General features: G+C 39.0%; 1 protein-coding gene across 1 annotated transcript; it reads right to left on the reverse strand.

The window, feature by feature from the left end:
- Positions 1-30,056: 30,056 nt before the first annotated feature.
- Positions 30,057-31,084, reverse strand: LOC145099877 (secreted RxLR effector protein 161-like). The gene is made up of 2 exons (XM_079037380.1): positions 30,564-31,084; positions 30,057-30,222 (listed from the first exon to the last, which is right to left on the reverse strand). The coding sequence occupies exons 1-2, from the start codon at positions 31,082-31,084 to the stop codon at positions 30,057-30,059; spliced, it is 687 nt and encodes a 228-aa protein (XP_078893506.1).
- Positions 31,085-72,089: the final 41,005 nt, after the last annotated feature.

Genomic DNA, 72,089 nt, shown 5'->3' on the forward strand with positions numbered 1-72,089 from the left:
CAGTTCCGAGAGACCTTGAAAGAGCTACGATTGCCGGTCGGTTCCTGAAGTACTAGAGATATAGTTATTAGACTTATCCAAGTGGGAGACTGTTGGATAAGGTGTCTAAGTCCATAACTATTTCGGGCTTGTACTTGACCCGACCCGGCATGGTCCATTTGGGTTGTATGGCACCATGCAATTGGATAGACTAAATGAGAGAAATAACACTTGGAGATTATTAATATATTATAAGTTCTAATATATTAATAATATTATTTAATTAGTTGATCAAAGAATTAATTTGGAATTAATTAAGTGATCAAAGGATAACTAATTAAATATATGGGTTGGTTATGTAAATCATCCATATCTTGTAGAGTGGGCTAAAAGGCTCCATGGATTATCAAGTTGGGTTCTACCCATAGGATGCTCCATGGATGCTCCATGGGAGTTACAAACCCATGGGTCATGGAAATGAAGAGTCATGACACATTAGGGTTTACATGGTGTAACCCTAGATGTGCCAACACTATATAAGAGTCCCATTCTCCACAAAATTGGCTACATAAGTTGAACACTAAGAAACTAGAGGGCTTGGCCGATTTTGAGAAGTGTGTGTTATCTCAAGAGTCTTTCCAAGAGCATTTGGTGTTGTGTGAAGCATTTGAGGCATCACACTTGGGGTGCTAGGCTCACAAGGTTTCAAGGAACACAAGCAACAACAAGGTAAGTTATTCTATCTATGATTCAAGTTAAAATTGTTCCCCATGTATGCTAGATAGGAATATAACCTTGGAATTCAACTTTGCATGATAATTAGACAAACATAGATCCAAGGTTATTAGGGTTGCATGTACACTTAGGAAGTGTTAGAATGCTCAAAACCCATCAGTAAGAATGGTGTACCCTATTCATTAAGTTCCTGAATACTACGGGCGTATTGGTCCTATCTGATGGGTATCACTACGGACTTGTAGTGTCCGCATCAAGTTCGGGAGGTCGCATTCAGGACAACCTTCGCTAACACTCGAAACTGGTGATATTCGGATTTCAGGTCCATTTCTTAAAGGTAATTCGTTCCTCGCGTTTGCTTAGCCCACACATTCATGCGAGGCAGAGATAATGATTTCCAATTGAAATCTTGACGAGGTCTCCGATAGTCGATGTACTTATGATACTATTCGTCCACCTTTCCGAAAAATAAGACCGGAGTTCTACAGGGCGAGGAGCTTGGTCTTCCTATTCTTTTGCCGAGTAGTTCGATAAGTTGTCCAGACTATTCTTGTATCTCTGTGGGGGTTTAGACTGTAGGGCAATCTGGTTGCAGGAGTCGTATTGGGTTCTAAGTTTGTTCCCATGATGATGCGATTACTCGTAGTCTGGGGCAGTCTCCGTCCTGAAGTTCATATTAGAATTCATACATGGTTCATCGATCACAATCTCGTGTATACGAGTCGTATATAATTAAGATTGAAAAGATAGTTGAATAAATGATTCTTCTTTAAGCTCACATCCCAACGAGGAAAAGAAGTTAAAGTGGAATCATCAATTCTAAACCTGTAGAGCCTAGATTATATACCACCCCTGTGTATACATTCTTCAACGATAGGTCAACCGTATGGGTCTTTTGATTGAACTTGACGTACTGTACGAGTGGTACTTCGGGGAGGTTTGTTGAGGTTCCATTGGAAAGGATAAGAAATATGAGGTACTCTAAGAATGAGTACTTCGGAGCTCTGAAATGACGGCTTCGTTGGAAAGGTGATTTCTAAGAAAGGGATGTGCGCACGAAACTGGTATTGTGAGGATCGAATGGACTCTAGTTTGTACGATAATGTCAGACTTACTTGGAAGTAAAGACATCAGATTTGAACATAAGGCGTTACAGACAAAACACAACAGTGCAACCTTTAACAGAGTTACTGTACTTTAGATTTACTACAAGACTATTGCTGCGAACAAGGTATACTACAAACGACAAGTATACAAAGCATGAGCATCCCTTTACTGATGAGATCTCGCAAAAGATAAGACTCTAGTTGCACTATTTTTGGATAGTTTATAAGTCTGTTATACTGGAACGCCTTAATTACATTAACGTGGGGCCGGAGTAGACTCTCCTGCGGTAATGATCCTTAGTATCCTTCCTTCTGCACTGTAGTTCTTCATTATCGGGCAATCCTTCTCGAGATGTCCTATCTCTCCACATTGGTGACATATTTGGCTAGCACCAACATTGGTGGTGGAAGTGATGTGTCGAGTTAGAGTGACGTGGACACGAGTGTTCTCCTTGTTCATCCACTTTGAAACATTCCTTTCATAGGGTTTCGTTTTAACACCACCATCGAAAGTCTGGTTGACTCTGATGTTAGGGGCTTGAGTGATGGGTCGTGCCGGTGCTTCACAGCTCCGAGCATGGTGCCCTATTTTTAGGCAATGGCAACATTGCATTTCATGGCAAGCCCCATGATGATGAAAACTACACTTATCACACTTCGGAAGTTTTCCCTCGTATGGTCTGCTCGGTACTGGAATGGCAGGGGTTTGCACTTGTTGTTGTTGCATGGCAAGTTTTTGGGATCGCTTGCGTTCTATCTGGGCTTGGCGCTTTCGTTTCCTGTTCTCTGTTTTTCGGCTTCATGATCCTGCGACTGTTATCGTTTGATAACTTCCTGGATTGATACTACTATCGGGATTTTCAACCCCTTCGCCAACATTGCTTGCATTGATAGCGCTACAGTTTTCAAGGACAACTGTCATGGCAGCCATCACGGCAGCTGTAACAGCGGCTTGGAAAGTAGCGGTGTCCATAGGAAAAGCAGGGGTTTCGTTGTTCGACTGACTGTTTTCGGATGACGACATGATTCTGTAACACGAAAGATAAGGATTTTGTGAGCGATTTTGGTTGAATCTAGATGTACATCGATTGCTCAAGTAAAAAGTAAGAGTATGTTCTTGAAGGTTTGACCTACATCCCTATGATGCAGTCCTAGTACAGATTGGAAGTATGTTCGCGAAGGTTTGACCTACATCCCTATGATGCAGTCCTAGTAAAGAGTGGAAGTAAGTTCGTAGAATGGTCTTAAGACGCTTGACGTTTAAAACAGGGTACCATCGGTTGGTCAATAACATGATCCAACCCTTGAAAAAGAATTGGGAATGATCCCCGAGCTAAATTACCCTAGTTCAATAACTCGACTAGGGTGGGTTTCAAATAGACTCCCATGATAACATGATGAAAGTATTTGAATAAAGAATGACACAGAAGTTAGCCGACTGTCAATATCTTTTATATTCATGACGCAAAAGTTCGGGAAAAATTAACCTTGAAGAAGGTCTTACATCATATCTAGACTAGAAAGTCCTTGACAGCATAAAGATCTAACTAAAAGTACTTACAGTACGAGATAGTTTCATAGAAATATGCCACATAGGACATCGATAGGAAAAAAACGATTCCTTTCAATAGGGAAAGAAAGTAAGGCATCTACTAATGGTGACGGTCATCCTTCTGGTGAACCCTTAGTTCAGCCAGTTGACGTTCCACATCAAGTAGGTGTCTTTCATACACCTTCTGGCATACTCGGAGTTCTATGACTTCAGCTCATGATTCAGCCAGTGCTTGAAGTAGGGTTTCATGGTTTCTCCCGGATCTCTCACGAGCATCTTCCAGACGAATGGTGCGGAGGGTATGCATTCTTGCATTGGCGATAACTTTTGTGATCTGATGTAGGGCTGTCCTGCCTTAGATCTCATTTCGGGCCACTCTGCGGACCAGGATTGGCAAGACTCTATTTGCTGAGCCCCCATCGCTCAGGTCATAAAAGCTTCGGTCTCCATTAAATGGCATGGGCTAATCCTGCCCTTGGCTCCACATTTCCAAGCTTTCCACCCACGGGGGTGTTGGGCCTTGAAAAGCCGGACGAGGGTTAGGATTTGGAACAAGAGCCATCGGGGGTAGATTCTCTACTTGAGGCTCGGAGTCGGAACCATCTCCTAAGCCTTCAGTCTAGTGACCATCCAGAGGGATTGGGTGGTCATTTCCTGAATCAGCTTCAAACCCGCCTTCATTACCTTGGGTAGGGAAGTACAAGTTGCCGTAGGGATGGAATACAGCCATATTATCTACACGAGAAAAGGGATATAAGAATCTAGCACATAAGTAGCTTATAGTAACACAAAATACTCCTATAGTATTGTAGGTTTATGTTCTATTGTTCTCATTTTGGTATTGTTGGTAAGATTTTAGACTTGTTGCAACCTCACAACTACACTTAGGTACATGCTAGTCAACCCTCGGATAATATATTTGATCAGGCTATATCTTCCTAGTTTTGACTATATGTCTGTAAGTCTACTTGTGCTGCCCAACAATCGTAATTCTTTTGTACTGTCCTAGTAACACTGATTTTAGTATGAATGCAGGAACGTATACTTAATTAAATATTTTATTATTTAACGTATAAAGTCTTGGTCAGAGTATTTTAATCCCATTGTATTTATAGTCTGTATATCTTTTACGGGTTGATATACTCAATTCACTATAAACAATGCTCTGATACCAATATGTCACACCCCAAAACCAGGAACAACAGAAACGTTCTGGGGCGGAGGACGTCATGTACAGTATCACAACAATGAATAGTAGTAAACAAGCAACAACATCATCCATTGCATTAATAATATAATTTTCATACAAGTGTTCTGATATGTCTAAAAGACACTAAAGTATAAATCAAAATGAAAGATGAGCCTTGAATGAGCTCCATCTTCTCTAAACCTTGTATCGATACCTGTCTACTGTTGACCTGAGGATACAAGTTATTTTGAAAGAGACTATCAGGTTTAAAGATGGTGAGATCATAAGTATTTTAGTGTCTGAATTTGTAAGAAAGTATTTGTACGTATGTGAAGTGTAAGTATGTAAAAGTTTTGAACCTCCTAGAAAACCCTATGTTTCCTACTAAAAGTAGCCTTCTACCAAGGCATCTAGTATTTGTGTGTGTCTCTTGTAAGAGTGTGTATTTTCCCAAATCTGACTATCATTAACCAGAAATGTAGTTTCCACATTACCGTGCATCGTGTGAATGTTCACGAAGTGAATGTAATGGGAAAATGAAATAGTACTATAGTGTAGTATCAAATAACTACAACCGTACTAACTACCTTAAATCTATTGAATTTTAAAGTACCATGTGATCGGCCTGTATCCTGCTACCGAATCTAGTAAAACGACGATGTAAGACGCCGTAAGAAATGACATTTGGCACCCGTAGACTGGCAAGTCCCACTGTAGCGAGCATCAAGGTGTAGGATAGTCAATCCAATATAGATCTATACACAAACTCATACACTCCCCAAATAAGGAGATTCTGGATACAAAAACGGCCATGGCAGGTAGTGCCATGCCCCGTTTAGTGGCTCACATAACTGCATGAATGTATATGTAATGAATGTGCTAGCTGTATTGTATGTTCTCCCTCTATCTAGCCAATATGTATTGAAATGTTCTACGTGTACTAGTTGTAATGTGTGTTCTCTCTCTATCTAGCAAGTATTGACTCATGAATGAACTGACTCATTGTATGATTCTTCGTTCTAGTAATAATATTAGTAACTTCCTAAACTACGCCTATCATAGTTTACTAGTAGTATGACCTGTACGTATGGACATGAACGTATACCCTTGCTACCCAAGGGTATTGAATTGACTGATGGAACTTTTATGTCTATATACGACCTTCGGACGGATAACCGATGCCCTAAAGCCACATCCCAACGAGGAAAATGAGGTAAAGCGAGCTAGCCTTCCTAAGTCCTTTAAACATTACTTATATAACTATACATATATAGGCATGCAAATGACAATATAAAAGTATAAAAGAAGTTTTGTAAAACCTTTGAAAAGTTTTATAACTAGGAAAAGATGACTTGATGTCAGTTAGTAAAACAATTTAAAAACAGTTTGTTTGATAAGAACAGTTTAAAGTATAAGGAAACCTTTGTGTTGAAACACAATTATAACAGGGTTTGAAAAGAAACATCCAGTATGTAAGACAGTTTGATAAAGAGTTTTAAACAAGTAAAACGTTTTGGAAAGCCATTTGAAGTATTCTGTCTGGGAAAACAGCTAAAAGAGTAGTAAATCCATTTGTATGCTACTTATTAATCACATTTTATTGATATAATAACTAGCATGATTCAACTTGTACCCCCCCATAAAAGCAATTAAAAACATTTAAACCATTGATTAAGGGGTATGAACTCACCTACAGTGAGCGGATCGGAAAGAAGTGTCGGATAAGTGCTTGGTGTCAAGTGAAGACTTGTACACTCTCAATGACCCTAATAACATATGAAGACATATGTATTTATATAATTAGTGATTATAACACTAATTATACATGTATAAACATCCTAATATGAGGAAAACAGTTTGGTAAAAGTGTTAGGAGGCTATCGGGTTGCAACAAAGGAGTGCAAGGCATTATATGGGAGTGTATGGTCAGTGGACCATCTTTGTTGGAGTTTACGACCCATGGGAGTTTACTCCTGGCCATAAACTCTCAATTGGTCACCAATAGAGACTTAAAACTACAAAGGCTTAAGTGGTTAGGTGCTCCAAAGCTTAAACAAGTGTTTGGGTGAGTTTAAGGTCCAAAAATGGCCCTAACTTGAGTTTACGGTCTAGGGACCACTTTCCCATGAGTTTATGGCCGTAAACTCATGGTAAGAAGTACCATTTCACGAATTGGGTCCTTAGATCAATGGTGTAAGTTTCTAGGCTACTAACCAAGGCTTAATAAGGTGTTTAGGGCATTAAAACACACTTTGGGGGAGTTTACGGTTTTAGGAGATTCCGAAACCGTAAATTCATAAAAAGGGGGTTTTTGGTGTTTTTCATGTGCTAAAATCATCAAGGAAGGGATCCATGCTAGGTTCTAAGCATAAGGAAGGAGTTAGGAACACTTTGGCACCCAAATTAGGGTTTACGGCCTAAGAAGATCTTGGGCCGTAAACACCTTCTTCTTGTGATTCTTGAGTGATTTCTTGATATATGGAAGTGTAACAAGACATATGATACTCTATGATAGAAGTACTTACAAGATAGAGGCTTGAAAAGGTTCCAAAAGGCCAAGAACTCTAGTGTGTGTTCTTGGTGAAACTTGAAGATCTACACTTTTGGAATGATTTCACGGATAGAAGTGTGTTAGATCACTAGATTAAGTAATATATCAACTTAATAGGTCTAGAAACACTTACAACTTGAAGATCTAGGAGGAAAAGTCGGATGCTACTTGAGAGAGAATTGAGTTTGGATCTTGAAAAGTGAAAAAGTGTGAAAAATGGATAAGTGCCATATTTATACCACTAGGGTTTACGGTCCAAATACCATTTGGGCCGTAAACTCCAAACTCTTGGAGTTTTTGGAACTTTAGTGATGCACAATAATTTATAGGGCATCCTCTCTCCTGATTTCTCCTAAAGTGCTAATCCTAAAATGCTCAAACATTTTCCAAAAAAACTTGAAGATTAGCAGAAACTACTTTGACTTCTAATGAAGTGAATGGTTGAACAGAATAGAAAATTTTGGTTTGTCACAACTGACCATAATAAAAAACAGAGCACTTATTCTTAACAGAAGGCTCAAATAATCCTTCGAGTAGAAGATCCATCCCTGCAACGGTTAGACTCATACGAGAGCTGCGCAATAGGATCAAATCGACTACTACGAGATTATTTAATCCCACTGTGAGTGACTTGTCACTTGCCAATCAACTATCTATTTCGTCCGTACTTGCAACCTAAAGCACAAATACTAATACTGCCCAAAAACAGCATGCTGCCCCATGGTTGCTTTCCAAAATCCACCGAGACCTTCCTGGTCTCAATTCATTCGTCAGTCTTCTGAAATACCGGGTTCTAGCCTGACCGCTGAGCTATAAGGGCTCCCATACGGTCGTCCCTACACGAATTTCGAGCGGAATCCTCTTTTTTCAATAATTACTCCTAGTTATCTTGCCACTATGGCTCTCACGACCTTCTGATCCAACCGATCGGGTCCATGCGTTGATTCCTGACGTCACCAAATCTAAGGATAAAAGTGATTAGTACCTGGCAAATGGTAGCTTTATATCACAAATGACCTTAAGCAGTCCACTGCTTCCTTGATCTCATAACTGTAGTGGTATTCCTACAGCCTTATCACTGGCTCAACCAGGTCTAATCTCTCTGGTAAAATCCATAAACCAATCTATGGATTTGCCATGCCCTCACTGTTACACCCGAACTGGTGGGTACTATTGTTCCTTCCGCGTCCTAACAATGCGCTCATGCTATCTACCAACCTAGTGAATGTTACGGCTACACCCGCATACTTACAACACTCTAACACTATCTGACAACCTTGTGAATGATACAGCTACACCCGCAGACTTACAACACTTCTCACACTATATGTCAACCTTGTGAATGCTACGGCTACACCCACAGACTTACAACACTTCTCACACTATCTGGCTGCTAGCAAATGCTACGCCTATCCCGCAGTCTAACAACACTTTCCACACTATCTCAATCGCTGATTACCAATCCGAACACATCCTACATTGAGCACACGCACACGATCTAACATCCAAAACTAAACTTGAATCCTAACTGGACCCCTAACCTGGTTCTCGAGACCTGCTATCCGATGCCAAGGAAAAGCGAGAACCAAATGTTGGAACGTTTTCTGAACTTCCAACTCACCCAATCCTCAATCAAGACGACCACTCGACCGCCTTCCTCCCTGATAGGGATGCGAAGCTCATCCTAGTTCCATATCTATTTCTGCTCCATAATACATGATCGATTCTCCCCCACTTAGATTCGACTAATTATTCACGACACGTGACAGTTGAAGGATTCCCAATCCTTCTCGCTTTATAATATCCTACTGATGACAACTGTGCTTACCAATGCTAGCGATCAATCACCAGTCAAATCTTAAGATCGCACATCCTCAAAAATTTTGAAGAGTGCTCTTGAAATCTGGTCCAGTCTGACGCCTCAGTCCGCCTCCCATGCTGACAGCTGGAGGTCTTAATGTTCACCCTCGCTGACGAATCCTTGTTCCCAATTCCAATCTTGTAGCACCACTAAGCTCTACCGAACACAACCCATGTGAAAATACAATTCTCTTGAACATCCAATGTCCAACCACTTATGCATTTAGCACCCGCAACTGACATTACCGTCTTCATGCTACCAGTCCTTTCCTAGTAACAATAGTGCCTTGAAATCCAACGTTCTTCCATAGGTAATTGTCAACCATACCCGAACAAATGATAGAACCATTAAACTCTAACTTCACTGGAGAACTATCGCTCTAACCTTAACCTAATATCCTTTAAATAATACTCCTGCACTAATCCCGACAAAGATCCAGAATGATAACGGTACATGTGGAACCCACTTCGCAAGATACGTCCCTCTGTAGGTTCATCAAGGACTTTTCAGCATGCAGAATGGCATATAACCATCCTTGATAACCCAGACAATAGCAGACAACCAACCCGAGATCTGACTTATCCAAACTTACTCACAATTCCAAAGCGATACAGATTCTCGACATCCACCTAGTAGCAGTAGAAAATGACATACCCGTAACATCTGGAGGAATCCTGATCACCTTCTCCAGAGATGGTGCAAAACTCCCTTCCGATCTCGATGACAGGAACTGACAATAGGATCCTCCTGACTAAAGGATTCTAAGGATCCATAGACCTCGGATTTCAGATGAACCCCTAATTTCCCCATGACAATTCTGGCCCGAAAGGCCCTAAGACGACTACCTAGAGATCCCAAAGTCCCTTTCTTGCCTGAACGAAAGACCGCCGAGGTCCACTCCAAAACTCTGCAAGTAATCTCTGATGAGATGAACTTCTGCGATCACGCATCGATTGGTCTTGGTCCTGCTCCTGAACTGGAACTAGAATCTAAATCCCATTCTTGAGTGCTTATCACCATACCGAACTGACATTCGATAGACCCGAATATACCCAAGAATCCTTATCCCACAGGCTTCCTGGATTCTCCAAGATTCTCCCCGATTCGAGTATGGATCCCGTTCTTTCAGTAGTACGGGCCTAATACTACCTTCCACACCTATCCATACTTTCCTCAAGAATCATCCCGAATCCTCAAATTCACCTTCTCAAACTGATACCCTGAACGCTTGCTAACATCGCAATTAAATCCACTAAATCACTTCCTAGGCTTTCCTAGGTTCCCGAACTCGTTCAATCCTCAACTGCTGAAGGATTCCTACTAATGTCAACTAGCTACCTCATGAATATAGCCACATGCGATAGAGATTAGATAATCCTTCAAGTAATAGACTCAATTCTAGAACGGTTAGTCTCAGAAGAGAGCTGCGCAATAGGCCAAATCCATCACTCTAAGATTATCCAGCCTGTGTCACATGTGACTTAGCATATTCACTTACTAGCTAGCTCACATTACTGAGAGTCCTACAAAGTAGAAATCACAAAGCAAGCAATATTTAGACAATGGAAAATCTAACCAGCATATTCCAATGAAATCAATTTATCCTCTTATCAGGAATCTATACTGGCATGGGATTCTAAGGCTCATACAATTAGGCATAACCTAAACAGGCTATCCTATCACTGACTGATCATTACCAGCATGCAAGTCTACCAGCTCTTACAGTAGGTGTATAAGGCATCTTCCTAGATCCTCAATGCTAATCTAGCATGCAGTTCTCGTAATCATATCATATCATAACATAAAATGTATGAGTATCTTGGGTAAACTTACTTGCGCTTGGCTAATTGCACGCATCACACACCTTGTTCTTCTCAAAGTTCTTTTCTCTTTTCAAATACTTTTCAAAATTCATTTTATAAAATGACTTTTCTTTGAAAATTTTCATTCCAAGCCTTCAGTTTGAGTCCAGACACACCTGAGAGTGTGCCCGAATCCCTCAAACCAAGGCTCTGATACTAACTTGTAACAACCCAAAATTCAAGAAAAAAAATTTCATTTTTAATTAGGTTATTATAAAACCAACAGTATAAGAAAACTTCTATAATAACATCCTATGTCAAAACCAAAGTGTCAATAAACAAAACATGTTATCATAAACAATATCAGAGTGTAATCCAAAAGATCTCATGTGTGGAAAATCATAATGTGATGCACTGCGATCGAGCCGACTCCTTTCCTTTGAAAACGAAGTACCTAAAACCAAAACTAAAAACCGTAAGCACGAAGCTTAGTGAGTTCCCCCATCATACCACACACCATACAATTACATACTTTCTGGCATACCGGGGTGCCCGACCTACCCATGTCAGGCATATTTGGGTGCCTGACCTACCTCGTTGAGCATACCGGGGTGCTCAACCTACCCCTGTTAGGCATACCGGGGTGCCAAACCTACCCCTGTCAGACATACCAGGGTGTTCGACCTACCCTTGTTAAGCATATCTGGGTGCCCGACCTACCCTCCGATTTATCTCAATCGGTTCCGGGGACTATTTCACCCCTACCACTACCACATAATAACATATCATGAACATACTGCTAGGAATGCATGGGTACTATTTACCCCTTCAGTATCTTTCAACCGGTATCCGGGGACTATTTCACGCCTACTACTACTAACACATATATCATTGCATCCTAGCACATAAAGCATATAATGTAGTGGCAAACCAGAAAATTATCACAAAGACAATCATCTCAAACATAATCACCTACTAGTCGGCTGACATTGGTGCCTTAGACCCACCTCTACTGGAAGGTAACTCACCGCACACTGCTGAAGTCCCACAGACAAAACTCTAGTTGTTGGATGACAGGTTCTCGAACTATCAATCATCAAAATAACACCCAATCACTAATTGGGTTCCAACACATATCTATAAGTCCATGTTTGTGGTAAAAGACTACTCTACCCCCAACATAACTTGATTCAAGCCCAAGGCTCGATCCAAAGGCCCAAAAGTCAGCTATGAGTCAAAGCCCAACATATGGCCTAATTTTCTAAATTGGGCCCAAACCTTTACATGGTCTTACCCTAAGGCCCAACCATTAGTCCAGTCCAAACATTTAGCACTCCAATGATCCAACCTCTCATAATCCTCAAGGCCTAGTTATGGCCCATCTATGGCCTAATTTTTCAAATTGGGCCTAAACCCTCAGATGGGCCTTACCTTAAAGTCCATCCATATATTCTTAGTCCATATGATTGTTTGTGGATGGCCCAATCACCAAAGCCCAATAGAAAGGCCCAACTTAAGGCCCAAGAAAGATTAGGGTTTTCACATAAAATGACGTTTAGGTTTAAGTGTTTCCTACTTAACCCATTAAGGACTTAATCCATTAGGTCCATCAATCTATTGAGTCAATCATGTAGTGTGGTCAACGTAATGCATAATCCCAATCCGGTCATCCAAAAATGCGGGTCGCGACACTCCAAAACCAATAAACCCAAAATTAGGGTTTTCTAAACCCTAATTAGGGTTTGCAACCCAATCCCAACCCAATTAGGCCTAAAAGGTAAATCTTTAGATCAATTACGGTTTCATTAGGCCCACTAGGGTTTCATAAGTTGGGCACCACCTACTACCACCTCAGGTAGTGGTGGTCAACGATAGCTCATGGCCACGACCTCCCGGTGGTAGCTCTGGTTCTAGTCCAATTATGTTCAAGCATCACAAAAGCAAACTAATCACGAGCAAAAGCACACTACCACCCAACACGGCGGCTGGTGGCAGCAGCCACCACCTTACGGTGGTGGTTATGAGTTTTCTTGATTATACTAGTCACTATTGACAATTTACAATGCAAAAAATCCCAAATAACACACACACACACACACTAAGATAAACACACACACACACAACCACCCTTGTGGTGGCCGGTGGTGGTACATGGTGGCAGCTACTACCTCACGGTGATGGTAGTGGATTTCTTGGTTTTCCGGTCAAACAACCCCACACACAACACATACTCGTGATAGAAATACACACACACTTGTTTTGTTTGAAAAAAAGGAACCACCCTTCCACCTAGCGGCGTACGGTGGCGGCAGAAACAATACTGACGTCGGCAGCCACCATGGTGATTCTTCACGACTTTCTCTCATCAGAAAAAAACATGCCTATGTTTCCTCCCTGTTATAGCAACACACATGCAACAACTTCATGAATCCACGAGCTTAGCCACCATTTCACGGTGGCAGGCGGCGGACGGAGGTCATCGTTGGGATTTAGCGGCCTTCTGAACGGAAACGGTGATGTACCCCTCGGAAGAGAAATGGAGAAAGGAGAACGTGGTGCGAGACCCACCGAGCACAGCAGCAGCAACAACGGGACAGACAACCGTTGGTGGTCTTCGTTGTCACCGGAAATTGAACAACGACAACACTATGTGGCGGCCCGGTTGTCGGCTGATGACAATAGTTGGATGGAGTTTCGACCGGTCGGAACTGAAGGGGGTCGGGTGGTCGCTTGGTGGACGCTAGCTGGTCGGAAAACGGCTTGGTGAATGGTGGCGACAGCCGGTGGTGGGAGGCATAAGGGTGGTGGCTGAAGGGGTCTCCTAGGGTTAGGGTTATTGGATGGGTTTTATACCCGGCCCTCATGAAAACTTCATCCGATGTTGACACTATCAGTCCCTCATTTCCAGATTTCCTTCAACTTAAATCCAACATTTCCCTTTTAGTCCTCAACATTCCAAATTCATTTCATTTTAGGTCCGAAACTTACATAACAACCCCTCCTCTACAAATTATTTTCAACTGAAGTCCATATATTACCATTCAGCCCCTTAGCCTCCAAAATCTATTCAAATTAAGTCCCGATAATTTACCAAGTAGTCCCTGCCTTCATAAATATTTACAAACCACTCCCGAACATACATTTTTAACCCCCAACTTCTAAAATTGTGACAATTAACTCCTCGAGACCAACACCTTGCTACATTATTATTGATTTTAGGGCTACTGTTCATTCATTAATATGTCTATTTATTTATTTAATAAACAGGGTGTTACATGATGATAAATGTGGAAGCTTTATAATTTCCTAAGCTCTACAAGATGTATGAGATTCAAGATTTGAAGTGGAAACACTCTTCTAACTAGCAAGCACACATTCTTCTTCTTTTTCCCAAAGTGAAAACCAAGGCTTCAAACTACAAAACACCAAGAATACTTCAAGAATCATCAAATGGGGCTAGGGTTTTGGTTAGGAAGGTTGGAGGCTGAGAAGGATGCCTTAATCTTGATGTTAGAGGCTTTAAATATGTAAGAAACCCTAAAAATCGTGGGCTTGGACTGCAATTGCCACCGCATCGTGGAGACCCGCTTGCCACATTGTGGTGCTCTCCAAAAGTGTGTGTTTCATAAAATCCATGCCACATCGTGGTCACCTATGCCCCACGTAATGGCACAAGGTTTTTCTCAAAAATCTCCATCTTGGATCCCATTAAATCTTTAATTAATCCATTCTAGAAAATAGGTGTTGCAACTCTCCCCTACTTAAATTAGGTTTCGTATCAAAATCTGTACTTACCAATTACTCTGAAAACACCCTCTAAACCTAATGTGGGTTTCCAAGCACACTCCCTTTCAACAAAATGATCTCCAGAACCAGGCACATAATCCATATCCGATCAGAACTTTCAATAGTCGATCCGTTGACTAAAGATCACCAAGATTAACACCTTAAACAGACAACCACCTTCCAACACCTATGAGGATTGAATCCTTAGCAAGAAATACACGACCCTGACGAAGAAATGAACACCAACACATCACGACTAACCGACATCGAGAAGAGATGACTTCCTCGCCCATAACTTGAAGACACCAAGATCATGTCTAACTTCCAGGCAAACAAGGCCACCCTTAGCCATCACCAATGCTGACCAAAAATCATAGATCTAGTCCAACCAAAACCTTCCCGATCTAAATTCGTCTTACTAATATATGAAGAATGGAAATTCATAGCACAACAGATTCCAAAATGGGTGTCGCAAGAAGCATTATATATTCAACCTTGAGCCTCCTTATCTCTATTCGATTCAACAAAATTACAAAAACAACAACAAGGATATTGAATGAACTACACTTTGAAATTTGATATCAAGATTGGTATCTAAAAATACAAATCTCAATGAAGTTTACGAATGCAATACATAATATTTCATCTGGGAAATTTATAGAATTCACATCAATTTCGTAATTCTTTTGACATTCAAGCCAAAAAACCTCTTCTTCAAAAGAGGTAATAGAAAATACCCACCTGTCCAAAAACCTCTAAAATATTTTGACATAATAATCAATAACATATAGTTTATAAACAACTTGTTGCGAAGGAGAATCCTTGACAACTACAAGCCAATTGTGTTGACCATTTGATTCAACTAAAGTTTGAGTAGTGATAGTGAAACTTTAATTCGCTGACTGTGCTGCATATTTACTTCTTGATTTCAAAAGGAGATGGTGTTCTTCTGCTTGAGTTTGGATATGGGTTTGTGGAATTTGAAGTTAAATTGGAGGAAAATGGAACTCTGAAATGGGGATAAGAAAATGGCTATTGATGATTTTTGAGACATTGTGCAAAGGGATGAAGAGACAATGGGTGCCATGGATGATGCCATTGTTGGATTAGATGTCTAAGCCCATAACTATTATTGGTATGTACTCGACTCGAGAGTAACATGGTCCATTTAGGTTGCATGGAATCGGAACAATTGGATAGACAAAATGAGAAAAAGGATACTTATGATTTATATTAATATATTATAAGTTCTAATATATTAATTGATGGATTTAAGCCAAAAGAACATCCTATGTGCTCATGCAAACCCTAATGATTGGACCTTGGTTTCTCTAATTGTACATGCATTCATCCAAGACTTTCTAAACCTAGATCTAATGAGAATAATTCGAAATTAAAAGAAACAAATCAGATATAGATCATTACCTCTTGTTGCTTGCTTTTAACTCCTTGTCTTTGAAGCTTAGAGTCACAAGTGTAACTCCTCTAATGGCTTACAAACACCAATAGCAAAAGAATGATCTTGGAGAGAGTTTGGAGGCTTCTTGAAATCGGATCTATCACTCTTAGGGTTAGGGTAGCCGATTTCTGTAGCCTAGGGGTCCTATTTATACTGGAGCAGCTAGGGTTTAAGTCAAAAACTCTAATGGACTGCTTAGACCTTAAGCTATCCTAGGAAGCTTCTGGAATAAGGCCTTGTTGGAATAGTGTCTAAGGCTGCAACTATATTAGGCAAGTATTTGACCCGATTGTGCATGGTCCTTTTGGGTTGCCTTCACCATAGCAAGTTGATAGGATGATTTATTAAGAGAGAATAAATATTATTAATGTATTATGAGAATAATATAAAGAATAATAATATTGTTATTTGATTAATATAAGTCATAAATTAATTGGTATTAATTTGGTGACTTAAAGAGATTAATTAAATAAGAGGGTATAAACTGTCAATTGTTTGATAGTTAAACTTTAGACTGTAAATCCTTATTGGATAGAGAATGGACGAATTCTAGAAGCTAGGGATAGCTTAGAATCGTCCAAGGTTATCTAAGGAAAGGATATGGATTGCTTTAAGAGAAGATTATCCAACTAGGGTTTAAGTTGTAACCCTTAAGGAGTCTACAAGTATAAATAGACCCTATGGCGAAGGGAAATCGACACTTCATTGAGAATAAAGAATCCCTGGATGAATTTCCTCCCCTCTCCTCTCACTCAAATCATCCTCCTTGCTATTTGGTGTTTGTAAGCCATTAGAGGAGTGACAATTGTGACTCTAGAGCTCCAAGAAAACAAGATCAAACAAGAGATTCAAAGGTATGATTCTAGATCTGTTTTTGTATTGTTCTTAAACCTAATTAGTCATTAGAAGTCTTGGATTCAAAGCATGTTTAATTAGAAAGCCTAGATCCAAGCATTAGGGTTTTGCATGCGCACATAGGAAAGTTCTTATGGCTAAAACCCATCAATGGTATCAGAGCCTAACTTGGTTTCTATTAAATTGTTGCTTGTTTGTTTGAAACTTAACTGCAAAATTCAATTTTTGTGTTTCTGAGTCATGGACTCGGCGAGTTGGCCTGACTCGGCGAGTCCCTTGGTGCACTCGGCGAGTCCAAGCGTCAGGAAAGGCCAGATTCGGGATTTCTTCATGATTATCTTATGGAAACTTACCTTAATCATATTAGATCAACCCTAATCCGATTTTTTGATATATATGACTATAATCTTGATCTAATTAAAGATATTTATCAACTAATAAAATATTTAATTTCCTTATATGATAATTAATTAATTATTTTGATTAAATTGGTAATTATCTTGCAAGAAATCTTGAATAAATCAAATATAGATAATTAGGAAATTAATTGTTAATTAAAATTATTGGTTATTTGATCCTCCATGTTTTAAATGTTTAAAACTTGTCCTCAAGTTTCGAAATTTATGTTTTGCGATTAAAAGTTTTAATTTAGACAATTTAAATTTCAAACCCTAGATTTTTAAAAGTTTAAAATACAACCCTATACTAATATAATATTACGAGATTAATATATATATATATATATATATATATATATATATATATATATATATATATATATATATATGTATAACTAAAATGCTAGTCTTACCGTTAGTAGGCCTCATTCACGAAGCCGATCTATAAGGTGGGTATAAGATTGCGGCCTATAAAATGGCGCTTAATGGGTGTACACTCACACCCACCGCTTGCTTGATCGGTGGAGGGTCGTTAGCCGAATGGGTAGGATAAGGCAACCTCATCCTCTCATTAAAAGTATAATATGAAATACAAAGTAACTACACATTTTTTAAAATTTTCCAATCTTAGTTACTTTAGGAAAAGTGAATTGATGCAATCCCATTAAATTACACTTTGCACCCTTTCTAAGAAGTTAGTGGAGCGTGTGTGGTTTACCGGCACACTAATTGGTTTTAAGCAAAGGTGGCAAAGGGTGATTCATTGTTTATCATAGTTCGATGGAGCGTGTGTGGTTTACCGGCACATCGAATAGGTGATCGTTAAAATGAAGGCACCATGTGAATTTGCATGGTAATTCACACCCGCTTTGTGATCCTCGGTATCCCAGTCACAAACAAGAGGGGCATATCGAGATTTAAACATGCCATTGAATAGTTTCAATGAATCTCATCCGAACCTTGGAATTCTCAATACATTTAGGACTTATAGTTAGGTTTTTATGGTGGAGAATTAGTGAATCATCATTCACTTACCTTCATATTATTTGCATGTTGGATTACTGCATCCCTTTTCTAATATGTAAATATTGTTGTTGGATCCTAGCCCTAATTTTTCATATTGGGTGATAACTAGGGATTCATAATCTAATCTATCTTTGTCCTTTCTAGATGTCGAATGCAAACAACGCTGCTGCTAGTTCTTTCACATTGATGAGCCTTTGTCAAAAGGTCACTTTCGATGGGACGAACTTTAGCGAATGGATAAGATACATTCGCACCATTGCTCGCTATGAGGATAAGGAGTATGTCCTCGATGAGAAGCTCGAGAAAATCAACCCTGAAATCGCTACTCCTGCTGAAATGACCGCTTTTGAAACTCATGAGCGCGATGCAACGAAGGTACATTGCATCATGATAGCCACCATGAACTCCGAATTCCAAAAGTCCTATGAGGACATGTACCCGTATGAGATGCATCAAGACTTATTGGAGAGATACCACCAAAATGCAAGACAAGAGCGTTATGAGATATTCACTAACATGATTTCCGCTAAGATGGGTCATGGAGAATCTCTTACCGTGCACCTGCAAAAGATGCAAAGGTATGTCGACCGCCTTCGCAAGTTAAATGTTGACTTCGGGGAAGACTTGGCTATCGACATGGTGCTTCACTCTTTTCCTCAGAGCTACAATCAATTTAGGATGACCTACCACATGAACAAAGAGGAGGTCACCCTAAGCACACTCCAATGTCTCTTGAGGGTTGCTGAGAGCAACTTCAAAGGCAAGTCTGTTGCACCAACTCCCAATCCACCCGCTTCTCCTGTCTTGGCTATTGGTCAAGGGAAGGGAAAGAAGATGAAGGCTTCGTCTAAGAACAATCGCAAGGTTAAAGCCCGAGATGGTGCCTCTTCTGGTGGGACCAAAGTTGATCCTGCTAAGCCCTGCCCTAACCCAAAGGAGGCAGAGTGCCACCACTGCCATAAGATAGGACATTGGAAGAGAAGCTGCCCAGAGTACCTGCAAGCCATCAAGGAAGGAAAGATCAAGCCATCTTTCGCAGGTATATACACAATTAAATCTAACGATTCTAATCATGCTATTTCTTGGGTTCTTGATACCGGTTGTGGTTACCACATTTGTTCTAATGAGCAGGGACTAAGAAGAAGTAGGGATGTGGAGCAAGGAAGGATCAATCTAATCATGGGGAACAGAAGATCGTCGCCTGTGACCCAGATTGGAGTGTATTCTTTAGTGCTTAGGAATAATTTATGTTTAGATTTGAACAATTGTTGCTATTCGCCAGAAATGGCTAGAAACATCATTTCATTTCACAGTTTGTTTAGACAAGGTTTTATATTTTCTTTTAATAATGAGAATGGTTCTATTTTAGCTTATCTAAATGGTGTCTTTTATTTTGAAGCTATACCATGTAATGGAATATATGAAACTGTTATGATTGTTGATAACTTAGGAAATGATGTTTTTAACATAGATTCTTCCAATAGTATGGATAGAGCATCCTTGTGGCATTGTTGTCTTGGACATGTCAACAGGAAACGCATAGCCCAACTCCAAAAGGATGGAGTGTTGGAGTCATTCGACCTTAGGGAAGATGACACGTGCGAGTTTTGTTTACTTGGAAAGATGACTAAGTCACCCTTCACAAGTACTTGCGAAAGGGGTGAAGGTCTATTGGAACTAATACATACCGATGTATGTGGACCGTTTAGATCAACCACGAAGGATGGGAACCGCTTCTATGTGACTTTTACCGATGACTATAGTAGATATGGGTACATCTATTTGATCAAACAAAAGTCAGAAACTTTTGAAAAGTTGAAAGAGTTCAAGAATGAAGTGGAGAATCAATTGGGCAGGAAAATCAAGATGCTTCGAACCGATCGAGGAGGAGAGTACCTAAGTCTTCAATTCCACGATTATCTCAAGGAGTGTGGAATAGTTTCACAATTGACGCCTCCTAGGACACCGCAGTTGAATGGTGTGGCAGAAAGGCGTAATCGAACTTTATTGGATATGGTTCGCTCTATGATGAGTCGTGCTTCACTACCAATCTCTTTTTGGGGGTATGCCTTAGAGATTGCCGCCCATATCCTTAATTGAGTCCCTACTAAGAAGGTTGCCAAAACACCTCACGAGATGTGGACAGGGAAAGCTCCCTCATTGGCACATATCAAGGTTTGGGGTTGCGAGGCTTTCGTAAGACGAGATACTCACGATAAGCTCGAACCTCGTAGTGAGCGATGTATTTTCATCGGCTACCCGCAAAAATCCTTTGGATATCTCTTCTATAGACCGAAGGACAATGTTGTCTTCGTTGCGAGGAGAGGAGTTTTCCGACAGCGAGAACTCATAAGCCAAGGAGACAGTGGGAGGGAAATCGAACTTGAAGAGATTCAAGAGTCGATAGATGAAGGAACCTTTACCGCTGGCACTCAACCCGAAGAGGAAACTCCGGTTGAACCGATTAACGAATCCTTACCTCTTAGACGTTCCGATAGAGTTAGATTTCAACCCCAGTTTTATGGTTTTCATATTACTACCGAAGGGGACACGTATATTAGTGATGGTACACTAATAAACCTTGATGAACCTAATAGCTATAAGGAAGCCATGGCAGGCCCGGAGTCTGCAAAATGGAAAGAGGCAATGGATAGCGAGATCCAATCCATGTATGATAACCAAGTTTGGAATTTGGTTGATAATGTGCCCAGACGTAAGACCGTTGGGTGCAAATGGATCTTCAAGAAGAAGACCGACGTGGATGGAAACGTACACACATATAAAGCGCGATTGGTCGCTAAGGGCTTTACTCAAACTCCCGGAGTTGACTATGATGAGACCTTCTCACCAGTTGCGAAGATAAAATCTATTAGAGTGATGCTAGCGATTGCCGCATTTCATGATTATGAAATTTGGCAGATGGATGTCAAGACCGCTTTCCTTAACGGAAAGTGGGCTGAGGATGTTTACATGGCTCAGTCAGAGGGGTTTGTGGATCCGAAGCATCCGAATAGAGTGTGTAAGCTTGAGAAGTCCATTTATGAACTTAAGCAAGCGTCTCGCAGATGAAATCTTTGCTTCGATGAGAAAGTCAAAGAGTTTGGATTTGTATGAAGCGAAGATGAATCTTGTGTATATGTCAAAACCAGTAGGAGTATAGTAAGCTTCCTCGTTCTATATGTCGATGACATATTACTCGTAGGAAATGACATCTCGACTCTGCAGGAAGTTAAGTCCTAGCTCGGGAAGTGCTTCGCTATAAAGGACCTCGGAGAGGCTTCTTACATTTTGGGAATAAGGATAGTGAGAGAAAGAAGTAAGAGACTAATTGGACTTAGTCAGAACACTTAGAGAAGGTACTAAAACGTTTTAGTATGGAAAACTCGAAGAAGGGAGAATTATCGATACAAAGTAATGCCAAGTTGAGTAAGACTCAAAGTCCGAGTACCGAAGCTGAAATAGCAGAAATGAGCCGAGTACCATACGCTTCCACAGTTGGCTCAATCATGTACGCTATGACTTGTACTCGCCCTGATGTAGCATTTGCTTTGAGCATGGTTAGTAGATATTAAGGGAACCCTGGCAGAGCCCATTGGATTGCGGTGAAGAATATCCTTAAGTACCTTCGGAGGACGAAGGAATGGTTCTTAGTCCTCGGAGGGAATGATGACTTGAAGGTGCGAGGGTATAGTGACGCCAGTTTTCAGACCGACAGGGACAACTACCGTTCACAGTCGGGCTGGGTCTTTACCCTGAATGGAGGAGCAGTGACTTGGAAAAGTTCCAAGCAGGAAGCCGTAGCTGATTCAACGTGCGAATCAGAGTACATTGCAGCGAGCGAAGCGTCGAAGGAGGCGATATGGCTGAAAAACTTCATCGGTGATCTTGGAGTTGTACCTGCCATAAAGGAGCCCATGGAGATTTTATGTGATAATGAAGGAGCAGTTGCCTTGACCAAGGAACCGAGAGATCATGGTAGATCAAGACATATCGATAGAAAATATCACTTTATTAGACATCGTGTAGAAGAAGGACAACTCGTAGTGAAGAGGATATCATCAGAAGATAACCCAACAGATCCGCTTACGAAGGGACTGAGTAGGGTTAAGCACTTGCAGCATGCTAGGAGTATTGGGCTGAAGGATGGTATTAGCATAGATTAGATAGTAGTAGAAACGTGTAATAGATAAATTTAATTAACATTTGATGATTAAATAAAGGAGTTTTATTTATGAGTAATGTTACTATCTTATGTTAATTGTTTAACTATTGTTTCATTTTGCATGTTTTGACTTCCAGAATAATTGAATTTGTTAAGAATAATCGAATTATTCAAATTGTTCACAATCGTTCATATGTTGGAAGTAGATATCAATGAAGATTGTCGTGAATTGGTGCGTAGATTGTCTAAATGGTATTAGACATAGCAAAAGATTGTTGCGATGTTCATGAGTGCTTATGAACTGGTTTTGAGCATTGGAACAAACCCGTGCTTGCTGGAATCACCTTATGGAATATGATATATAAAAACGGTGATCGCAAGACGATAATATCATATAGTCTTAAAACCTAGATATATGGTTTGTTATTTGTTAATTGATTGTACATTGATAATGCGAAAACGCATCAGTAATTCAGTGTCATAAAACGCATTATTGTGTATAGTTGGTTAATGAATAAGTAAATGCATATAAGTCGAAGTTTATCTATAACTTTTATCCTAAGAAGGTAAAAGTGATATCTCGGCTGCTCGATGATTTGATTTAACTTATGTGCCGGGCCCGGTCAGAACTGAATTGATGTGTTCGATTAAGTTCTATGTCAAATAAATCAGAGATCGAGAAACCTAAATGCTTGACTAATCATTCCATAGAATTGTCAGCATGATATCTAACAGAGGACTGTACGATCCCTTATCTAAAGGACAAGATTGATTAGATCATAGTTTGACAGCGTCTTTGAGAGCTACGATTGCAAATTGAATTGTACTTGTGCATATAGTTACTAGACTTATCCAAGTGGGAGACTGTTGGAATAGTGTCTAAGGCTGCAACTATATTAGGCAAGTATTTGACCCGATTGTGCATGGTCCTTTTGGGTTGCCTTCACCATAGCAACTTGATAGGATGATTTATTAAGAGAGAATAAATATTATTAATGTATTATGAGAATAATATAAAGAATAATAATATTGTTATTTGATTAATATAAGTCATAAATTAATTGGTATTAATTTGGTGACTTAAAGAGATTAATTAAATAAGAGGGTATAAACTGTCAATTGTTTGATAGTTAAACTTTAGACTATAAATCCTTATTGGATAGAGAATGGACGAATTCTAGAAGCTAGGGATAGCTTAGAATCGTCCAAGGTTATCTAAGGAAAGGATATGGATTGCTTTAAGAGAAGATTATCCAACTAGGGTTTAAGTTGTAACCCTTAAGGAGTCTACAAGAATAAATAGACCCTATGGCAAAGGGAAATCGGCACTTCATTGAGAATAAAGAATCCCTGGCCGAATGTCCTCCCCTCTCCTATCTCTCAAATCATCCTCCTTGCTATTTGGTGTTTGTAAGCCATTAGAGGAATGACAATTGTGACTCTAGAGCTCCAAGAAAACAAGATCAAACAAGAGATTCAAAGGTATCATTCTAGATCCATTTTTGTATTGTTCTTAAACCTAATTAGTCATTAGAAGTGTTGGATTCAAAGCATGTTTAATTAGAAAGCCTAGATCCAAGCATTAGGGTTTTGCATGCGCACATAGGAAAGTTCTTATGGCTAAAACCCATCAGGCCTTAAGGCCGAAATTAAGGATGGACACATCCTAATTTCATCCATGCCTAGTCCAAGAGGCTCCTCAGCCCAATACTTAACTATCACACATTTGACAGTTTATGTCCCCAATATTAAGTTAATCTCTTTTAGCCACAAAATTAATTTCTTAATTAATTCTTGTATAATATTAATTTAATTATATGATTTCTCCATTAATATATTATTCATATAACATATTAATAAATCATAATAACCTCTTTCTGAATAAATCATCCTATCATGTTGCTGTTGGATTAGTGTCTAAGGCTGTAAGTATATTTGGTAAGTACTTGACCCGGTTGTGGATGGTCCTTTTGCGTTGCCTTCCCCATAGCAACTTGACAAGGTGATTTATATAGAGAGAAGAGATATTATTATTATTAATGTATTATAACAATAATATGTTAAAGGAATAATAATGTTATTTGATTGATTTAAGTCATAAATTAATTAGGAAGAAATTTGGTGACTTAAAGCGATTAATTGAATAAAGGGGCATAAACTGTCAAATGTGTGATAGTTGTGTTTTGGGCTATGAATCCTTATGGATATGGGAAGGGACGATTTTAAGGATATGGACATCTTAGAAATCGTCCAAGGCCTTATTTAGAAGGATATTTGGATTGCTTTGAGGCTAAGTTATCCAATTAGGGTTTAAGGTGAAACCCTAGGAGCTCATAGTATAAATAGACCCTTAGGGTTGGAGAAATCGGATACTCTATGTTTGAGGAAACCCTAGAGCCGGTTTCTCACCTCTCTCCCTCTCTCAAATCATCTTCTTGCTAGTAGGTGTTTGTAAGTGTTGAGAGAAAAACTTGGACACACACTTGAACAAGAGTTAGAACAAGTATATTGCAAAATAGTTAATCTCAAAGGATCTAAAAGCTCAACAATAATATAGTTAGATAGTTAGAGAGTTAGTTGCAGAAAGTAAACAAATAGAAATGACAACAATTGTTATATCAAGAATACACTTAAGCTGATTCGTAACAAGGAATGCAATCATTTCGAGTTAATAAGGAAGATCAAACTTAGTGATTAAGTCTTAAAGACTTGCTCCGGAGAGAGGTTATAATCCGATATGTTTCAGTAACAATTGAGAGTAAGAAGAGTAGAAAGATAGAGAAATGAAGAAGATAACTTGGAGAAATGTATTCAGAATAAGTCGCAAGTTATCAGTGATCGAAAGAGTATTCAATACAATAGAATAAGTCTCTATTTATAAAGACTCTGAACTATACTAGACTACAACTCTGTAAGCAGTCGTGCAAGGCATAATGGATAATAGAGTGTATTGCATAAAAGACAAATAAAGTAATCTAGTTAAGTAGACTGCGGTAGGAAAAGACTGATTGCGGTTGTTGATGAAGAAGTGACTCCTAGTGTTGGATTGGTTGCGGGTGCTGAACCGTTACGGTAGAGAGATGGTTGCGGTAGCTGAGTTCAAGAGGGTCACTTTTATGATTCAACAATTTCCCCTAAGTGACCTCTTTAACTCCGGTTCAGTTATCAAGTTTGAGGAACTTGATCAAAATCTACCAGAACTTCCTGACATTTTCCAACCATGTGATTCTTCCTGAAATTTCAAACTTGACTTCTGCAGTAGTATGCTTTGATTTTTCAACTGCGGTCCGGCAGATGTCAAGTTTTTTCTTGGGCAGGCGGTGCATGGCATTCATCGGAATGAAGTATTTGACGTTGTCAGTCTTCCGTTTGAATATGATTCCAAGTTCAGGAAAGTTTGTTGCGCCTAGTGATCTTTCTTCGAAGCCTTCGGTTGGAATTGGCATAGGTTCAAGTGGTAGGAGATCAAACTTCTTGATGATGGTGGGGTAGATATCCACATCTATCTTGGCAAAGTAACAGACTGTATCCCTCAGAAAAGAGTTGGCATTTTCAAGTGCTATTTGCATTTTAGGGTGCTTTTCTACCTTGTTCTGGAATACCCTGGCAATAAGGAAGATTTCTTCCGGATTCATGCATGGGAAGTCTGCATGGGTGCGGATGTAGTCATGCTCCCTTCTGGTGAGGGTATACTGGATGAAATCAGCCTTCATGAACTTCCGCATCTTGTAGTTCTTGACTGCGGATGGTCTATCGTTAGACCATATATTCTCAATGGAGGAGCCATGCTTAGCATAAAATCGGTTAAGTCTTTCTAACTCCATTGGCTGTCGTTTGCGAGCAGGAAGGCTGTAGTCAAATGGCTCAAATACTGCAAAGTATTTGGCATTGGGAGAAATTGGAATATCCCAATATCCATCAGCAGGGGGTTCAGCATATGTGAGGTGCGGGGTGTAGTCTTCATCCAATAGCCTTCGGTGCGGATTGACCCATGAGTTAATCAAGGACTCATCTATCATAGTGTCGAATCCGCATTCTCTCCAGATAACTTCAACAAGCTTAGCCGCCTTCCAATCATGCATTCTTTGGGCTGTGGCAGGGGAGTTTGTGGAGCTTGTGGATGACATGTTCTCCTCAAGATTTTTGAAGTGAGGAGGAGTCTCAGGCTTTTTGGGAGTGTCTTTTGGAGGTGAAGTGTGGGGAGATGGGGTATGTGGAGATGGTGGTGGTGAGGGCTGCAGTGTGGGGATTTTCTCAGTGATGATGGGGGGACTCTGATGAATTGAAGTATCAGAGTGGTGTACTTCTTCATCTTCACTTCCCCCTCTTGAGAGATGCAACGGAGGTGCTTCCTCAAGCCATTGCTTAAGTTCATCCACCTTGGCACAGACTTCTTGAAACTGAGCTTTGATAGTCTCTGCCAATTGGGAATTGTTTGGAGCAGAGGAGTTGAAGAGCAGCTTGTGTATTTCTTTGGTAAGCTGGAGGATCTCAGGGCCATGGAAGTTGGAGGTAAGGGATTTCTACATTCTGTTGATGGTTGCGTGAAGAACAGAGATAGTGGACTCATAAACAGTATGAGTCTCATCGATCACTTTCTGAGACTGAGCAGCTTGATCCGCGATGGCTACTTGAAGATCCTTTTTGATTGTGGTCACCTCAGTAATGAGGCGTTCCGCTGCAGCCATGAATTCCTTATGGTCAGCCTTGCGGTTGTTGTCAAGGGACTGGATCCCCATCTCTACTTTGAGAGAGATGCGTTGAGTATCCATACGCTCCCTTGTCTCTAGTCGTTCAATTCTTTCAATCAATGACTGCGATCCTGGAGTGTCTTTAGGTTGAGGTTGAGTAGGTTTAACTGCAGCCAAGATTTGATCTACTTTGTCTTGAAGGCTCATGAACTCCTTCCGGGTGACAACATTTTTCTTCGTCTTCTTCTTCTTCTTCTCTTTAGCCTTGGAAGTTGAATGCTGAGAACCATTGGACTCCTCTTTTTCTTCAAACATCATTAGGTCGTCGTCTGAAGGGTTCGGTTTGTTGACCTCTTGGATGTCTTCATCATTAAGACCGAAGGTAGGAGCTGAGCTGAGTTCGATCGCATGCCCTTCGTCTTGTGATGGGTTGACTGTAGGAGTGGGAGATGGAACAGGAGTTGGAGTAGGAGGAACTTTGGAGGTACCTGCGGCTGCACCTGAAGCTTAAGCTTTCAACATAGTTTCTGCCATCTGATCCATCTAGTTTTGAACCTTTTGAATTATGGCTACGGTGTTGGCATTGCTGATGGCATTTGCCCAATACCTAGCCACATATTGGATCTCCTGTTTTTTCTATTACTGCTGCTTGATTTGTTGCTCCTTGCGGGATTGGAAATCCCTCTTGAATGCAACATACTTTTTTTTATCCGACTTGGTTACTGGATTGTACTTTAACCAGGAGTCATTTAAGTTATCTCCATTAAATCCTTCAAATCGCACGGAAGTGTCCTTCGGGTCCACGGATCCTTGCACATTTGTGCTCACTATGCCTAAGCCACCTGTGAAAGATGAAAGCAGAGTAGGATTTCCTGGGCTTTTTTGGTCTCCTTGACCCGTGGTCAAGTCTGGCCCTGGCCCAGTTCTGGCATGGGCGAAAGAAGTGCCCTGCGGGTGGGAAGGTGTTTGTAGTGTTTGGGTAACAGAAAGAAGGATGGAGCGCAACTCCTCTGGAGTAAAGAAATACAGTCGGGAAGCCCTGGAGACCTTAGGGCGTGAACCACTGTCATCCTCTTGGGAGTTCACTGGGGGGGGGGGGGGGACTCTCCACGTAGAGGAGAATCAGACTCACTTTCTGAGTTTGAATCGAAAAAGATAGAGGTATCGAATGGGTGTGCGACCACCCCAAGGACTACCAGAGCCTTTTGAGAGGCTTCAACATCTGTCCGGTCACACATATGGCTAGAGGTTTCAGTTGTTTTCCTTTTCTTGAGGATAGAGATAGGTTGCCTATCCTCAACTGAATCAGTGCTAGATACGGTTGGGGGAGGTTTTGTCTTGCGTTTCTTGGAGGGTGCGGTTTGTTTTGGAGCATCCTTCTTATGTGTGCTTTGTTTCTTCTTGGATGCCAACTTCTTTCTTCTTTGAGAAAGGTTGGATAGTGTAGTGGCAGAGGGGACTGCGGTACCCTCAGGGATAATGGCTGCAGATGGAAGAGGCGGGGTAGAAGGGTATGGGGCAATACCCTCCGTAGCCTTAATGTGGTCTGAGACATCAGTAGTCTCAAGACCAAGAAAAGTAAGAATATGGGTGGGAATCCTGCGGATCGGTCCAAATAAAGTTTGGTCGGAAGAAGGGTTGTACCTTTTTAGATCCTTAGTGACAAAGAAGTTGATGTCATTGCCCATTTTAATGCCTGCTTCCGCATGCAAGTCTGAGATGCATAGAGACCAGAACCGAGCAAATGTGAGCTCTGTTGGGTTCTCCCTTGGGTGCTCTTTAGAGATATATTGGAGGAAATCGTCCCAAAGAAGCTTCCCATAGTTGACATCGTGGCCTGTATAGATGCTCCACACCAGTTCTAGCAGCTTCAATCCCATGTTGTCGATGCCTCCGGTTCTGCCGGATAGACAGCGGATGACGAAGTGGCACACAAACCGCCAAACCGCAGGTAGTTGGTTCTTTTTAAACTCACTAATCCCTCGGATTGGTTTCTGATAACCCATCTGGTAAAGTGCGGTTGTGACGTCAGACATTGATGGTGAGAAAATCTTGATGGAGAGGTGAATCAGAAGATTAATGGCGGATAATAATTTCTCTTTGGTCAAGATGACCAAAGAATCATTGATGAGATTGAGATGCACTTCTTGGGGGTTCTCCAATGGACGATATACAGAAAAAGCACATTAGAAGAGTGTTGAAACTAGAAAGATGTCTGTAAAAGCATCGAATGGGCCAAACAGAATATGGTTCTTGAGAAACTTTATCATAAGCTTGGTTGGGGCATTGTATGAGGGGTGGTCTTCAAAAATTGCTTTGAAATTGCTTGAAGCTATTGTTGGAGAGTCGGAACCAGTTGGATTCATAGAACCTGAAGCCTTGGATTGCTTCTTAGATGCACCTGATTTCACCATTGTGAGAGAAGAAAAAACTGAGTTCTTGAGAGTTATGGGGGTTTTGAAGGTTGAGAGAGAACAGTTGATAATCAGAAAGTGTAAAGTATTATTGGGGAAGAAGATTGGTTTATAAAGGGGGTAAAAAGGTAGAAGAGGGTAAAACGTTGATTGGGGTTTTTGGGGGGGAATCTATGATTTTTTGGATTAAATCTCAGCCACACAAAATTAAAACGGGTTTAAAAAGATTTTGGGAGATTTCCAAAAGTGGGTTTGCATTTAATGTAAGGTCAGACGCATGTCAATACGTCAGGTAATCGTGGGGTGATGAGAGAGAAAGTTGTAACGGATGGGACATGGTAGGGAGAGGAAAGGACAAATTAAGGATGAGTTTATTAGAAAATCGTTCTTTTTGTCATCGTCCCTAAAATAGGTCTGACGCGGGGATTATTCAGAAAGAGAATGTGACAATTTATAAAGGGAATGTTTTATTTTATTTAATGAAGGATCATTAAATAGCACACAAAGATTCGAGAGTTGATGAAACAGTTGGGAAATTATCATGATGGTCGCGGATGGAAACGTCATTGCGGTTGAGAATCTTCATAGCGGATGAGAATGCATTGCGGTTGAGAGTCGTCATCGCGGATGAACAAAGGAAAGACTGCAGTGAGGAACTGAGAGGAAAACAATTGTACAAAAATTAGTAATAACAGACCATTAGGATCCATGAGAGATACGTATGACATATGGTTGCGGTACCTAGACTGTGGTACCAAAACCATCTATCATATGTAATTCTCAGTTAGAACCGCAACGTAGACCAAGAATGGTATGCCGTAGCTAACAATTAAAAAAGAATTGCGGGTCTAGATTCATCATCCCTAGCATTTGCAGGAAAGTGTTGAGTTTTGAGAAGTCGAGCGCTTTTGTGAACACATCAGCAATCTCTTCATGAGAAGGGACAAAGATGAGTTCAATGTTACCTTTCAAGATGTGGTCTTTGATGAAATGATACCGTAGTTCAATATGTTTGGTCTTTGAGTGCTGAATCGGATTGTGAGAGATAGCAATAGCACTTTCAGAGTCACAATATATCGGTATCCACAACATTCTATACCCGTAGTCCATTAGTTGAGTTTTCATCCAAAGGACTTGAGAGCAACAGATGGCTGCGGCCACATACTCGGCTTCTGCAGTTGATAGAGAGACACAACTTTGTTTCGTTGAAGACCAGCTGACGAGACGTTCACCTAGAAATTGACATCCACCTGAAGTGATTTTTCGATCGAGCTTGCATCCGGCATGATCCGCATCCGTGAAGGCTTGTAGGCTGAAGTCATTGCCTGAGGGGTACCATAGACCAAGAGATTTGCTTCCTTTCAGGTACCGTAGAATCTGTTTGACTGCGGTCAGATGAGATGCTTTTGGGTCAGCCTGATACCTTGCACAAACACCAGTTGCAAAAACAATTTCTGGTCTGCTTGAGGTGAGGTACATCAAAGAGCCTATGATGCCTCTATAAGTCTTGTGATCCATAGATTCGCCTGAGGGATCAGCAGAGATCTTATAACCGAAGGCCATGGGGACCTTAGCAGATGAACAGTTGTCCATTGAGTATTTCTTCAATAGTTTAGTGGTGTATTTCTCTTGATGAATGAATATGCCTTGCGGTACTTGTTTTACTTGAAGACCTAGAAAGAAGTTAATCTCTCTATTCATGCTCATTTTGAACTTGTTGGTCATGAGCTTAGCAAATTCATCGACCATGCCTTGATCAGTCGAACCGAAGATGATATCATACACATATATTTGTACCATCATAAGGTGGTCACCATTTGCTTTTCTGAATGGTGTGGGATCAATCACTCCTCTCTTGTACCCGGATGAGACGAGGAATTCAGAGAGTGTCTCATACCAAGCTCTTGGGGCTTGTTTCAAACTGTAGACTGCTTTTTTAAGCTTGTAGCAATGGTCTGGGAACTCAACATTTTCAAATCCTGGAGGTTGCTGAAGATAAACCTCTTCTTTAAGTTCCCCATTGAGAAAGGCACTTTTAACATCCATCTGGTGTACCTTGACGTTTTTGTGGGCTGCGTATGCTAGAAAGATCTGGATGGCTTCCATGCGTGCTACCGGAGCATACGTTTCATCGTAGTCAATGCCTTCCAGTTGGCTATAACCTTTAGCAACTAGCCTTGCCTTATTCCTGATGAATGCACCAGATTCATCTAGCTTGTTCTTGAAAACCCATCTTGTACCAACAATAGTATGACCTTGTGGGATGGGAACAAGTTGCCACACTTTGTTTCTTTCAAATTCTTCTAGTTCTTCTTGCATTGCAGAAATCCAATCTGGTTCCAATAAGGCTTCTTTGATAGATCGAGGCTCGACTGTGTACATAAATGCTGCATAGTGACAATGATCAGATAAATCCTTGGAAGATCGAGTGATGGGTTGCCGATGATTTGACCTAGTGGGTGGTCTTTCGTCCATACATGAAGATGTGGCAACAGATGATCAGCAGCTGCGGTAGAAGGGATATCTTGGATGTCAGAGGAATCTGCAGTTGGAGATGGCAGTTCCCCCTGGATTTGAGAACATCCTGCTGAATCATCTTGATCTATTGGAGCAGAATTTTCTTGAGTAGCCGGGAGAGGTTCCCCCTAGGTTGTGGATGGGAGTTCCTCTGGAACCTGAGAAGGTTCCCCCTGGACTGCAGATGGGAGAGTGACAATCCTTGGATCGGTTCTAGTGTCAATATTCTCTATGAGTTCATCGTCCGAATCCGAAGATGCGTTTGATGGTAATTCTTTTCTGCGGGCATGAATTTGAACAACATCAAGTACTGGAACATCAATGGTTGCGGCTAGATCCGAAGTAGAGCTTCCCCCCCTCAACCGGAGAGGTGGAAGTATTGAGAGATACTACTTCAGATAGAGATGGTCCAGAAACATCAGCATGTTGTTGTTGAGCTATGGGTGACACAATAACTTTAGATAGTTTCGCCGTTTCAACAGGATCGAAAAGATCGTCATAATTGACTTGAACTAGATTTAAGGATCCTGAAGAGACAGGAATGTCACATTCCATGATTGCGGTGGTTTCTGTGGACGGAGGGGCGTCATAGATGTGAGAATCATCAAATTTCACATCAAAGCTTTCAATGATCAGCCTTGTACGTCTGATGAGCACTCGATAAGCAACCTTGTTAGTGGTATAACCAAGGAAGATGCCTTCGTCAGACTTTGGTGCAAACTTGTTGAGTTGGTCTCTATTGTTGATCACGAAGCATCTACATCCAAAAATATGAAAGAAGCGAACATTTGGCTTGCGGTTGTTAAGACCCTCATATGGTGTTTTATTGAGGCGTTTGCACAAGATACTTCGGTTTTGAACAAAGCATGCGGTTGCTACTGATTCAGCCCAAAAGTAGAGAGGAAGTTGGGCTAAGTTAATCATGGATCTGGCTGCTTCTACTTGTGTGCGGTTCCTTCTTTCTACTACAACATTTTGTTGTGGTGTATAGGGTGCTGAGAAGTTGTGAGAGATGCCTTTGGAAACCAAGAAAATGTTGAGAAGATGTTTAGTGAACTCGGTTCCATTATCACTGTGGATGCGTCTAACTGGAAGCTTGATCTGAAGTTTGATTTCTTTGATGAAGTTGATGAAGATCTGCGGTGTCTCTGATTTGAGTCTAAGAAAGAAGACCCATGTGAAGCGTGTATAGTCATCAACAATAACCAGTATATACTTTTTGTGGTGGAGACTGGCTACGGTTGAGGGACCGCAGAGATCAATGTGTAACAGCTCTAGTGGTTCAGAAATAGAGGAGTCCATTATAAGAGGGTGACTTGCTTTTGATTGTTTGCCGCATTCACAAGCTGGACAGAGAGTATCGTTGCTTATTTTGAGAATAAGGAGACCGCATACTAGTTCTCCAGTGACCAGGTTGTTGATGTACCAGAAGTTGAGATGAGCTAGCTTGCGGTGCCATAGCCAGCTGACTTCGGATACAGCTTTGGACAGGAAACACAACTACGGTCTGCCAATGATGAGAGAGACATCCAAAGGATACATGGTACCTTCAGATCGAGATTTGATCAGACATGAGATCCTATCACTTGTCATTACATAACAAAACTAATCATCAAATTCAACACGATGTCCTGCTTTACATAGTTGGCCAACACTGATGAGATTGTGTTTAAGGCTTTCTACATGAGCAACCTTCTGAATGGAAAAGTTCCCCATAGTGAGAACACCGTAACCTCGGATGACACCGTTTTCATTGTTTCCAAACGTGACATTTCCACCATTGCATATAGGCCTGAAATCCCGAAGGTACTCTAACCTTCCGGTCATGTGCAAGGAGCAGGCACTATCAATTAACCATTCTTCTTCTTGTTCCTCCTTGCACAAAGCCTGAGAATTACACAGTTAGTTTAGGCATCCAAACAAGTTTGGAGCCAGGGACAATTGATGTATTTCTGAATGATGCATAGTCCGAGGTTGCATGGACAGGTCTCTTGTCAACTTTTAGACCTAGTCCTGGGTGTTTGTTCAGATTTGGATTGTTGTGAGATTTTGAAAAAATACGATGTTTCTGACTTTGATTCGATTTGACAAGAGATAAAACCTTTTGACAACTACACTGACATTTACAAAAAGAGATTTTGTCATTGAATCTGACACTTTGCTTGGTCAGCGGTTTATAGAATGAATTGGACTTGGTACCGGTCTGAGGTGGGTAACTTCTGACATGCGTGTTGTCTGGTTTCTGAAAAGTTTGTTTTGAACGAGGTTTAGCACGTGTAAATCTTTGAGTCCCTTTAGGTGGATTTGGTAAGATACCTTTCCATTTGTTGAAAGTTTGACGTGATTTTAAAAGTGTTGGAGTGGGTAAAATTCCTTTCCAATTAGGGTCATTTGAGAAATAGACTTGAAAAACGTAGTTTCTAAAAGACTTGACACCTTTTTGGGTTGTGTCAAAAGTAGTAAGAATGACTTTTGAAACTGGACTTTCCTTTTTGCTTGTTTTCATGAAAGAAGAGTTTTTTGAAATGTAGTTTGAGAAAACAAATTTTTCTGGACTCTTAGATTTTGGAATTCGGACATGTCTCTTATTTTTCGAAAAACTTTGTCTGTTTGTGCCTCGAGATCTAATTTCTTCTTTGAAAGCCTTTTTTGCCAAAGATTTTGGTGAACCGCAGTCATTGTTATTCAACTGCGGTTTCCTGGAACTTTTTGAATGATTTTGAAAATGTGGGCTTGAATCATCAGAACTTGAGGTTTCTGGGATTTGAGAGCATTGAACTACTTCAAAATTTTCTATGGGTAACTCATGAAATATTGGCTGAAGAGTTGCGTTTCCTTGAACTGATGACTGTGGTAGAGATGACTTGACTACCGCAGAGTAGGTCTTAGATGGAACTTCGGTGGGACACTTGTGGGACATTTGACTACAGTGTGAGACACTGTGCTTTGAGGATAGAGATGGAAAGTCTTTTGAGAATTCGGGGCCCTCAACAACAATCTCTTCATCAATTACGGATGAATTTTGAGAATTTGGATAAATGGTTCCACAGATAGGAATTTGATCACATGTGTGACCCGAAACCTCAGGCACAATTTCCTCAATGACATAATTATTGCTTAAATTGTGCAATCTACCGAAGTGACTTTTGATATCTTCGGGAAAAGTCTTGTCATTGATAGGGAAATGAAATTCTGTATTAGGAGGGACATACAATATGTCTTTGTTGAGCCGGGGTGAGGAATCCATTGCGGTAGGATATCCATTTGACCAACTCCAATTATATGTATTGTCCACGGTTGCATTGTTTACCAAATTTTCAATAGCCTCACTTTCATTAAACAATTTTTCAATTAAGAGATTTAAGCGTACAATTTCTCTCTGAGCCAAATCTCTCTGGTTCAAAGCTATCTATAATTGGGTTTCACCTAACATTCTAGCATCTTTTTCTAACTCTAGATCCTTCTCTAACATAGCCATCTTAAGTCTTTTGTTATCCAGTCGTCCTCTCACATGGAACATCTCTTGGGACACAATGTTCTTCTCATCTAAGGCTTTGTTATAGTCTGTAAGGACGGCAACACAAGTTTCATTAAGATCATCTATGTAGGGTTGACAGTCATGCATACTATAATTTAAAGTTTGGATCATGAGTTTTACCTATTCGATGATGCTTAGAGTCCCATCCTTTGCCATGTAGCAGTAGTTCTTGTTCAGCATTGTAGACCCATCATCATTCGTAGTGGCCAGCATGCAGATTTCCCCTTTTCCTTTAACACTGCTGATGGTCTCTTCTTCGTCTCCGGATGACCAAACTTGATGGTCTCTTTTGACATGGGCCACATATGCCCTTGCCTTTTCCTTTTCTTCCAGCTCTTGAGCCATTCTAAGGTAGAATGCTCTGTCTTTGACTACATTGGCCTTACAATATCTTGCGAAGTGATTTTCTTTGTTGCATTTGTGACAAATTACAACATCAGTCTTGTCTTCTGATTGAGTATCGGAGTCAGTGGTATAAGGAGACTGCGGTACCTCCTTTGGTTGATTCATCTGAGATTGCGGTGGTGGATGAGAACTTTTGGGATGTCGAGAATGGTTGTTCTGAGAACTGAAGTTACGGTTGAATGGAGATTTGTTGAACTGTTGATTCTTACAGAAGGAAGGAGGTGGTATATAGTTGAACTGTTGGCTAACCAGAGCAATAGACTTCTGAAATTATTCTTCATCATCATACTCAGAATCCGCTTCGTATGATTGCGGTGGAGTGTCATACGATGAAGAGTAGGGTGACTGCGGTGGAGCTTGTGCTATGAGAGCAAGTGGTCCTCCAAAGTCAGCACAATTTTTGAGTACGGTGGATTCTTGTGCTTGAAGCTCTCCATAGAGTTTGTAGAGTGACAAAGAGTGAATCTTCCTATCGCCTCGGACTATCATCTTAGCCATAGTCCAATGTCTTCCTAAACCATTAAGGAACTGGATATTGGTTTCATGGTTACTGCAGATGGTGCTTGCATTGGATAACTTAGTGACTATTAGGTTGAACCTTTTAAAGGAGTCTTCCAAACTCTCACCAGCTTGAGCTTTGAAGTTGTTGAAATCGTTGAGTGCGGTAGTGAGCTTCTTGTCTTGTGCTTGTTCTGAGCCTTCGTACAGGTTCTTGAGAACATCCCAGATCTCTTTTGCTGATTTACAGTTTATGATAATATCGAAGTTGTCTGGAGCAACTCCGTAGGGAATTTCATAGAAAGCAACAACATCATTTTCCATTTTATCGAGATCATCCTTGGTGGGATGGCTCATGGCTGGTTGACCTCCTCCCAGCCTGGTTGCAGCGCCGTCAGTTTGGACTGGTGTAAGGACTGGAACGTCTGGTCCTTCTTCTACGGATCGCCATACATCTCTTCCCAGTCTTGTTAAGTACCTCTCCATTCTTTGTGACCAGTGATGATATTCATTTGCTACCAGTATTGGAGCTCGGTTAGAACCACTAACACTGTTGGAGACATTCAGAGATAACGATTGTGCCAATTGAGATTGTTTTTGTTGTTTTTTTTAAGAAATGAGCTTTTGTGGTATAGAAGGCTTTTTGAAAAATCAGAGTTCCGATATCCAAAAAGCAACCACTTTGAATCTGATACCAATAGTTGAGAGAAAAACTTGGAGACACACTTGAACAAGAGTTAGAACAAGTATATTGCGGAATAGTTAATCTCAAAGGATCTAAAAGCTAAAAAATAATATAGTTAGATAGTTAGAGAGTTAGTTGCGGAAAGCAAAGAAATAGAAATGACAACAATTGTTATATCAAGAATACACTTAAGCTGATTCGTAACAAGGAATGCAATCACTCCGAGTTAATAAGGAAGATCAAACTTAGTGATTAAGTCTTAAAGACTGGCTCTAGAGAGAGGTTATAATCCGATATGTTTCAGTAACAATTGAGAGTAAGAAGAGTAGAAAGATAGAGAAATGAAGAAGATAACTTGGAGAAATGTATTCAAAATAAGTCGCAAGTTCTCAGTGATCGAGAGAGTATTCAATACAACAGAATAAGTCTCTATTTATAGAGACTCTGAACTATACTAGACTACAACTCTATAAGCAGCCGTGCAAGGCATACTGGATAATAGAGTGTATTACATAAAAGACAAATAAAGTAATCTAGTTAAGTAGACTGCGGTAGCAAAAGACTGATTGCGGTTGCTGATGAAGAAGTGACTCCTGGTGCTGAACCATTGCGGCAGAGAGATGGTTGCGGTACCTGTGTTCAAGAGGGTCACTTTTATGATTAAACAGTAAGCCATTAGAGGAGTGACAATTGTGACTCTAAGCTCCAAGGAAAAGAAGTTTTTCAAGCAAGTAACTCAAGGTATTCTTCTAGATCTGATTTCATATGTTATGAATTGTTCGTTTACACTAGATCTATGATTCAAAGTCTTGGATACAAAGCATGTTCAATTATAGAAACCTAGATCCAAGCATTAGGGTTTGCATGTGCACATAGGAGAGGTCTTATGGCTCAAACCCATCAGTGGTATCAGAGCCTTGATTGGATTCAATTGAATGTGATGCTTAACTGTTTTGCTTCCTGAAAATCATTTTTCTTGGCCTCTGCTCGACCCAAATCGGCGAGTCAGTGTCTGGACTCGACGAGTTAGCCCTACTCGGCGAGTCCAAAGCTGACTCGGCGAGTCCGAGCGTCAGGCAGAGGATATTTCGGGATGTTGTTGCTGTTTTGTCTTGGATTTCATACCTAAATTGTTTTGTTATGTTAAAATCTGAATTTTGACTTAATTTTATGATTATCCTTGACATAACAATAGATAATTTCAAATATTTTGAATATTGGTTATTTATATGATAAATATGGACTATTTAAAATTATTTGGTAATTATCTAGTGACTAAAATTGGATTAGGTCAAATATATATAATTATGAAATTAGTTATTTGAATTATTTGTTATTCGATCCCTTTAGTTTTGAAAAGTTCAAAATTTGTCCCGAAGTTTTGAGATTTGAATTTTGTGATTAAAAGTTTAATTTAGAAGAATTTAATTTTCAACCCCTAGAGTTTTAGAAGTTTAAAATTCAACCCTATACTATTATATTATGAAAAGTTTAATGAATATATATAAGTATAATTAAAATGTTAGTCTTACCACTAGTAGGCCTCATTCACGAAACCGATCAATAAGGTGGGTATAAGGTTGCTGCCTATAAAATGGCGCTTAATGGGTGTACACTGACACCCACCGCTTGCTTGACTGGTGGAGGGTCATTAGCCGAACGGGTAGGATAGGGCAACTCTCTCTTCTCATTAAAAGTATAATGTTAAAATATAAAGTAACTACATGTTTTTCCAAATTCCTAATCCTAGTTACTTTAGGCAAAAGTGAATTGATGTAATCCCATGAAATTACACTTTGCACCCTTGCTAAGAAGTTAGTGGAGCGTGTGTGGTTTACCGGCACACTAATTGGTTCTAAGCAAAGGTGGCCAAGGGTGATTCATTGTTTATCATTGTTCGATGGAGCGTGTGTGGTTTACCAGCACATCGAATAGGTGATTGTAACAATGAAGGCACCGTGTAGATTAGCATGGTTATTCACACCCACTTTGTGATCCTCGGTATCCCAGTCACAAACGAGAGGGGCATATCGAGATTTAAACATGCCATTGAAGAGTTCAATGAATCTCCAAGAAAATCTAGGAATTCTCAATGCATTTAAAACTAAAGGTTGTGTTTTCATGGTGAAGAATTAGTGAATCGTCATTCACTTACCTCCAAATTATTTTCGTGTTGGATTACGGCATCCCTTTTCTAATATGTGAATAATGTTGTTGGGTCCTAGCCCTAATTTTTTATTCTGGTTGTTTAATTAGGGGTTCAATTCTAATCAAACTTTGTCCTTTCTATTTGTAGATGTCGAACGCAAACAACGCTGCTGCTAACTCATTCACGTTAATGAGTCTTTGCCAAAAGGTGACTTTCGATGGATCGAACTTTAGCGAGTGGATAAGATACATTTGCACGATCGCACACTACGAGGACAAATAATATGTCCTCGACGAAATGCTCGAGAAGGTCAACCCAGAAATCGCTACTCCCGAAGAGATGGCTGTATTTGAGACCCATGAATTTGATACAACGAAGGTCCATTGCATCATGATAGCCACAATGAACCAAGAAATCCAAAAGTCCTATGAGGACATGTATCCATATGAAATGCATCAAGACTTAATGGAGTGGTACCACCAAAGCGCAGGGCAAGAGTGCTATGAGATCATCACGAATATGATCACTGCGAAAATGGGAAGTGGAGAATCTCTTACGGTGCACTTGCAAAAGATGCAAAGATATGTTAATCGTCTTCGCAAGTTAAATGTAAACTTTGGGGAGGATTTGGCCATCGAAGTTGTTCTTCACTCCTTGCCCTCATGCTATAACCAATTTAGGATGACCTACCACATGAACAAGGAAGAGGTCACCCTAAGCAAACTCCAAGGGCTCCTAAGGACTGTTGAGAGCAACCTAAAGGACAAGTCTGTTGCACCAACTCCCAATCCATCCGCTGCTCCTGTTTTGGCTATTGGGCAGGGAAGGGGCAAGAAGAGGAAGGCTCCGTCAAAGAGCCACCGCAAGGGAAAGTCCCAAGATGGTTCCTCTTCTAGTGGGACCAAGGTTGATCCTGTTAAGCCTAACCCTAACCCAAAGGAGGCAGAGTGCCATCATTGCCACAAAATAGGGCATTGGAAGAAAAGTTGCCCGGAATATCTGCAAGCCATCAAGGATGGAAAGATCAAGCCATCTTTTGCAGGTATATACACAATTAAAACTAATGATTCATCTCATGCTATTTCTTGGGTTCTTGATACAGGATGTGGTTACCACATTTGTTCTGATTTGTAGGGACTAGGAAGAAATAGGGATGTGGAGCTTGGAAGAATAAATCTAATCATGGGAAACAGAAGATCGTCGCCTCTCACCAAGATTGGAGTGTATTCTTTAGTGCTTAGTAATGGATTAGGTTTAGATTTAAATAATTGTTGCTACTCGCCAGATATGGCAAGAAACATCATTTCATTTCATGGTTTATTTAGACACGGATTTAGATATTCATTTGATAATGAGAATGGTTCTATTTATGCTTATCTAAATGGTGTTTTATACTTAAAAGCAATGCCTTGTAATGGAATTTATGAAATTGTTATGGTTGTAGATAACCTAGGAAATGATGTGTTGAGTATGGATTCTTCTAATAGTATGGATAAAGCATCCTTGTGGCATTGTCGTCTTGGACATGTCAATAAGAAGCGCATAGCCCAACTCCAAAAGGATGGAGTGTTGGAGTCATTCGACCTTAGGGAAGATGACACGTGTGAATCTTGTTTACTTGGAAAGATGACCGAGTCACCCTTCACTGGCACTTGTGAGAGGGGTGAGGGTTTATTGGATCTCATACATACCGATGTATGTGGGCCCTTTAGATCCACCACAAAGGATGGGAACCGCTTCTACGTGACTTTCACCGATGATTATAGTAGATATGGGTATATTTACTTATTCAAGCACAAGTCGGAAACGTTTGAAAAGTTCAAAGAGTTCAAAAATGAAGTGGAGAATCAATTGGGCAGGAAAATCAAGATGCTTCGATCCGATCGAGGAGAAGAGTACCTAAGTCTTGAATTCCACGACTATCTCAAGGAATGCGGAATAGTTTCGCAATTGACGCCACCAAGGACACCGCAGTTCAATGGTGTGGCAGAAAGGCGTAATCGAACCTTGTTAAACATGGTCCGTTCTATGATGAGTCGTGCTTCACTACCTATCTCATTCTGGGGGTATGCCTTAGAGACTGTCGCACATATCCTTAACCGAGTCCCTACAAAGAAGGTTGCTAAAACACCTCACGAGATGTGGACAGGGAAATCTCCCTCGTTGGCACATATCAAGGTTTGGGGCTGTGAGGTTTTCGTAAGACGAGAGACTCACGACAAGCTCGAACCTTATAGTGAACGATGTATTTTCATCGGCTACCCGCAGAGATCCTTTGGATATCTCTTCTATAGACCGAGTGACAATGTTGTCTTCATTGCGAGGAGAGGGGTTTTCCGAGAGCGAGAACTCATAAGCCAAGGAGACAGTGGGAGACAGATCGATCTTGAAGAGATTCAAGAGTCGAGTGATGAAGGAACCTCTACCCCTGGCGCTCAACCCGAGGAGGAAACTTCGGTTGAACTAATTGACGAGTCCTTACCTCTTAGACGTTCCGAAAGAGTTAGAGTTCAACCCCAGTTTTATGGTTTTCATATTACTACCGAAGGGGACACGTATATTAGTGATGGTACACTAATAAATCTAGATGAACCTAATACCTATAAGGAGCCATGGCAGGCCCAGCGTCTGCAAAATGGAAAGAGGCGATGGACAGCGAGATTCAGTCCATGTATGACAACCAAGTTTGGAATTTGGTTGACAATGTGCCCGGACGTAAGATGGTTGGGTGCAAATGGATCTTCAAGAAGAAGACCGACGTGGATGGGAATGTGCACACGTATAAGGCACGACTGGTGGCGAAGGGCTTTACTCAAACTCCGGGAGTTGATTATGATGAGACATTCTCACCAGTTGCGAAGATAAAATCCATTAGGGTGATGCTAGCCATTGTTGTATTTCATGATTATGAGATATTGCAAATGGATGTCAAGACCTATTTCCTTAATGGAGAGTTGGCTGAGGATGTTTACATGGCTCAGCCAGAGGGTTTTGTCGATGCCAAGCATCCCAATAGAGTGTACAAGCTTGAAAAGTCCATTTATGGACTTAAGCAAGCATCTCGCAGATGGAATCTTTGCTTTGATGAGAAAGTCAAAGAGTTTGGATTTGTACGAAGCGAAGATGAATCATGTGTATATGTCAAAGCTAGTGGGAGTATAGTTAGCTTCCTCGTTTTGTATGTCGATGACATACTGCTCATGGGAAACGACATCCCGACTTTGCAAGAAGTTAAGTCTTGGCTCGGGAAGTGTTTCGCTATGAAGGACCTCGGAGAGGCTTCCTATATTTTGGGAATAAGAATTGTGAGAGAAAGAAGTAAGAGACTAATAGGATTTAGTCAGAACACTTACGTAGATAAAGTACTAAAACGTTTTAGTATGGAAAACTCGAAGAAGGGAGAACTACCGATACAAAGTAATGCCAAGTTGAGTCAGACTCAAAGTCCGAGTACTGAAGCCGAGGTAGCTGAGATGAGTCGAGTACCTTACGGTTCCGCAGTTGGCTCGATCATGTACACTATGACTTGTACTCGCCCACATGTGGCCTTTGGTTTGAGCATGGTCAGTAGATATCAAGGGAACCCTGGCAGAGCTCATTGGATCGCGGTTAAGAATATCCTTAAGTACCTTCGGAGGACCAAGGAATGGTTTCTAGTCCTCGGAGGGAGTGATGACTTAAAGGTGCGAGGGTATAGTGACGCCAGTTTCTAGACTGACAGGGACAACTACCGTTCGCTGTCGGCCTTGGTCTTTACCCTTAATGGAGGAGCAGTAACATGGAAAAGTTCCAAGCAAGAAACTGTAGCTGATTCAACGTGCGAATCAGAGTATATTGCAGTGAGCGAAGCTTCAAAGGAGGCGATATGGTTGAAGAACTTCATTGGTGACCTTGGAGTTGTGTCTGCCATAAAGGAGCCTATGGAAATTTTCCGTGATAATGAAGGAGCGGTTGCCTTGACCAAGGAACCGATGGATCATGGTAGATCTCGGCATATTGACAAAAAATATCACTTTATTAGACATCGAGTAGAAGAAGGACAACTCGTGGTTAAGAGGTTATCATCAGAAGATAACCCAACAGATCCGCTTACGAAGGGACTAAGCAGGGTTAAGCACTTGCAGCATGCTAGGAGTATTGGGCTGAAGGATGATATTAGTTTAGATTAGATAGTTTGGAAACTTGTAATAGATAAATGTAATTGACATTTGATGATTAAATAAAGGAGTATTATATAAAAGTTTTGTCTTATGTTAATTGTTTAACTATTGTTTCACTTTGCATGTTTTGACTTCCAGAATAATTGAGTTTATTAAGAATAATCGAATTATTCAAACAGTCCACAATCGTTCATGTGTTGGAAGTAGGTATGAATGAAGATTGTCATGAATTGGTGTGTAGATTGTTTAAATGGTATTAGACATAGCAAAGGTTTGCTACAATGTTCATGAGTGCTTATGAACAAGTTTTGATCGTTGGAATAAACCCGCGCTTGCTGGAATCACCTTATGGAATGTACCACAAGTGATTGCAAGACGATAATTTCATATGGTCTTAAAACCTAGATATATGGTTTATTATTTACTAATTGGTTGTGCACTGATAATGCGAAACCGCATCAGTAAATTGATGTTATAAAACGCATTGTTGTGTATAGTTTATTAGTGGATAAGTAAATGCATACAAGTCGAAGTTTATCTGTTACTTTATGCTAAGAGGGTAAAAGCGATATCACGGCCGCTCGATGATTTGATTTGACTTATGTGCCGGGCCCGGTCAGGACTGAATTGATGTGTTCAATTAAGTTCTATGTCAAATAAATCTAAGATCGAGAAAATAATTGCTAGACAATAAGTATGAAAAATGTTTCATGAGATTATCTGCACGATATCAAAACAGAGGACTGTACGATCCCTTATCTAAAGGACAGGATACTGATAAGATTAGAGTTGACAGCGTCTTTGAGAGCTACGATTGCTAATCGGATTGTGTTTGCATTTATATTTACTAGACTTATCCAAGTGGGAGACTGTTGGATTAGTGTCTAAGGCTGTAACTATATTTGGTAAGTACTTGACCCGGTTGTGCATGGTCCTTTTGGGTTGCCTACACCATAGCAGCTTGACAAGGTGATTATTATAGAGAGAAGATATATTATTATTATTAATGTATTATAAGAATAATATGTTAAAGTAATAATAATATTATTTGATTGATATAAGTCATTAATTAATTAGGAATTAATTTGGTGACTGAAAGAGATTAATTGAATAAAGGGGCATAAACTGTCAAATGTGTGATAGTTGTGTTTTGGGCTATGAATCCTTATGGATATGGGAAGGGACGATTTTAAGGATATGGATATCTTAGAAATCATCCAAGGCCTTATCTAGAAGGATCTTTGGATTTCTTTGAGGCTAAGTTATCCAATTAGGGTTTAAGGTGAAACCCTAGGAGCTCATAGTTTAAATCGACCCTTAGGGTTGGAAAAATCGGATACTCTATGTTTGAGGAAACCCTAGAGTCGATTTCTCACCTCTCTCCCTCTCTCAAATCATCTTCTTGCTAGTAGGTGTTTGTAAGCCATTAGAGGAGTGACAATTGTGACTCTAAGCTCCAAGGAAAAGAAGTTTCTCAAGCAAGTAACTCAAGGTATTCTTCTAGATCTGATTTCATATGTTATGAATTGTTTGTTTACACTAGATCTATGATTCAAAGTCTTGGATACAAAGCATGTGCACATAGGAAAGTTATTATGGCTCAAACCCATCAGTTGCTTTGGTGAAGGCAACCCAAAATGACCATGCACAACCGGGTCAAGTACTTACCGAATATAGTTAACGGCTTAGACACTAATCCAACAGTCTCCCACTTGAATAAGTCTAGTAACTACAAATGTAAGCACAATCTGAGTAGAAATCATAGCTCTCAATGACACTGTCAAACTCTGATCTTATCAGTAACCAGTCCTTTAGATAAGGGATCGTATAGTCCTCCATTCTAGATATCGTGCGGGCAATTACATGGAACATAGTCATACTTATTGTCCAGCAGTTTGTTTCTCGATCTCTGATTTGTTTGACATAGAACTTAATTGAACACATCAATTCAGTCCTGACTGGGCCCGACACATAAGTCAAACCAAATCATCGAGGGGCCCTGATATTGCTTTTACCCTCTTAGAATAAAAGGAATAGATAAACTTCGACTTATATGCATTTACTATTTACTAATCAAATCATACACAAAAAAGCGTTTTATAATATCAAGTTACTGATGCGTTTACGCATTATCAATGCATAACCAATTAGCGAACAATAAACCATATATCTAGGTTTTAAGACCATATGATATTATCGTCTTACGATCACTCGAGATAAATTCCATGAAGTGATTCCAGCAAGTATGGTTTTATTCCAATGCTCAAATCAAACTCATAAGAACTTATGAACATTGTAGCAAACTATTGCTATGTCTAATACACTTTAGACAATCTACACACCAATTCATGACAGTCTTCATTCATACCTACTTCCAACATATGAATGATTATGGATCGTTCAAATAATCTTATTATTCGAGAAGTCAAAACATGGAATTGAAACAATAGGTAAACAATTAACATAAGACACTAACATTACTAATAAATAATACTCTTTTATTTAATCATCAAATGTTAATTACATTTTATCTATTACATGTTTCCAAACTATCTAATCTAAACTAATATCGTCCTTCAGCCCGATGCTCCTAGCGTGCTGTAAGTGCTTAACCTTACTCAGTCCCTTCGTAAGCGGATATGCTGGGTTGTCCTCTGAAGATACCCTCTTTACTACGAGGAGTCCTTCTTCCACCCGATGTCGAATAAAGTGATATTTACTATCGATATATCGAGATCTGCCATGATCCCTTAGTTCCTTGGTCAAGGCAACCGCTCCTTCATTATCACAGAAAATTTCCATGGGCTCCTTTATGGGTGGCACAACTCCAAGGTCTCCAATGAAGTTATTCAACCATATTGCCTCCTTTGACGCTTTGCTCGCTGCAATGTACTCTGATTCGCACATTGAATCAACTACGGTCTCTTGCTTGGAACTTTTCCAAGTCACTGCTCCTCCATTAAGGGTAAAGACCATCCTGATTGCGAACGGTAGTTATCCCTGTCGGTCTGAAAACTAGCGTCATTGTACCCTCGCACCTTTAAGTCATCACTCCCACCGAGGACTAGAAACCATTCCTTGGTGCTCCGAAGGTACTTAAGAATATTCTTGATTGCGGTCCAATGTGCTTTGCCAGGGTTCCCTTGATATCTACTGACCATGCTCAAAGCGAAGGCCACATCAGGGTGAGTACAAGTCATAGCATACATAATCGATCCAACTACGGAAGCGTATGGTACTCAGCTCATTTATGCTATCTCGACTTCGGTACTTGGAATTTGAGTCTTACTCAACTTCACATTACTTTGGATCGGTAACTCCCCCTTCTTTGAATTCTCCATACTAAAACGTTTTAGTACCTTGTCCAAGTAAGTATTCTGACTAAGTCCTATTAGTCTCTTACTTTTGTCTCACACTATCCTTATTCCCAAAATATAGGAAGCCTCTCCGAGGTCCTCCATAGCGAAGCACTTCCCGAGCCAGGACTTAACCTCCTGCAGTGTTGGGATGTCGTTTCCTATAAGTAGTATGTCATCGACATACAATATGAGGAAGCTAACTATACTCTCCCTGGCTTTGACATATACACATGATTCATCCTCGCTTCGTAGAAAACCAAACTCTTTGAGTTTCTCGTCGAAACAAAGATTCCATCTGCGAGATGCTTGCTTAAGTCCATAAATGGACTTCTCATTCTTGCATACTCTATTGGGATTCTTCGCATTGACAAAACCCTCCGGCTGAGCCATGTAAACATCCTCAGCCAACTTCCCATTAAGGAAAGTTGTTTTGACATCCATCTGCCATATTTCATAGTCACGAAATGCAACAATGGCCAGCATCACCCTTAATAGACTTTATCTTGGCAACCAGTGAGACGATTTCATCATAGTCAACTCCGGGAGTTTGGGTGAAACCCTTCATGACCAATCGCGACTTATATGTGTGCACATTCCCCTCCATGTTGGTCTTCTTCTTGAAGATCCACTTGCACCCGACCGTCTTACGTCCGGGCACATGGTCAACCAAATTCCAAACTTGGTTGTCATACATGGACTGAATCTTGTTGTCCATCGCCTCTTTCCACTTTTCAGACTCTGGGCCTACCATGACTTCCTTATAGCTGCTAGGTTCGTCCAGATTCACTAGTGTACTATCACTAATGAATGTATCCCCTTCGGTAGTAATATAAAGACTATAAAATTGGGGTTGAACCCTAAATCTTTCGGAACGTCTAAGAGGCAAGGACTCGTCAATCGGTTCAACCGGAGTTTCCTCCTCGGGTTGAGCGCCAGCGTTAGAGGTTCCTTCATCGCTCGACTCTTGAATCTCTTCAAGATCGATTTACCTCCCACTATCCCCTTGGCTTACGAGTTCTCGCTCTCGGAAAACCCCTCTCCTCGCAACGAAGACAATATTGACACTCGGTCTATAGAAGAGATATCCAAAGGACTTTTGAGGGTAGCCGATGAAAATACACCGCTCACTTCGAGGTTCGAGCTTGTTGTGAGTCTCTCGTTTTACGAAAACCTCGCAACCCCAAACCTTGATATGTGCCAACGTGGGAGCTTTCCCTGTCCACGTCTCGTGAGGTGTTTTTGGCAACCTTCTTTTTAGGGACTAAGTTAAGGATATGGGCGACAGTCTGTAAGGTATACCCCATAATGAGATAGGTAATGAAGCATGACTCATCATGGAACGAACCATGTCCAACAAAGTTCGATTATGCCTCTCAGCCACACCGTTCAACTATGGTGTCCTAGGTGGCGTCAATTGCGAAACGATTCCACATTCCTTGAGATAGTCGTGGAATTCAAGACTTAGGTACTTTCCTACCCAACTGATTCTCCACTTCTTGTTTAAACACTTTGAACTTTTCAAAGGTTTCTGACTTGTGCTTGATTAAGTAGATATACCCATATCTGCTATAATCATCGGTAAAAGTCACGTAGAAGCTACTCACATCCCTTGTGGTTGATCTAAAGGGCCCACACACATCGGTGTGTATGAGATCCAATAGACCCTCACCCTCTCACAAGTGCCACTGAAGGGTGACTTGGTCATATTTCCAAGTAAACAAGACTCGCACACATCATCGTCCATAAAGTCGAATGGCTCCAACACTCTATCCTTTTGGATTTGGGCTATGCATTTATTGTTGACATGTCCAAGATGACAATGCCACAAGCATGATTTATCCAAACCATTGGATGAATGAATACACAACACATCATCTACAACCATCACAGTTTCATATATTCCATTACAAGGCAATCCTTCAAAATAAAATACACCATTAAGATAAGCATTAATAGAACCCTTTTCATTATCAAATGAATATCTAAAACCTTGTCTATATAAACCATGAAAAGAAATGACGTTTCTTTCCATATCTGGAGAATAGCAACAATCGTTTAAATCTAATCCTAATCCACTATTGAGCATTAAAGAGTAAACTCCGATCTTGGTAATAGGCGACGATCTTTTGTTCCCCATGATCAAATTTATCTTCCTATGCTCCACATCCACATCTCTTCTTAGGCCCTGCAAATAAGAACAAATATGAAAACCACATCCTATATCAAGTACTGTCACACCCCCAAACCAAGGATGGCGGAAACGTCCGGGGGTGGAGGACTTCATGTAGAGTATCACAACAACAAGTATAATAGTGCTCAAAGTAAATACAACCATCATAAATATAATTGAAAAAGTTACATCAAAGTATATGTTTACATGATTCGAATCAATTACATTATGATACAAAATGAACTGTTTGACGATTTATAGTCCCATCCTCAAAACGTTGTTGATTTCCTGTTTTCACTGAATTCCTGAGAATACAAGTAGTTTTGAAAAGTTTCAACACAAAGGTTGGTGAGTTCATAAGCTTTTGACAGTAAGAGTTTGAAAATCGATCTTTGTAAAGAGATGTATGTTACCAAGAAAAATCCAATATTTTCCTTATAAAAGTTATGTGGTCCTAAATGCCAGGTCCGAAAATGAACAAGTAAATGTCATACTTAAGGATATAAATGTGGTTTTAAATTGGCGTAAAACCCTTTCCGATTTGAGAAAAATCCCGAAATGAATGATGTGTGGTCTGAAATACCAAAACTGAAAATATACCATAATATCTGTAATTATTGATATAAAAAGTGATTTTAAATCGACATAAAACCCCCTTTTGATTCATGAAAATCCCTGTAAACTTTTTGTTGTCAAATCCCTATGTGAGCTGCTATAATCATACTAATGACTGAATAAACCTGCCACGACGTTTCTCAGGCGTCGCGAAACTGAAATGACACTTGTCACCTCAGACCTGCCGGTCTAGCTGTTGCAAGCAGCTCTGGTGTGGGGTGTCTAACCCAATATAGATCTATACACAATTATCACGTTCTCCCTCCAGGAGACTCTGATTATAACTATCAGGAATTTAGATTCCGCACTCGAACGTACGGAAGAGATTGTCTCACAATTTAGGTTAACAAGTTTACGTGTGGTGTGCATGAGTGTAAAACCTTTTTCTGTGAGAATAAAAGCTTTTGAAATGTGTTTGTTGTGTTAATGGAAACATAAACCATACCTATTATAGTTTATCCCAAAACGTTTATAATGTATAAGAACTCTTTTATGAAAACGCATTTGTGTTATGAATCCATAAACTATGCTTGTCATAGCTTAATATACGTGTTCTAAATGAATGAATAATCTTATTATGAATGACTAAGTTTCAGTTTATGATGATAAACTATCAAGGAAACACATTCAATATTTAGAACTTATTGTTATACACTTTGCTCAACATAATACAAAGTGTTATGAAATTTATATGCTGTTAACAAATTTAACCTTCCTGCGCTGTTTTAGAAAAGTCATAAAAAAATCATACGAAGTCGAAAACTAAATCCGTAAATTCTGAGAGTTCCCAAAATGTGTCTAGTTTGCTCATAATTTTTATCATGATTTTTAATGACCTCCAACTTGGGTTAAAAAGTCCATAATCACAGACTTGTCCGGATTGGTGTTTGAAATGATAGGCAGTTTTGTAAAAATCACCATAAATTGTAGAAAAATCGTATGGAGATGTGCAAGTAGTCATTTTAAAGCTAAGAACTGGAACTACTTACACCTAAAACATTTTTTCAAAAAAAATGTTTAAGTTGTCCAAAACAGTCCGTGAATGGAGTCCACTTTTTCTGATGAAAGCTGTTAGAAAAATTTAGTTATGTTCTTGGTGTTTTAACTTGTATTCCCCCCCCCCCCCCCAAAAAAAAAAAAAAAAAAAACTTAAGAAAACATAGAAATGCAGGGGTATGAACTCACCTTGATTAGTTTCAGTAGATGAGTGTTGAAGAAGAGAAGTGTCCAACTGAAGAACACTTGAAGAATCACTTGAAGATTCGAAGATCTAACAAGAATGTGATGATGTTTGTGTAAGCAACCTATGATTTTGAGTAGGAGGATGTGTAATAATCATAAGAAAGAGGATGATACTTACTAAATGAAGGAGAAAAGCCTTGGAGTATTCCTTGAAGTTCTCGAAATTGAGAGAGAAAGATGAGAGAGTTTGGAGTGTGATTATTGGTGGAAAAATGAGAGAATGAATGAAGTGTGAGGAGAGAGGAGACTTTTCTAGCCTTTGACCAATTGTGAGGTTGGAAAAAAGGTGGGAAAAGTACAATGAAGTGACTAGGTAAGGGCTGATGGGGAATAGTGACATGAGTGGGTATGGGTGGTTGCTTGTGTCATAGAATAAAGGAAAGTCAACACTCCACCTCTTGTACTTCACCCACTCTTTTTGGATAATGTTTTATCCTTAAAAATGTGATAAATCATTAATTAAGGGTCCTTATATGTTAAAATAAAGTTTTGGGTGAAAATCTCGCGTTAAAACAATTAAAAACGCAGCTAAAATGAAGTCGTAGTCAAAAACCGGAAAGAATTGATCTTCCAGCGAGGCCTCTCGGATTGGGTCGGAGGCTCGGTCCTCCTGAGGCTAGGCGCGAGGCGAAGCGAAGCGTTACAGCGAGAAGAGTAGGCTCGGTCCGAAGCAGTCAGAAGCGAAATGGACCGAAGGCATCATGGGCGAAATGGACCGCGGCTTCGGGTTCGGGTCTTGTGCGAGGTTCGGCCCTGAGAGGACCTTCGGGTTCGGTTCTTCCTGGAGCCTTCGGGTTCGGGTCTTCTTGGTCTCGGTCCCTAAGAGGACTTTCGGGTCCTAAGAGGACTTTCGGGTCCTTAAGCCTATTTTATTCGTTTTTACCCCGATTCAAGCCCTTTTTGATCCGGTTAAGGGTCGGAATGACCCGAATGACTTCAAAAAGTTACGGGAATTTTTGAGAGAGATTTGGGAGAGATTTCATATTCTTGGAGAGATTTCTCATACAAAGAGAGTTTTGGGAGAAATTTTACATTCTTGGAGAGATTTGAGAGAGATTTCATATTCTTGGAGAGATTTCTCATACAAAGAGAGTTTTGGGAGAGATTTCACATACTTAGAGAGATTTGAGAGAGATTTCATATTCTTGGAGAGATTTCTCATAGAAAGAGAGTTTTGGGAGAGATTTCACATACTTAGAGAGATTTGAGAGAGATTTCATATTCTTGGAGAGATTTCTCATACAAAGAGATAGAGTGAAAACGATTGAGAGAGGGTTCGTGTGTGGCAAACGCGAGTGTCCGGCTTTGCATTGCAAGGTCCGTAAACCCTGTTACGCCTTGTTTAAGGATCTTACACACTCCCGATGGGTATGCAACATTGTTTTATCGGTTTTGTTGAAAAATGTTTTGTATGTGACCCTGTATGTGACCATCACTGAAATAAGGCGAATTGTTTTTGTATTATCTAACAAATATTATCAGTTATTTTAGGTTGCATGAATGCGTGATCAAAACGGAAAATACGAAAACACGCGAATGATGAAAACACATATGTGTGACTAAACAACTTCATATATATATATATATATATATATATATATGTGTGTGTGTGTGTGTGTGTGTGTGTGTGTCATATATGTATATATGTATTATATATATTTGCTATGTGTGGAAAAGTCAACAAGTTGAATAGTCTACAAGGAATGGTCAACAAAGTCAAGGAAATGAAAAGCCAAATGAAGACCCATGTTTTTTGCCTCCTACTCTACATCAACTTGCATGACCAGCCATACTCTATCACTTAAACTCAAGTACACTAATTGAAGATATTTGTTTCAATGTATATATGTATACGTGAGTTTGTGTGTGAGTGTGTGTGTGTTCATTTGTAATATTCTAACACTTCCTACAAACTACAAACACTCCCAAGAACATCACCAATCTTCATCTTCTTCAAGAACAAATACAAATCCCTGGAGCTAAATGAAGAACACCAAGATCAAACAAGAAGCTAAGTGAAGAACACCAAGATCATCAACAATGAAAAGAAGAACACCATTAGCCATCTTCATCTTCTTCATTGAAACTAAAGGTTTTTCATCTTCACTATCTTTGTTCATCACACCATTTACCACCAAAAACCTCTCTTATATTAACCTCCTTCCAACCTCAAAATAATCTCCAAACACCCTCCAAATACCCTCCTTAAACCTCCTCCAAAAACCCTTTCAAATCACTACAACCATCACCACCTTGCTGTTTATCGACATTAGAATCTTCAAGTCAAAAACGAAGAAAACTGGGCTCGTTACAAGCACAAAAACACTAGGGAGATTTTAACCATCAATTCTTCAGGACATTACCTACATCTACAAATTTTCGTGGACGATTTTGACCACGGGAAAACCCAAAGAGACGCGAGAGAGAATTGGCTATCCAGAGAGATTTCTGTTTTTGAGTTCAGAATCTTCATGTTAGAAAACAAAAAACCGAGCACAACACAGCCAAAATACTACTAGAGAGATTTTCACCATCAATTCTTCAGAACCTTACCTACATATAGAAATTTTTGTGGACGATTTTGACCACGGGAAACCCCAAAGAGACGCGAGAGAGAATTGGCTATCCAGAGAGATTTACTCCGAAAATCTACATCCATCACCACCCAAAGCTCCTTCAACTTCACCATCTTTGTTGCCTTACACCACCAAAATTAAAACCTTATTCCACCTCCTAACACCCTCCAAATACCCACTCCAACCTCATCAAATCTCCTCAAACACCCTATACCCGTATACAAATACATGACTCGTGTACTTTGCACTGTTTTGTAAACAACCCATTTACATGAAAATGAACTTTTTACCGGATTGATCATTGAACAAATATCGACCAGTCGCTCCAAGAGTCCCAATATCGACCAGTCCATTCAAAGAACAAATATCGACCAGTCGTTCCATAAGTCCAGTTCAGTCAATTTATTGACGAACCTACTTGATATATATTTATATACTTATATACTTTATTATAGCTTTATGTCATTTAAATATAGTCATTTATATTATTTATAGCTTGATGTTAGTTAAATACAGTCATTTATATTATTTATAGCTTTATGTCATTTAAATACAGTCATTTATATTATTATTGCTTTCAGTCATTTATAGCTTTCATATTTATACTTATTCCGCAATTATTATTCGTTATATATATCTATATCTTATGCCTTTAACTCATATATCTGTCACATAGTAACTGGTAACCGAGCTTTTTGTTGTGGTAATCAGATTTTTATATTTCCAACAATCGGTATCTGAGCTGATATAAAAGGAATAATATCCAACAATTGGTATCACAGCTTGTGTGATTTACCTTGAAATTTTTGTCGAAAAACTTTTGGTTATAGCGTTTATAAACCTTCCATAAGTTTTTCTTTAAAATTTTCATTTTAATATCACTTGTTCGAACTCCTTTAAAAAAAATTCAAAAAAAAAATGTCTTTGGCAAATTACTCCAACATGAACTCTGTGTCCATTGCAAATAGCTTAGGATCTGGTTCACGGGCACCCATACTTATTCCTGAAGAGTATAATTCGTGGGTTGGCTGTATGAATCTTCATCTTAACGCTATAAATGAAGATATCTGGAAGTGTGTAGAAGGAATATATGTTACTCCAGAAAATATGGCTACTCTTGCTACAAATCAAGCCACTCAAACCGATATCATAAGAAAGTTGGAACTCCAAGCCAAAAAGGAACTTGTGTCTGGAATACCTCAGAGTATTCTAAGTCAAATGGATGACATTATGATGTTAACCGCAAATCAAATTTAGGAAAATTTGAAAAATCGTTTTTGTGGAAATAAAAGAATTATCGGAAACAAAAGAATATCTGTTTTGAATGAATTCGATAATTTCAAAATGCTTTCATCAGAAACTATCCATGATACTCATGATAGGTTCAATTTGATTATGGTTAAAATGAACAATTTGGGTATCAAAAAGACACAACACGAGATAAATCTCAAGTTTTTAAACAATCTTTTCGGAAGCTGGAAAATGGTTAAACTCATTATTTAGGGAAATCCAGCTATTCATACCGAATCTTTGTACAATTTGTATGGAGAACTTCAATCGTATGAATCCTCGATTGACCCACCAACCACTGCTGCTTTTGGAGGACCACTTGCTCTTGTGTCCACAACTTCACAAAACCAAACACCTTTCATTGATCAAAACTTTAATCATTTTAATCAGACTACATCTTTTCAAAACCAAACCTTCCAGTCTGATTCGAATGAAGAAGCAGATTATCAACAACTGTGTGCTTTGGTTGCAAACACAAATCTCCAGAGATTTATCCCAAATCATGGTCAATCAAATTTTAGACCAAATTTTCAACCAAGACCATCTTTTGGACAAAATAACTCAAGTTTTCAACCAAGACCATCTTTTGGACAAAACAACTCAGGTTTTCAACCTAGACCTTACTTTGGACAAAATTCTCAAAGACCTTCTTTCCAAAATAACTCAAACCAAGGTTTTCAAAACCAGGGATTTCAAAACGATCCCAACTCAGGTCATAATCAGAATCCAAACAACAGTTTTCAAAATCAAAACAGAGGTTTCCGAAATCAAGGTTACAACAATCAAAACAATGGTTTTCAAAACAACCAAAATTTTGGATTCCAACAAAACCATTCTCAACCTTCCCAACAAGCCCAAACTCAAGCACCTGAAAGACATCCGATTAAGAGTCAAACGGATGACAGTGATGAAGATGTGATCATTTGTCACAACTGCAAAGGAACAAATCACTATGCCAGAGAATGTCGAGCCAAAAACAAAACCAAAATCAAAGACTCAGCATACTATGCTCAAAGAGCCGATGAATTGAAGAAATTGGAAAACCAAGAAAAGAAAAAAGCATTGATGGCAATCCATGAACCAAGCGTAGAATACTGGCCAACATCTGATGACGAAGCTGATAATGAACAAGCACAATCAAACTTCTGCTTCGTAGCTGGTGTTGAAATACCTTCAAGAGCTCCAAATGTCATAGAACAGGTATGGTCTATGATCTCTGAACTTGGTTTTTCCAAAACAATTTTTGAGTCCCAAATAACCAAAATTGAGACTAGTCTGGAAACTGATCTCAAAACATATCATGACACAATGGTCAATTATGATATTTGCAAATCTGAGTTACAAACCTTGCAACTCAAATTTGGAGAATCAACAAGAACTAAAAGCAAATTGGAAAGAGACGTTGAAAGAAAATCAGAAGATTATAATCACGTCTTGGATCAATTAAACCAGTCCCTAATTCAAAAAAGGGATTTGGAACTAAAAAAATCAGTCAATCATTTCTTCTGAAACTAGAGATGTTTTAGAAATGGAAATCCTTCAGTTGAAACAAGACTTTCAAGAATCAACTGATAAATACAATATTCTAAATGAATTCTCTTAAAACCGAGAATAAAAGACTGATATGGAATATGGATTCTATCAAAGTTGCTAGAAAACTAAGTGATGATATTTTCACAAAGGCAAACACCTTAGGAACTGACAAAATTGATACTAATTATAGACCAGGAATTGGAAGAGAATCCTTTGAAATTAAAAAAGCAAAAGAGGAAAACATGACGCATTGTGAAAACTCTGCATCTACTCTACAAAATCTTTTTACATCTGTTAATGTGGAAGATTCAGATGATGAAACAGTTATCAACTGTAGTCCAGATGATACTGCTTTTAGTGTTTCCAAAAAGTCTTTCAAAAGAGTTGTAAATTCTGAAACAAACTCTGCAAGTTCTTTAACTCACCAAATCAAACATACCGATGGAACCACTAAACTCAAAAACTTTTTGAATGGAGAAAATTCCTCTTATGAGGATGGTAGTACTTCTATACCAACTGTTTTTCCTACACTGACTTCATCAATTGTTGGAAAAACTAGTCTGGGACAAAAATACTCCAAGAAATAACAAACAAGAAAAAAATCCATTCAAGTCACCAAAACCCCACTTATCATGCCAAACATTTTTGAAAACCAACCAAAGAAACCAGTTAAACCCTACGTCATACCTCATAAACAGGTTTCCAAAAAAAAACCAAAACCTTTTCAAAAACCTTTTGAAAACCGCTTTCAAGATATCACTTTTAATCATTCAAGGAACTTTCAAAAACCATTACATCATAAAGTTTCAAACCATCATCATCAAAAACCTTTTCAAAACCGCCCATCACATCCCAGATATGAAGAAAAATTTTCAAACAAACCTTCACATCTAGGATATCTTTCACCAAATCACAAATCTTATCAACCCACAGGTTTTCAAAAACAAATCACATTTTGGGTAAAATTGATAGATCAAATCAAACCTCAACCATTCCATCATCATAAACCAAACCATTACAATAATGTGAAGTCAAATGATAAAAGAAATTCATCAAGCAAAGCACCCAAAATAACAACTGACAAACCAGGACCCATTCAGATTTGGGTACCTAAACTTTCTATCTGATTGCAGGTACTTAATGCTGGAGAACCCAATGATGATACATGGTATATTGATAGCGGCTGCTCCAAGCATATGGCAGGAAACCGGAACTACTTACGTGACTTCAAACCTATACAAACCAATCAAGATGTTACCTTCGGAAACAACATGAAAGCAAAAATCAAAGGTTATGGAAACATAACAAATGGTAATTTTACCATAAAGTTGCGTTCGTCGATGACCTGAAACACAACCTCATCAGTGTTTCTCAACTATGTGATAACAATCTTGAAGTTCTTTTCACCAAACAACGAAGCTTGATCATGGACACCAAAACCAAAGATGTTATAGCTGATTCTGACCGTGCCGGAAATATGTATCCACTTGACATGGATCTTATCTATGGTAAACCCGATATATGTCTGCTATCTAAAGCCCCAGCAGATATTAGTTGGTTATGGCACCGTCGCCTTTCCCATCTAAACTTTGGGTACATCAACAAATTAATCGGCGATGATCTTGTTCGAGGGCTACCACTTCTGAAGCTTGATAACGAAACTCTTTGTGCCGCATGTGAAAAAGGAAAACTTTCCAAATCCACTCACAAAAGCATCTCAGAATCTAGTGTATCCGAACCACTAGAGTTGTTGCACATAGACCTTTGTGGCCCTGCCAAAACCCAAACCATACAAGGGAAGAAGTAAATTCTTGTTGTCGTTGATGGTTTCTATTGCTTTACTTGGGTCTTTTTCTTAAGACTAAAATCAGAAGCACCTGAAGAGATGATCAACTTCATCAAACAAATCGAGCTGAAGCTGAAACGACCTGTTCGAAGAATCCGAAGTGATAATGGTTTAGAGTTCAAAAACAATACTCTAGATTCATTTCTCAAAGACAAAGGAATTGAAAATAACTTCTCAGCCCCATCCACTCCACAACAGAACGGTGTTGTCGAAAGAAGGAACCGAACTCTATGTGAAGCTGCAAGATCAATGCTTATCTTCGCTGAACTGCCACAATACTTCTGGGCATAAGCAATAGACACAACACGAGATAAATCTCAAGTTTTTAAACAATCTTTTCGAAAGCTAGAAAATGGTTAAACTCATTATTCAGGGAAATCCAGCTATTCATACCGAATCTTTGTACAATTTATATGGAGAACTTCAATCGTATGAATCCTCGATTGACCCACCAACCACTGCAGCTTTTGGAGGACCACTTGCTCTTGTGTCCACAACTTCACAAAACCAAACACCTTTCATTGATCAAAACTTTAATCATTTTAATCAGACTACATCTTTTCAAAACCAAACCTTCCAGTCTGATTCGAATGATGAAGTAGATTATCAACAACTGTGTGCTTTGGTTGCAAACACAAATCTCCAGAGATTCATCCCAAATCATGGTCAATCAAATTTTAGACCTTATTTTCAACCAAGACCATCTTTTGGACAAAATAACTCAAGTTTTCAACCAAGACCATCTTTTGGACAAAACAACTCAGATTTTCAACCTAGACCTTACTTTGGACAAAATTCTCAAAGACCTTCTTTCCAAAATAACTCAAACCAAGGTTTTCAAAACCAGGGATTTCAAAACGATCCCAACTCAGGTCATAATCAGAATCCAAACAACAGTTTTCAAAATCAAAACAGAGGTTTCCAAAATCAAGGTTACAACAATCAAAACAATGGTTTTCAAAACAACCAAAATTTTGGATTCCAACAAAACCATTCTCAACCTTCCCAACAAGCCCAAACTCAAGCACCTGAAAGACTTCCGATTAAGAGTCAAAAGGATGACAGTGATGAAGATGTGATCATTTGTCACAACTGCAAAGGAACAAATCACTATGCCAGAGAATGTCGAGCCAAAAACAAAACCAAAATCAAAGACTCAGCATACTATGCTCAAAGAGCCGATGAATTGAAGAAATTGGAAAACCAAGAAAAGAAAAAAGCATTGATGGCAATCCATGAACCAAGCGTAGAATACTGGCCAACATCTGATGACGAAGCTGATAATGAACAAGCACAATCAAACTTCTGCTTCGTAGCTGGTGTTGAAATACCTTCAAGAGCTCCAAACGTCATAGAACAGGTATGGTCTATGATCTCTGAACTTGGTTTTTCCAAAACAATTTTTGAGTCCCAAATAACCAAAATTGAGACTAGTCTGGAAACTGATCTCAAAACATATCATGACACAATGGTCAATTATGATATTTGCAAATCTGAGTTACAAACCTTGCAACTCAAATTTGGAGAATCAACAAGAACTAAAAGCAAATTGGAAAGAGACGTTGAAAGAAAATCAGAAGATTATAATCACGTCTTGGAACAATTAAATCAGTCCCTAATTCAAAAAAGGGATTTGGAACTAAAAAATCAGTCAATCATTTCTTCTGAAACAAAAGATGTTTTAGAAATGGAAATCCTTCAGTTGAAACAAGACTTTCAAGAATCAACTGATAAATACAATATTCTAAATGAAAAACTGACCGATTCTTTAAAACAAATCGATTCTCTTAAAACCTAGAATAAAAGACTGATATGGAATATGGATTCTATCAAAGTTGCTAGAAAACTAAGTGATGATATTTTCACAAAGGCAAACACCTTAGGAACTGACAAAATTGATACGAATTATAGACCAGGAATTGGAAGAGAATCCTTTGAAATTAAACAAGCAAAAGAGGAAAACATGACGAATTGTGAAAACTCTGAATCTACTCTACCAGATCTTTTCACATCTGTTAATGAGGAAGATTCAGATGACGAAACAGTTATCAACTGTAGTCCAGATGATACTGCTTTCAGTGTTTCCAAAAAGTCTTTCAAAAGAGTTGTAAATTCTGAAACAAACTCTGCAAGTTCTTTAACTCACCAAATCAAACATACCGATGGAACCGCTAAACTCAAAAACTTTTTGAATGGAGAAAATTCCTCTTATGAGGATGGTAGTACTTCTATACCAACTGTTTTTCCTACAATGACTTCATCAATTGTTGGAAAAACTAGTCTGGGACAAAAATACTCCAAGAAACAACAAACAAGCAAAAAATCCATTCAAGTCACCAAAACCCCACTTATCATGCCAAACATTTTTGAAAACCAACCAAAGAAACCAGTTAAACCCTACGTCATACCTCATAAACAGGTTTCCAAAAAAAAACCAAAACCTTTTCAAAAACCTTTTGAAAACCGCTTTCAAGATATCACTTTTAATCATTCAAGGAACTTTCAAAAACCATTACATCATAAAGTTTCAAACCATCATCATCAAAAACCTTTTCAAAACCGCCCATCACATCCCAGATATGAAGAAAAATTTTCAAACAAACCTTCACATCTAGGATATCTTTCACCAAATCACAAATCTTCTCAACCCACAGGTTTTCAAAAACAAATCACATTTTGGGTAAAATTGATAGATCAAATCAAACCTCAACCATTCCATCATCATAAACCAAACCATTACAATAATGTGAAGTCAAATGATAAAAGAAATTCATCAAGCAAAGCACCCAAAATAACAACTGACAAACCAGGACCCATTCAGATTTGGGTACCTAAACTTTCTATCTGATTGCAGGTACTTAATGCTGGAGAACCCAATGATGATACATGGTATATTGATAGCGGCTGCTCCAAGCATATGGCAGGAAACCGGAACTACTTACGTGACTTCAAACCTATACAAACCAATCAAGATGTTACCTTCGGAAACAACATGAAAGCAAAAATCAAAGGTTATGGAAACATAACAAATGGTAATTTTCCCATAAAGAAAGTTGCCTTCGTTGATGACCTGAAACACAACCTCATCAGTGTTTCTCAACTATGTGATAACAATCTTGAAGTTCTTTTCACCAAACAACGAAGCTTGATCATGGACACCAAAACCAAAGATGGTGTAGTTGATTCTGACCGTGCCGGAAATATGTATCCACTTGACATGGATCTTATCTATGGTAAACCCGATATATGTCTGCTATCTAAAGCCCCAGCAGATATTAGTTGGTTATGGCACCGTCGCCTTTCCCATCTAAACTTTGGGTACATCAACAAATTAATCGGCGATGATCTTGTTCGAGGGCTACCACTTCTGAAGCTTGATAACGAAACTCTTTGTGCCGCATGTGAAAAAGGAAAACTTTCCAAATCCACTCACAAAAGCATCTCAGAATCTAGTGTATCCGAACCACTAGAGTTGTTGCACATAGACCTTTGTGGCCCTGCCAAAACCCAAACCATACAAGGGAAGAAGTAAATTCTTGTTGTCGTTGATGGTTTCTATTGCTTTACTTGGGTCTTTTTCTTAAGACTAAAATCAGAAGCACCTGAAGAGATGATCAACTTCATCAAACAAATCGAGCTGAAGCTGAAACGACCTGTTCGAAGAATCCGAAGTGATAATGGTTTAGAGTTCAAAAACAATACTCTAGATTCATTTCTCAAAGACAAAGGAATTGAACATAACTTCTCAGCCCCATCCACTCCACAACAGAACGGTGTTATCGAAAGAAGGAACCGAACTCTATGTGAAGCTGCAAGATCAATGCTTATCTTCGCTGAACTGCCACAATACTTCTGGGCATAAGCAATAGACACAACACGAGATAAATCTCAAGTTTTTAAACAATCTTTTCGAAAGCTAGAAAATGGTTAAACTCATTATTCTGGGAAATCCAGCTATTCATACCGAATCTTTGTACAATTTGTATGGAGAACTTCAATCGTATGAATCCTCGATTGACCCACCAACCACTGCAGCTTTTGGAGGACCACTTGCTCTTGTGTCCACAACTTCACAAAACCAAACACCTTTCATTGATCAAAACTTTAATCATTTTAATCATACTACATCTTTTCAAAACCAAACCTTCCAGTCTGATTCGAATGATGAAGTAGATTATCAACAACTGTGTGCTTTGGTTGCAAACACAAATCTCCAGAGATTTATCCCAAATCATGGTCAATCAAATTTTAGACCAAATTTTCAACCAAGACCATCTTTTGGACAAAATAACTCAAGTTTTCAACCAAGACCATCTTTTGGACAAAACAACTCAGGTTTTCAACCTAGACCTTACTTTGGACAAAATTCTCAAAGACCTTCTTTCCAAAATAACTCAAACCAAGGTTTTCAAAACCAGGGATTTCAAAACGATCCCAACTCAGGTCATAATCAGAATCCAAACAACAGTTTTCAAAATCAAAACAAAGGTTTCCGAAATCAAGGTTACAACAATCAAAACAATGGTTTTCAAAACAACCAAAATTTTGGATTCCAACAAAACCATTCTCAACCTTCCCAACAAGCCCAAACTCAAGCACCTGAAAGACATCCGATTAAGAGTCAAACGGATGACAGTGATGAAGATGTGATCATTTGTCACAACTGCAAAGGAACAAATCACTATGCCAGAGAATGTCGAGCCAAAAACAAAACCAAAATCAAAGACTCAGCATACTATGCTCAAAGAGCCGATGAATTGAAGAAATTGGAAAACCAAGAAAAGAAAAAAGCATTGATGGCAATCCATGAACCAAGCGTAGAATACTGGCCAACATCTGATGACGAAGCTGATAATGAACAAGCACAATCAAACTTCTGCTTCGTAGCTGGTGTTGAAATACCTTCAAGAGCTCCAAACGTCATAGAACAGGTATGGTCTATGATCTCTGAACTTGGTTTTTCCAAAACAATTTTTGAGTCCCAAATAACCAAAATTGAGACTAGTCTGGAAACTGATCTCAAAACATATCATGACACAATGGTCAATTATGATATTTGCAAATCTGAGTTACAAACCTTGCAACTCAAATTTGGAGAATCAACAAGAACTAAAAGCAAATTGGAAAGAGACGTTGAAAGAAAATCAGAAGATTATAATCACGTCTTGGAACAATTAAATCAGTCCCTAATTCAAAAAAGGGATTTGGAACTAAAAAATCAGTCAATCATTTCTTCTGAAACAAAAGATGTTTTAGAAATGGAAATCCTTCAGTTGAAACAAGACTTTCAAGAATCAACTGATAAATACAATATTCTAAATGAAAAACTGACTGATTCTTTAAAACAAATCGATTCTCTTAAAACCTAGAATAAAAGACTGATATGGAATATGGATTCTATCAAAGTTGCTAGAAAACTAAGTGATGATATTTTCACAAAGGCAAACACCTTAGGAACTGACAAAATTGATACGAATTATAGACCAGGAATTGGAAGAGAATCCTTTGAAATTAAACAAGCAAAAGAGGAAAACATGACGAATTGTGAAAACTCTGAATCTACTCTACCAGATCTTTTCACATCTGTTAATGAGGAAGATTCAGATGACGAAACAGTTATCAACTGTAGTCCAGATATACTGCTTTCAGTGTTTCCAAAAAGTCTTTCAAAAGAGTTGTAAATTCTGAAACAAACTCTGCAAGTTCTTTAACTCACCAAATCAAACATACCGATGGAACCACTAAACTCAAAAACTTTTTGAATGGAGAAAATTCCTCTTATGAGAATGGTAGTACTTCTATACCAACTGTTTTTCCTACAATGACTTCATCAATTGTTGGAAAAACTAGTATGGGACAAAAATACTCCAAGAAACAACAAACAAGCAAAAAATCCATTCAAGTCACCAAAACCCCACTTATCACCCCAAACATTTTTGAAAACCAACCAAAGAAACCATTAAACCCTACGTCATGCCTCATAAACAGGTTTCCAAACAAAAACCAAAACCTTTTCAAAAACCTTTTGAAAACCGCTTTCAAGATGTCACTTTTAATCATTCAAGGAACTTTCAAAAACCATTACATCAGAAAGTTTCAAACCATTATCATCAAAAAGCTTTTCAAAACCGCCCATCACATCCCAGATATGAAGAAAAATTTTCAAACAAACCTTCACATCTAGGATATCTTTCACCAAATCACGAATCTTATCAACCCACAGGTTTTCATAAGCAAATCACATTTTGGGTAAAATTGATAGATCAAATCAAACCTCAACCATTCCATCATCATAAACCAAACCATTACAATAATGTGAAGTCAAATGATAAAAGAAATTCATCAAGCAAAGCACCCAAAATAACAACTGACGAACCAGGACCCATTCAGATTTGGGTACCTAAACTTTCTATCTAATTGCATGTACTTAATGCTGGAGAACCCAATGATGATACATGGTATATTGATAGTGGCTGCTCCAAGCATATGACAGGAAACCGGAACTACTTACGTGACTTCAAACCTATACAAACCAATCAAGATGTTACCTTCGGAAACAACATGAAAGCAAAAATCAATGGTTATGGAAACATAACAAATGGTAATTTTACCATAAAGAAAGTTGCCTTCATCGATGACCGGAAACACAACCTCATCAGTGTTTCTCAACTATGTGATAACAATCTTGAAGTTCTTTTCACCAAACAACGAAGCTTGATCATGGACACCAAAACCAAAGATGTTATAGTTGATTCTGACCGTGCCGGAAATATGTATCCACTTGACATGGATCTTATCTATGGTAAACCCGATATATGTCTGCTATCTAAAGCCCCAGCAGATATTAGTTGGTTATGGCACCGTCGCCTTTCCCATCTAAACTTTGGGTACATCAACAAATTAATCGGCGATGATCTTGTTCAAGGGCTACCACTTCTGAAGCTTGATAACGAAACTCTTTGTGCCGCATGTGAAAAAGGAAAACTTTCCAAATCCACTCACAAAAGCATCTCAGAATCTAGTGTATCCGAACCACTAGAGTTGTTGCACATAGACCTTTGTGGCCCTGCCAAAACCCAAACCATACAAGGGAAGAAGTAAATTCTTGTTGTCGTTGATGGTTTCTCGCGCTTTACTTGGGTCTTTTTCTTAAGACTAAAATCAGAAGCACCTGAAGAGATGATCAACTTCATCAAACAAATCGAGCTGAAGCTGAAACGACCTGTTCGAAGAATCCGAAGTGATAATGGTTTAGAGTTCAAAAACAATACTCTAGATTCATTTCTCAAAGACAAAGGATTTGAACATAACTTCTCAGCCCCATCCACTCCACAACAGAACGGTGTTGTCAAAAGAAGGAACCGAACTCTATGTGAAGCTGCAAGATCAATGCTTATCTTCACTGATCTGCCATAATACTTCTGGGCAGAAGCAATAGACACAACACGAGATAAATCTCAAGTTTTTAAACAATCTTTTCGAAAGCTAGAAAATGGTTAAACTCATTATTCAAGGAAATCCAGCTATTCATACCGAATCTTTGTACAATTTGTATGGAGAACTTCAATCGTATGAATCCTCGATTGACCCACCAACCACTGCAGCTTTTGGAGGACCACTTGCTCTTGTGTCCACAACTTCACAAAACCAAACACCTTTCATTGATCAAAACTTTAATCATTTTAATCATACTACATCTTTTCAAAACCAAACCTTCCAGTCTGATTCGAATGATGAAGTAGATTATCAACAACTGTGTGCTTTGGTTGCAAACACAAATCTCCAGAGATTTATCCCAAATCATGGTCAATCAAATTTTAGACCAAATTTTCAACCAAGACCATCTTTTGGACAAAATAACTCAAGTTTTCAACCAAGACCATCTTTTGGACAAAACAACTCAGGTTTTCAACCTAGACCTTACTTTGGACAAAATTCTCAAAGACCTTCTTTCCAAAATAACTCAAACCAAGGTTTTCAAAACCAGGGATTTCAAAACGATCCCAACTCAGGTCATAATCAGAATCCAAACAACAGTTTTCAAAATCAAAACAAAGGTTTCCGAAATCAAGGTTACAACAATCAAAACAATGGTTTTCAAAACAACCAAAATTTTGGATTCCAACAAAACCATTCTCAACCTTCCCAACAAGCCCAAACTCAAGCACCTGAAAGACATCCGATTAAGAGTCAAACGGATGACAGTGATGAAGATGTGATCATTTGTCACAACTGCAAAGGAACAAATCACTATGCCAGAGAATGTCGAGCCAAAAACAAAACCAAAATCAAAGACTCAGCATACTATGCTCAAAGAGCCGATGAATTGAAGAAATTGGAAAACCAAGAAAAGAAAAAAGCATTGATGGCAATCCATGAACCAAGCGTAGAATACTGGCCAACATCTGATGACGAAGCTGATAATGAACAAGCACAATCAAACTTCTGCTTCGTAGCTGGTGTTGAAATACCTTCAAGAGCTCCAAACGTCATAGAACAGGTATGGTCTATGATCTCTGAACTTGGTTTTTCCAAAACAATTTTTGAGTCCCAAATAACCAAAATTAAGACTAGTCTGGAAACTGATCTCAAAACATATCATGACACAATGGTCAATTATGATATTTGCAAATCTGAGTTACAAACCTTGCAACTCAAATTTGGAGAATCAACAAGAACTAAAAGCAAATTGGAAAGAGACGTTGAAAGAAAATCAGAAGATTATAATCACGTCTTGGAACAATTAAATCAGTCCCTAATTCAAAAAAGGGATTTGGAACTAAAAAATCAGTCAATGATTTCTTCTGAAACAAAAGATGTTTTAGAAATGGAAATCCTTCAGTTGAAACAAGACTTTCAAGAATCAACTGATAAATACAATATTCTAAATGAAAAACTGACTGATTCTTTAAAACAAATCGATTCTCTTAAAACCTAGAATAAAAGACTGATATGGAATATGGATTCTATCAAAGTTGCTAGAAAACTAAGTGATGATATTTTCACAAAGGCAAACACCTTAGGAACTGACAAAATTGATACGAATTATAGACCAGGAATTGGAAGAGAATCCTTTGAAATTAAACAAGCAAAAGAGGAAAACATGACGAATTGTGAAAACTCTGAATCTACTCTACCAGATCTTTTCACATCTGTTAATGAGGAAGATTCAGATGACGAAACAGTTATCAACTGTAGTCCAGATGATACTGCTTTCAGTGTTTCCAAAAAGTCTTTCAAAAGAGTTGTAAATTCTGAAACAAACTCTGCAAGTTCTTTAACTCACCAAATCAAACATACCGATGGAACCACTAAACTCAAAAACTTTTTGAATGGAGAAAATTCCTCTTATGAGAATGGTAGTACTTCTATACCAGCTGTTTTTCCTACAATGACTTCATCAATTGTTGGAAAAACTAGTATGGGACAAAAATACTCCAAGAAACAACAAACAAGCAAAAAATCCATTCAAGTCACCAAAACCCCACTTATCACCCCAAACATTTTTGAAAACCAACCAAAGAAACCATTAAACCCTACGTCATGCCTCATAAACAGGTTTCCAAACAAAAACCAAAACCTTTTCAAAAACCTTTTGAAAACCGCTTTCAAGATGTCACTTTTAATCATTCAAGGAACTTTCAAAAACCATTACATCAGAAAGTTTCAAACCATTATCATCAAAAAGCTTTTCAAAACCGCCCATCACATCCCAGATATGAAGAAAAATTTTCAAACAAACCTTCACATCTAGGATATCTTTCACCAAATCACGAATCTTATCAACCCACAGGTTTTCATAAGCAAATCACATTTTGGGTAAAATTGATAGATCAAATCAAACCTCAACCATTCCATCATCATAAACCAAACCATTACAATAATGTGAAGTCAAATGATAAAAGAAATTCATCAAGCAAAGCACCCAAAATAACAACTGACGAACCAGGACCCATTCAGATTTGGGTACCTAAACTTTCTATCTGATTGCATGTACTTAATGCTGGAGAACCCAATGATGATACATGGTATATTGATAGTGGCTGCTCCAAGCATATGACAGGAAACCGGAACTACTTACGTGACTTCAAACCTATACAAACCAATCAAGATGTTACCTTCGGAAACAACATGAAAGCAAAAATCAATGGTTATGGAAACATAACAAATGGTAATTTTACCATAAAGAAAGTTGCCTTCATCGATGACCTGAAACACAACCTCATCAGTGTTTCTCAACTATGTGATAACAATCTTGAAGTTCTTTTCACCAAACAACGAAGCTTGATCATGGACACCAAAACCAAAGATGTTATAGTTGATTCTGACCGTGCCGGAAATATGTATCCACTTGACATGGATCTTATCTATGGTAAACCCGATATATGTCTGCTATCTAAAGCCCCAGCAGATATTAGTTGGTTATGGCACCGTCGCCTTTCCCATCTAAACTTTGGGTACATCAACAAATTAATCGGCGATGATCTTGTTCAAGGGCTACCACTTCTGAAGCTTGATAACGAAACTCTTTGTGCCGCATGTGAAAAAGGAAAACTTTCCAAATCCACTCACAAAAGCATCTCAGAATCTAGTGTATCCGAACCACTAGAGTTGTTGCACATAGACCTTTGTGGCCCTGCCAAAACCCAAACCATACAAGGGAAGAAGTAAATTCTTGTTGTCGTTGATGGTTTCTCGCGCTTTACTTGGGTCTTTTTCTTAAGACTAAAATCAGAAGCACCTGAAGAGATGATCAACTTCATCAAACAAATCGAGCTGAAGCTGAAACGACCTGTTCGAAGAATCCGAAGTGATAATGGTTTAGAGTTCAAAAACAATACTCTAGATTCATTTCTCAAAGACAAAGGATTTGAACATAACTTCTCAGCCCCATCCACTCCACAACAGAACGGTGTTGTCAAAAGAAGGAACCGAACTCTATGTGAAGCTGCAAGATCAATGCTTATCTTCACTGATCTGCCATAATACTTCTGGGCAGAAGCAATAGACACAACACGAGATAAATCTCAAGTTTTTAAACAATCTTTTCGAAAGCTAGAAAATGGTTAAACTCATTATTCAAGGAAATCCAGCTATTCATACCGAATCTTTGTACAATTTGTATGGAGAACTTCAATCGTATGAATCCTCGATTGACCCACCAACCACTGCAGCTTTTGGAGGACCACTTGCTCTTGTGTCCACAACTTCACAAAACCAAACACCTTTCATTGATCAAAACTTTAATCATTTTAATCATACTACATCTTTTCAAAACCAAACCTTCCAGTCTGATTCGAATGATGAAGTAGATTATCAACAACTGTGTGCTTTGGTTGCAAACACAAATCTCCAGAGATTTATCCCAAATCATGGTCAATCAAATTTTAGACCAAATTTTCAACCAAGACCATCTTTTGGACAAAATAACTCAAGTTTTCAACCAAGACCATCTTTTGGACAAAACAACTCAGGTTTTCAACCTAGACCTTACTTTGGACAAAATTCTCAAAGACCTTCTTTCCAAAATAACTCAAACCAAGGTTTTCAAAACCAGGGATTTCAAAACGATCCCAACTCAGGTCATAATCAGAATCCAAACAACAGTTTTCAAAATCAAAACAAAGGTTTCCGAAATCAAGGTTACAACAATCAAAACAATGGTTTTCAAAACAACCAAAATTTTGGATTCCAACAAAACCATTCTCAACCTTCCCAACAAGCCCAAACTCAAGCACCTGAAAGACATCCGATTAAGAGTCAAACGGATGACAGTGATGAAGATGTGATCATTTGTCACAACTGCAAAGGAACAAATCACTATGCCAGAGAATGTCGAGCCAAAAACAAAACCAAAATCAAAGACTCAGCATACTATGCTCAAAGAGCCGATGAATTGAAGAAATTGGAAAACCAAGAAAAGAAAAAAGCATTGATGGCAATCCATGAACCAAGCGTAGAATACTGGCCAACATCTGATGACGAAGCTGATAATGAACAAGCACAATCAAACTTCTGCTTCGTAGCTGGTGTTGAAATACCTTCAAGAGCTCCAAACGTCATAGAACAGGTATGGTCTATGATCTCTGAACTTGGTTTTTCCAAAACAATTTTTGAGTCCCAAATAACCAAAATTGAGACTAGTCTGGAAACTGATCTCAAAACATATCATGACACAATGGTCAATTATGATATTTGCAAATCTGAGTTACAAACCTTGCAACTCAAATTTGGAGAATCAACAAGAACTAAAAGCAAATTGGAAAGAGACGTTGAAAGAAAATCAGAAGATTATAATCACGTCTTGGAACAATTAAATCAGTCCCTAATTCAAAAAAGGGATTTGGAACTAAAAAATCAGTCAATCATTTCTTCTGAAACAAAAGATGTTTTAGAAATGGAAATCCTTCAGTTGAAACAAGACTTTCAAGAATCAACTGATAAATACAATATTCTAAATGAAAAACTGACTGATTCTTTAAAACAAATCGATTCTCTTAAAACCTAGAATAAAAGACTGATATGGAATATGGATTCTATCAAAGTTGCTAGAAAACTAAGTGATGATATTTTCACAAAGGCAAACACCTTAGGAACTGACAAAATTGATACGAATTATAGACCAGGAATTGGAAGAGAATCCTTTGAAATTAAACAAGCAAAAGAGGAAAACATGACGAATTGTGAAAACTCTGAATCTACTCTACCAGATCTTTTCACATCTGTTAATGAGGAAGATTCAGATGACGAAACAGTTATCAACTGTAGTCCAGATGATACTGCTTTCAGTGTTTCCAAAAAGTCTTTCAAAAGAGTTGTAAATTCTGAAACAAACTCTGCAAGTTCTTTAACTCACCAAATCAAACATACCGATGGAACCACTAAACTCAAAAACTTTTTGAATGGAGAAAATTCCTCTTATGAGAATGGTAGTACTTCTATACCAACTGTTTTTCCTACAATGACTTCATCAATTGTTGGAAAAACTAGTATGGGACAAAAATACTCCAAGAAACAACAAACAAGCAAAAAATCCATTCAAGTCACCAAAACCCCACTTATCACCCCAAACATTTTTGAAAACCAACCAAAGAAACCATTAAACCCTACGTCATGCCTCATAAACAGGTTTCCAAACAAAAACCAAAACCTTTTCAAAAACCTTTTGAAAACCGCTTTCAAGATGTCACTTTTAATCATTCAAGGAACTTTCAAAAACCATTACATCAGAAAGTTTCAAACCATTATCATCAAAAAGCTTTTCAAAACCGCCCATCACATCCCAGATATGAAGAAAAATTTTCAAACAAACCTTCACATCTAGGATATCTTTCACCAAATCACGAATCTTATCAACCCACAGGTTTTCATAAGCAAATCACATTTTGGGTAAAATTGATAGATCAAATCAAACCTCAACCATTCCATCATCATAAACCAAACCATTACAATAATGTGAAGTCAAATGATAAAAGAAATTCATCAAGCAAAGCACCCAAAATAACAACTGACGAACCAGGACCCATTCAGATTTGGGTACCTAAACTTTCTATCTGATTGCATGTACTTAATGCTGGAGAACCCAATGATGATACATGGTATATTGATAGTGGCTGCTCCAAGCATATGACAGGAAACCGGAACTACTTACGTGACTTCAAACCTATACAAACCAATCAAGATGTTACCTTCGGAAACAACATGAAAGCAAAAATCAATGGTTATGGAAACATAACAAATGGTAATTTTACCATAAAGAAAGTTGCCTTCATCGATGACCGGAAACACAACCTCATCAGTGTTTCTCAACTATGTGATAACAATCTTGAAGTTCTTTTCACCAAACAACGAAGCTTGATCATGGACACCAAAACCAAAGATGTTATAGTTGATTCTGACCGTGCCGGAAATATGTATCCACTTGACATGGATCTTATCTA

The sequence above is a fragment of the Lactuca serriola genome, chromosome 4 (genome assembly GCF_051521515.1).
Source record: "Lactuca serriola cultivar US96UC23 chromosome 4, Lser_US96UC23_V15, whole genome shotgun sequence".
In the NCBI taxonomy this organism is placed as follows: domain Eukaryota; kingdom Viridiplantae; phylum Streptophyta; class Magnoliopsida; order Asterales; family Asteraceae; genus Lactuca; species Lactuca serriola.

Bases quoted from the DNA above. Each gene is read 5' to 3' on its own strand.
- LOC145099877 (XM_079037380.1), bottom strand. From the start codon at position 31,084: ATGGATCACAAGACTTATAGAGGCATCATAGGCTCTTTGATGTACCTC. The intron at 30,223-30,563 runs GTATCATTTCAT...TTTTCCTCTCAG, and splicing joins ACCAAACATATTGAACTACG to TTCCTCACTGCAGTCTTTCC.